This window comes from Sesamum indicum, linkage group LG10, assembly GCF_000512975.1.
Source record: "Sesamum indicum cultivar Zhongzhi No. 13 linkage group LG10, S_indicum_v1.0, whole genome shotgun sequence".
NCBI classification, from domain to species: Eukaryota; Viridiplantae; Streptophyta; class Magnoliopsida; order Lamiales; family Pedaliaceae; genus Sesamum; species Sesamum indicum.
In genome coordinates, this window is record NC_026154.1 from 8,937,776 (window position 1) to 8,994,472 (window position 56,697).

At 38.4% G+C, this 56,697-nt stretch overlaps 1 protein-coding gene across 2 annotated transcripts; it reads left to right on the forward strand.

The window, feature by feature from the left end:
• Positions 10,503-26,732, forward strand: LOC105172259 (zeta-carotene desaturase, chloroplastic/chromoplastic-like). 2 transcript variants are annotated; one of them, XR_002287933.1, is made up of 15 exons: positions 10,503-10,897; positions 11,249-11,373; positions 11,583-11,717; positions 13,820-13,892; positions 14,029-14,102; positions 20,527-20,631; positions 21,255-21,499; positions 21,594-21,681; positions 22,364-22,406; positions 22,491-22,647; positions 22,732-22,860; positions 22,943-23,015; positions 25,570-25,734; positions 26,193-26,405; positions 26,495-26,732. XR_002287933.1 is itself a non-coding variant. In XM_011093633.2 (14 exons), the coding sequence occupies exons 1-14, from the start codon at positions 10,744-10,746 to the stop codon at positions 26,346-26,348; spliced, it is 1,722 nt and encodes a 573-aa protein (XP_011091935.1). In that variant the 5' UTR covers positions 10,503-10,743; the 3' UTR covers positions 26,349-26,717. The 2 variants fall into 2 exon arrangements, 1 of the variants encoding a protein (XP_011091935.1); XM_011093633.2 differs by having other exon boundaries at positions 26,193-26,717.

Here is a 56,697-nt window from a genome sequence, read left to right on the forward strand (position 1 = left end):
CAATTTTTGACAATTTTGGGACAAATAGAAGACCGTGTGAAAAAGACACATTGAAAAATATTTTCAATGAACAAGCATTTCTATTCGAATATTTATAACGGTTTTCCAACGGTCCTTTAATGCCATCAGTAGATTCATCCATGGGACGCAAACTTAATGTTTTAATGTAACAACAAATGCCTACAAATCAATTGGATAGCCCATGTAGTTGGGCTGCCAATGGATGATAATTATAAAATCAACTTTTGAGGGTTAGTTGGAAACGTTGCAAATCAAGTACCTCGAGACTGAGAATCAAAAGTCTTGCAGGGACTTTCACTAAGTATTGAATTCCCTGGATGAGTGTCGTGTTTCGTCGACGACAAACATGGGATGCTTGTATAATTTTAGTGGGTTAGTTGACATCATATGGAAGGTTTGGAGGCTTGAACGATATGACTTGAATTATCAGCTCTGATAGTATGGATTAGTCCTTACACTTGAGGAATCGTGGATATCGCATGCATATGATAATTGTATATTGGATCTGGCGAGAGATAATTGTATCTTTGATGTGGTCATTGATGCGTACAGTTTTAGCACGAGTCTAGCGAACTCAGGTTTGGGCGTTAGGCATGGATTGCTTAAAGCAGAATTTGAAAGAAAGAGACCTGCAAAATAAAATGTTAGCACTCCGACTCTCAATTTAGTACTGGATTTGAAGAATAATAATTCGAAATAATAAAGTGTGTTAAGAGAATAAAGCATAATGATGGAAAAAGAGGAGTAAAGTTGCGTTTGACAATGCAATATAGGTGCAACAGAATAATAGCTAGATCTCTGTCGGTTGAAGGTATCCCCTGCCTGGCGATGAGTCCTCTATTTATAGAGGAGTGCCCTCCTTCATTAAAGAATTGATAGGACCCCCTTCTCCTGTGATGCGTGGATAAAATCGGTTGAGATAAGACCTGATCAAGTCCTATTTTTTAGGGATCATGTTGTTGGAATCACGGTTCAGGTTATGGAGAGAGTCCGCAGTGGAGGGAGACTACCAGTCCGCAGGGAGTCTGCTGGGTGCGAGAGTACAGGTTCCTGAGAAAAGCCTTCCAGACACGCGTATTCCAGGTCGATCAAAAAGGGGGCATACGTGGGAGCTTTGAATGCACAACACATGGATCAGAAGGTGATGTGTGAGCGAGAGTAGGGCTGCCTGTTCAGCATTTGAGCAGCAATCATTGGGCTCCCCTAGGCGGGTTTCCTCCTTCCCAAGCATTGGGGTCAAGAGGTAGAGTGTTGGGCCCTTTTAATTTGTTCTTGGGCCGTAATTTATTGGGGCACACCCATCATTCAGTCCCCCCTACTATAAGGAGGAGGGACGCCTCCAACTCCTTCTTAGAGTAGGAGTCCCTGTTTCCTTTGATCTAGGGGGGGTCCTTTCGTCAACTGGAGAGGGGTTCCTTGAAGAAACCTCCTTCATTGCTTGTTTTTTCCTGCCCACAAGCGTCCTTTTGATTGCCCATACTCGAGCATTGTGCTTCTGCCTCTGTCAGGGAACGATGGCTAGGCCTAGACCTAGCCTTCTCGAGTGTTGGGGGGTGATAACTGCCTCTACCACGCGCAAGGGCAGTTACAAGCCCCTCTTGTCATGGGCGGTTATAGGAGCGTGCCTTCAACTTCCTCCCCACGTCTTTAAACAGGTAACTCCTCCTTATTTCTTCTTCTTTCCTTTTTCTTGAAGCATCACAAGTTTTTTTCCATTAGAGAGCTGTGTAAGTATCTTGTTCCTCTTCCTCTAAAGTTTTTCTTAAGTACTTTTTTTTGTAGAATATGTCTTCTTCTGATGAGTCGATCCATTTTATGGGTGAGACCTTCGTGGACAATGATCCCTCGAAGGGTATTTCGAGAGGGATAAGGGGTCTTCCGACTTGTTTCCCTCGAGGCCGAAGGAAGAGTCCCCGCCAAGAGGCAACAGCGGCCTGTCGTTTGATCGATGAGGAGGACGTCGATCATGGGAGGGGGGTAAGGATGGAGAGTACTCTTCCCCTGGAGAAGAGGAGAGGGAGGTTTCTCCTTCGCCTCTAGAGTGGGGCTCTTCAGTCCTCAAAGTCATGGGGATAGAGAAGTTGATATGAGAGTATCATCTCTCTCCGGCTTTTGTCATCTACGCCCCCTCCCCCATGAGCCGTCCTCACCTTCATCCCCCTAACTGCTTGACCTTCTTTTCTGCTCAGTTGAAATCAGGTCTGCATTTCCCCATTCCCTCCTTTTACTCCGATGTGGCTCGTCATTTCGGTGTCCCTCTAAATAGTTAGTCCCAACTCTTTTAGACTTTTAGCTAGCTTCTTCATGGTTTTTCGCTTTCATCAGTTCCCCATTTCGGCTAGTATTTTTGCACAGTATTATCCCTTAAAGAGGGCAGAGATAAGTTTTTTTGTGTTCATGCCTCATCCTGGAGTTTCCTTCTTGCCTTCCCCCCATCTCCCGAAATACTGGAAGAAGAGTTTTCTTTTTCGTTTTGCCTTCTCGCCCTTGGTTCTTCCCTGACCACTAGATTCAAGAGGCTCTCCCTGCTCTTTAGGTTGGGGAGAGGTCCATTTCCCTAACCTCCTTGCTGGATATATTGAACAACAACCCTTATAATTGTTGGTCCCTCATTGATGAAAGGCTGCTGGGCCACTTCGGTTTAAATCCCTGGCTGGAACCTTTGGGGGACTCCCTATGTATTTTCATTAGTGTTTTTTGTATTCTCTTTATTCATGCTAGTTCTGGGTTATAACACCAGTTATTTTTTCTTGATTTAGAGAACATCATGTTCAGTAAGTTAATGCGGATCACGCTTTGAGGGTTCGAACTGGAGGGACCGCTCCTGCTCAATCTCCCAGAGGGACTCCTTGCTCCAGTGAATCTAGGGGAGGCGCACTGCCTCTCCCACCCTCGGTGTTACTCTAATGGGCTCCTCTAAGAGGGGGAAGCTAACTTCAGTTGGGGCATCCCCAGCCAGCTCTGCAAGACCACCTTTAGGGCTTCCTCCACCACCATCTCTCAAAGATGAGAAGGGGGTATCTCTTAGGTACTCCCGATCCTACTCTGCCTGCCTACATATCCGTCAATCCCTAGATCAGGAGAGGGGAAACAATGTTCCCTTGGTGGCTGAGCTCATGAAAGGGGTGTTGCCCTCAGGGAATAAGCATTTCCTATCTTCCCTGATGAGGAGGAACTGGAAGGGATAGCCTCCTCTTACATGCTGAAGGTACGATTCCCTTTGATTTTCCTTCTTCTTTCAAAAGATGGGTTCCTAATCTCTTTCTTCTTTTTGTTTGTCCATTTCTATTTGAAAGGAACTTTTGTTCCTTCCTCCCAGCACTCAACATGATGCCCAAAGGAGGAAGCTGGAGGAGAAGTTGGAGCGCTTGGGAGCTGAGAACCTCAAGCTCAAGGAGGATAAGAAAGAGGCAATGGGTCGTTCACAGTAGTTGGAGAAAGAAATGAAGAAGATGCAAAAAGAAGCTCAGGGCCATGAGGAGACCCTTAAGCAAGCTATGGAGAAGGCAGCCCTTAAGTTCCCCGACACAGAAGACGGGCAGTGCTACTTGGAAGGGTATTGGGCAAGTTGTCTGGAGCAGCTCAAGAAGTTTTAGGCCTATCAAAGGGAGTTGATTGAGATAGTAGGTAGATGGCTTCATAGCATGCAAGGAACAATTGAAAGTTATGGGTATCCTCCATCAGGAGAGGGCCTTCTTGGATATTACCACAGCCACGGACAATGCTCCGGATCCCTTTTCAGACGCTCTTGCTTCCGTGGGTAAAGGTCTCCCTCCTGAATCAGGTTTGTTTCTTAGATCGGTCTTCCCTTAATTTGATGTTGATCTTTTATCTTGGCTATTTATGATGAGTTGTTCTCTTTCCGCAGAGGAAGACTTAGATAATATACTGGGAGAGGTCGAAGCCGAAGTGAAGGGTCCTTCCCCCCTCGAGGCAGCAATTTACTCTATAGCACGGGACCTCTCAAGAGATGGAGCCCTGAAAGAAAAGGACTCCCATAAGGATGTTGATGCCTGCCCCCGAGGGAAAAGATGAAGGTCCCGCCTATGGGGAAAAAATTGATAATATAATGTGATTGTTGAACAAATCAATTTTTTTCCTTGCCTGCTTTCCCCCATTAAAAATGGGGATAAAACAATTTTATTTTCCTGCTTTGATGGGATGATTCGCCCCTGGCCATGGTTTTAGGCCAGGGGCCTTGAAATGCGATTAGATAATCTTTCCTCCTATACTTGCTACTTTCCTTGTGGAATGAGGTTTCTCCTTTGATATGTGAATATCCGCAGGTGTTGTTGTGAGCAGGGGTCCTCTTCCAAGTTTTTGGAGGCAGGTCTCCAAACCTCCTTGGAGAGAAAGCTCTTCATATTTTTTCTTTCACGAAAGGTGCTTCCATAATGCCACTTGGTTGGGGGTTATCCTCCATTTTTCTTGAAGGAGACCTTCTAAGATTTCCAGACAGGCGAGTTCCTTTCACCTCCCTTAGGGGGTGTTTCCTTAAGCTTCCTAGGTAAACAGGCTCCCTCCATTTTCTCGTGGGATGCCGCCTTAACTTTTCTCATATGTGAGTATTTGAAAAGTATATCATAAAACATATATTTACACAAGAAATACTGAAACATAAAGCAAACGAGGGCTTAAGATGGGAGTCCAGAGGTCCTTTGGAAAGTGGAGGTGACATAAGCTTTGGCAGGGCTTACTCTTATATAGTTTTTATGCCTCGCTTTAATATATATAATACGTTATACCTTTCTGGGAAGGATGTCTACAGGTGTAGATTTGGTAAAGGAAGCCCTGCAAGAGGACTCGTTGGAAGGTGTCCTTCAGGAGGACAACTTTAGAAGTGGTCTTTTTGGAGGACCTAGTGGAGGGTGCCTTTTTCGGGAGGATGGATTGTAGGATGCCCTGCGGGAGGACATTTTTAGAAGGAGTCCCTCAGGAGGACTTATCCATAGGATGCCTTGTGGAGGGCATTTTTAGAGGGGATCCTTCAGGAGGATTCATTGGAGGGTGTCCATCGAGAGAACACATTATAGGATGACCTGCAGGAGGACATTTTTAGAGGAGTCCTTCAGGAGGACTTATTTTAAGGATGTCTTGTGTACGGTAGGGGCACCCTTCTTTATGCATAGTACCTCATGAGGTTATGAATATTCTAAGGTTCGTGCTAGCGGACGTCCTTCAGGGTCTTCTAGCTCATAGGTTCCTCATCCTCTCATTGTTATGACCTTGAAGGTTCTTTCTCAAGTGGGATCTAGTTTCCCTATCGGTTTCAATGTATCCATCCTTCGTACAACAAGGTCACCTACTTGAAGACTTCGTGTCTTCACGCTTCTGTTGTGGGCATTGATCATGGTGCTTTTATATCTTTGGATACGAATAAAGGCCCCTCTTCCCTTAGTTCTTCGATCAGATCCAAGTTTTCTTTCAACAATTCCTGGTTATTTCTCCTAGAGAAATGTAGTATTCTACGGGAGGGCACCCCCAACTCTGCTGAGATGCTCGCCTCGGTCCCGTCCACCATAGTGAAAGGACTTTCTCCTGCAGACCCTCGACTGGTTGTGCGATAAGCCCATAAAATATTAGTTAACTTTTTCTGTCCAAAACCAACTATAATATTCTTAAGTCAAATATGATATTTAATTAATTATTAATTTAAATAGTCAAACTCATAAAATTTTCCGATTCAACACTATATCAGACAATATAAATTATATTTAGTAAAAACACTACTCAAATAATATTAATATCTAATTAATCAATACTTAAATTAAGAAATTTCTTTCCTATTGCGATTCTCGGACGGAGGTAAATGGCCGAAATGTGAGTTCAAATGCAACCATCAATAGGTTTGTTATATAAATCTATATTATATTATTAGTATTGAGCACCACTTTAGTGTCTCTCCTTTTTTAATTTATTATTATTATTTTTTAATTATCTCAGCAGGTGTTTTTTCTTTTTCGTCAACCTTCATTTTTTTCCTCTCTCGCAATTTCCATATTTTTTTTAAATAACTACCCACAACTTCTATATTTTTAATATTTTTTTATTTATTTAAATAAAATATATAATTTAAAAATATAATAATTACATTATAATATTTTAAAATAATTACACATAAATTTTGATGTGCCACACACACTAATTTTCATGAACAGAAAAGGGGATGATTTAGTCCAAACTTGTTGGCCAATTTGGGGGAGCAACATCTTATCCTATTCTTTGGTTTTTTCAAATTTTAATTAAATTTACTATTTAGTTCCTGACTTTATAAAATTATATAATTTAATCCTAAATATTTTATAAATTTTTAATTTAATTCCTTTGTATTTTAATATATTCAAATTTCAACTTATAATTAAATTAAATTTTTTTAATATTTATCTATTTAACCCATAATTATGTACAAAAAGGTTATGGATGTTACACTAAGGGTCTCTCCTTTTTCATCTAATTTCTTTTTATATTTATCAGTAATTTAAAATACTCTTTTTTTTTTTCGCCTTGTTGTCTCCATTGTTATGAATAATTTAGCAATAGTTTCATAGCCTTGCATTAGGCTAAGTATAAGAGTATGATAAAACAAAAGTTCAGAAATTTAAATAAGGAAACTAACAGAATTAAAGTGCTCAGCAGTATATAAACAACTTTTTATTACTAAGAAGGACGGGTTGTACAAATGCTTCTCCTTAAACTTATGAAGGCTTTCGAAGATCTGATTCAAACTAAACAAGAAGAACTATTTATAGAGGAAAAGGGAAAACTAAACGTACGGTCTAAAAAGAGATATGTCGCATTTGCATGGTATCCTCTTTTATTGAGGACATGTGTTGGCTGTAATTTGCCAAGTGTCACATGATTTTCGTCACGTGTCCATTAGTCAAAGTTCAAATTTGACTCCTGTTTATTGAATTCTTTGTCTGCCAATATTATTGCTTACATCATTCTTTTCATGATTTATTCGGATTCCGATCTTTTGTGATTATCTCGTCCTTGCTCTTTCAGAAGATTTTGAAGCTTCCATTTTTTATTTTCCCCTGAAGGCACTTCTCATTCCTTTGAATAATTGATCGAGAAGGTCTGCTTTAGTGAATTCTTCGTAAGGGTCTTGGGATTCGATCCTCTACTAAATAAGAAAATTTATTTTCTTTTTCTTCGAAAGATTTATATATAAACAATAGCTCGTGAATTATTGCTGCCACCCTCTTCTCCATCCTCTTCTGTGCCTCCAACGACCTTAGGTCGTACCCAAAAGGTATCTTCATAGTGCAACCAGTAAGGCAGCCTCTGCCATTTCCACATTGCAATTTTGCAATACTTCCCTTGTCTTAAAACAGGCGGAAAATTTATGATAAATAAAAATCAAATATACTTATTTTTTTAGGTAAATGTAAATTTCATTAAGTAAACTGTACAGTTGTACAGTACAATAATATTCAAAGTGTGGGTTCTCCCTCGACAGACCAAGAGATACACCATATTCTATAAATCGCACAAGAATTAACAGAGGGAGGTAATGTAACACTAAGTATCCTCTGCCGAACATCTTCTAAAATAAGGTAAGCTAGCGAGTCAGCCGTCCGATCCGTCTGCTCAATCGCCGTTGATTGCGCTCCTGCCATATATGATAGACACAGGAAGCCAGCAATGCCCGATATGCCACGTTTATGATATGTTTCCCTCTTCATTTTGCTGCTGCTCAAATAATATCTTTTAGGTAAAATACTTATCCACCGTATATAGCAATTTAGTAATACTTCCCTTCTGTACGTGCTCTTTTTCCCTCACTCTTTCAATTTCACAAACACCTAAGCTGCTATCCTTCTCCGCTGTCTCAATGTACTTATTCCTAGTTAATCAGCATCAAACAATCGGAAAAACTGCGGGTGCTTTATTCGGCAATCTAAATTCTAACCTTTTTCAACACAATGTACATATTTCGTGTCTCAGACTTAAATCGAGAAATAGATGATGAAAGGAGGGAATCCGTATGAAACGCAAGAGCCTAAATATTCATTAATGTTCATCTAATTTCTAGTGTCATAGATCATTGTTAGTCGGCTACTCATGGTGACTGAAAATTTTGATTATTGATTAATTAAAAATAATTAATTAAATTTAATTTAATTAATTGTTATGTTAGACACAAACTCGAGTTTAGTTGAGGGTGAACCTGAGAGTAAGATACAAACCACTAAAAAATTGGTGGAATTAATTCTATAATAAACGAATTAATTTAATTGGATTAAATTAATTCAAGGAGAATACAAATGATTGGATCATTATAGAAAAATCCATTTGATGGATAGCTCAAGAATTAATTAATTGAATTATTTGATTCCGGGCTTAGCACCTTTAAATTAATTGGATTTGATTCAAGTTTAGGATTTGAACAATTCAAAAGCACTAAACAATATCATTTGTTTGGAATTGTTTTATTCTTGTTCTTTTCGCAATAGATTGGAATTTCGATTTAATTTTTTATGGTGTGGACAACTTAGATGAATTCTATACTGAATTAAAGTGAACAAAATAAAAAAATATAAAGGGAACAACACTCGTTGCTAGTCGATTTAAGAAACGAAAAGTCAGAGTTTCATTTAAATTTCTGTAATTTTCGCCTCTAGCCACCTGTCAGCATGTTTGATTTATTGTTATGCTTGTTGACAAATATCGAAAGCCTGAAAAATTCAAAGGGAACACCCATTTGAAACCGATTTTAAGTTCAATAAATTTCACGCTTCCATTCAGTTTTCGGGTCATTTTTTCAAAAAATCGATTTATTCAAATTTATATTTTACATAAAAAAGAAATAAAATTATATCCCCTTTTAGTAACCCTTTGGATCTTAATTTAAAGAGATTAATGGTCCATATATTCTCCTTATTGAAATTTATGGCCAAATTTTTGAATGACTAAGATATACTGTTTCCATTTACTACACAAATTAACAATTAATTTTCAGAAGTCATAAGTGGATTTCTTAATTTAATTATAGGGTTCATATTCAATATATAATATAATAATTTAATAAATATTCCCCCCAATCCCCACCACCCTAATTAGCCATTAAAAGAAATAAAATAATGAGCAAAACAATTATAACTTATAATAGTAAAAATATTTTTAAAAAATGTTGTGTGTTGTTTTATACTTTTATGTATCAGTAATAATAAAAATAAACTGAATTTTTGGACCAATGAAAAAGATTTGGACCATTTATTTGAAAATAAAGTGTTTTGGTTATCTCACTTGGATAGCTGCTGTGTTCTTTGTACGAATGGTGCAGTGGAAAATCACAGCCACCTAATCTTTCACTGCCCCTATTCAAGAAGTTGTTTGCGGGTGATACGACTCACACTTCGCTTCCTTTGGCCGAACTGCCCATGGCCTACTGATGTGTTGTGGGCTGCTAGCAAATGGAGGAGTAAGCACGTGATATCTGCGTCCTATCGTGCCTTACTTGATTCCTTGATTTATCACATCTGGCGTGAACGTAATCTTCAACGTTTTGATGGGAGCCATCGTGATTCACGGACTTTAGGTACACTAATTTTTAAAGATGTGTGACAGAGGATTCGTAGTGTTCAATTTCCTTATGTTGTTAGAACATCCGCACTTTATCGTTTATGGCAAATTTTCTTGAGGAATCCACCTAATTGATGCTTGTTGTATTGTACTTATGTATACTTTTACTTACATTTATTGAAAAAAAATAAGTAAGAATATTTTAAACATTTCATCTTAAAACTCTGAATTAGTTCATGCAAGTATGTTGTGAACATCTTTTCTTCAAAAATGTTTTCACAGACAGTATTGACTTTTTTCTTTTACTTTGGGCGGAGAATGTTTTTTGACTATTACCTATTTGGGATCATTACAATCCTGTTCTTTTAAATTTGTTGTAATTACACTTAATAATTTTTGTGGTTTGAAAAATAATATCCAACAACTCTTGAGTTTTGCTTTCATCTAACGAATAAATTTCTTCATTAATTAGAATTAATCGAACTTGTGAATATTAACAAAATAATAATAATAAATAAAACTATATGCATCCCAATTGACTTATTACTGATTGTAGGTTAGATAATTTTTTTTACCTAAATTACCCTTATATATTTTCGCGAGTTAATGTATTTGAGAAAGTATATATTAACTGTTATAAGGGTAGTTTAATTGGAAAAAATTATTTTGACGTGCAATAAGTCAGTAATAAGTCAATTGATGGTAAATATCAATTTTCATTCAATTTTTTAATTAATAAAAAAACTTATTTATTACACAAAAATAAACTTCGAAATATAAGAGGTAATTCTTTAAATTATAAAAAATTTAAATACATAATTACATCAGGTCTTGCAAGAGGGCAGTGTAATTATCCGTGACTATTTTATAGTTGGTTATATTGTAATAAAACCCCTCTAACAGGGGTACAGGCTACAGAACGCCAGAGAGCACCCCCCCCCCCCCCCCCCTTCTCTCTCCCCCAACCAACCAAACCTTAGCACCACTGTTATGCTCACGTTAACTATCTTCTGCTGCTCAAAATTCGGTTTGACGTCCTGACAAAATTCACTTTCAGCATCTACATCTCTCTGGATGCCCAACGCAGTTGCCTAATCCATCCTCCCGCTTCCGCTCATTCTCGACGTTACAACTCTTGATTCATTTGCTTCCCATTTCAACGCTCACAAGCCCATTAGCAGAAAGAAGAAGTGCATGGCTGCTGCTGCGGCTGCTTCTCTTTGCCTGCGGGCCAATGGAAACCGGGTTCGTTTCCGAATTGAGCCTTCTGCTACCCATTCAAAGAGGCATCGCATGCTCGTGGTTCGTTCTGATTTGGACTCAAATGTCTCTGACATGAGTGTTAATGGTAAGAGTTCTTGAATAAACTTCCCAATTATGTGTACAATGACTGGGAAGAGGCGGGGACTTGTTGGTTTACTTTTGTTTGTTTGATCGACTCTCTTTCGTTTTCCCTCCTTTTAGTCACCTTGGTGCTTTGGCTTTTGTTGTAAATTTTGGCGATTGAATCAATTCTCAAGGTGCTACTTGTTATTTTCCAGTTTTTGTTGATGACTTTACATCATGATTTCGTTTTTCATCTCTAAACTGAAAACCAACCCCTCATCTTTTTTGCTACTATTGTTTTTCTCTGTTATTATTATTATTATTTCTGAAAAGAATTTGTTTCTCGCAATAAATTTGGAGCTTCACCTTGCAGCTGCAAAAGGTTTATTTCCACCAGAACCTGAACGTTATCGGGGCCCCAAGCTCAAAGTGGCCATTATTGGAGCTGGGCTTGCTGGCATGTCAACTGCAGTTGAGCTTTTGGATCAAGGCCATGAGGTTTAGATTCAAATGCCACCTACCTCCTACCCCTACTCCACCCCAATAAAAGCAAGTAAAGAAAACCGTAATCAGTTTGACACCCCTGGCTCCTCATTTGTGAAATAGATTTAGATAAAGTCCTTTATATTCCTTAGTAGGATGCTAATTTTGGTTTTTTCTTGTTTGTTCTGTTCGAATTATGACATGGATCACTTGGATATTTGCAGGTAGATATATATGAATCAAGGTCTTTCATTGGGGGAAAAGTGGGTTCTTTTGTAGACAAACAGGGTAATCACATAGAGATGGGACTGCATGTTTTCTTTGGTTGCTATAACAATCTTTTTCGCTTGATGAAAAAGGTAAAGTTATTTTGATATTAATTTTCTGGATGTCTATGTCAAAATGTTATTTCATATTTCCTCATAGCTTACAAGTCTTTATGATTCACCTTTCATTTTCTCCATGTGCTTTTTCTTCCTTCAATTAAAACAAAAAGCTTATTGAGTTTTATATAGTTGTAGAAACGAGTCTATAAATAGGCCATCACGTTTATACGGAATAAGAAGACATGAAATAGAAACTTTTCTCTTATTCTCTCAATTATAGTTTCTACTGTTTCAATTCATCACCATCATTTTTATTCCATAAAATACATTATCAGCACCAGAGTTTATACTCTTAAGGTTAATAAAGCCATCTAATCATCAAAAAGTTTCTGTAGTGCGATTTAACATCTCAGGTAAATTTTGAAGTCGTTGATTGTAGAAATATTCTAATGTATGAAAATATATAGTGAAATCGTTCTTTGGTTATGAGTTTCATTTTTTCCATCATTTCCTTTCCTACAGTTACTTTTGTATTCGGTATTTGATCTCAGCATTAGGATCATGATTATATGAGTGTGTTAATTTGATTTATTGGGCATAATGTCCAAGGTGCTTGGTTGAAGATTAATTTTATGAAAAGAGAGAAAATGGTATATAATAAAGGTCAACTAACTTTATTATATATTTTAAGCAAACATTGTTATTGTGTCGCCAATTACACACTTTGGTTATACTTACTCACGTCATATGACACAATGAAAAAAATTATGGTTCAACCAAAATATATCAAGGTTAGATTTGTCTAATAAAGACAGGGTTTGTTACATGGTTCCCCTTGCCACTACTGGAAATTACAAATTCCCCCTTGAACGGGGGCCATCCAAAGGGTTTATTATGGATACATAAAAAATTGTGGAGTTTATCTGCCAAAGTCACTTCATATTTCCTCATAAGTTATATATCTTTTGTGATTGATCCTAATGTTGATGCAATAAAAATCCATTTCTTCCATGTGATCATCTTCCTACAACTAAACCAGATGCAAGTTTTGAGTTACATGTAGCTGTAGACATGAACCAACAAATAGGCCATTTTATTTTTATTGGAATAAGAAGAAATGAAATGGAAAAGACTTTCGCCCATTATCTCAATTCTAGTTTCTCCATTTCAATTGTTTGCCATCTTATTATACTTATTTTATAGTAAAAGTTAACTTATTCCTCCTCACTGTAACAAAGATGAGTGCTCAATTTGTAGGACAAATATGCTATACTGTGCGCTAATGTCCTTCCAATAAACTAGCTAGTCATATGTTAATTCATCATGCTCACACATGTGGAATAAGTGATTTAAAAGCTGTAACCTGCCTTCTTGTATCCATTTGAGTTTTATTCCCTCTTCACCATGCTAGAAGGAAGATCACGTGAAGGAGACATTGCTTTTGGTTGGGTTATGCACAAGATTCAAGAAATGGAACAGTGTTTTTGTAATGTGTTAAGAAAGCAATAGACAAAAACACAAATGTGTATGCCAGTAGCATATTGCTGCTAAATCTACTATAGACCCTCTTCTTCAAAAGGGAAATCATTGTATGCGGCTATTTTTTGCTTTAGTAAGACATTGTATGCTCTCTACCATACCACGTCCATGCTTGATCTTCAAGGTGTTGCATGGATATGCCGCCAACATTTCCTTCAAATATTTGATGGTGACACATAATATTCATTAAAATAGGATACATCTTCTATTCCCTTAAGAATTGTCACTGAACTCCATGCTGGCAGAGGTTGTTCATTTAATTCCTCATGAAACTTAAAATGATGTGTTTTTCATTGCTAAATGTTGTAGGAGTCATAAGTACAATGTTGTTTTATTTTTGTTTCGTACGAAGATCTTTAAAATATTTACTCTGGACGGTTTGGTATGGATGCGCCTAATGGACCGTGGTTTAGTGGTTGCTCCGAACAAAATGCTGCTGTGTGTAATTTCTGCTGGTGATGCCCAGATTAAATAAGTTCTGCTGGCATCAATAATCAGCATAGCCGAGTTTTATTTCAGTGATTGCTTATGCGGATTGATGAGTTAATATTTTACTGGAAATGGTCCTTATTAATTTTCCTGTCTGTTTGGTGCAGGTCGGCGCTGATAAAAATCTGCTTGTGAAGGACCATACTCACACTTTTGTCAATAAAGGGGGTGAAATTGGCGGTATGATTAATACCTAATACAACAGTTACCTATGTATTTTTGTGAAGTAAATGATCCATTGGCATGTAGCTTTGAACGAACATGTAATCATGTCAAACCATTTGCATGCCTAATCGAAGTACATATCTACTTGTAGAACTTGACTTTCGTTTTCCGGTTGGAGCACCTTTACATGGAATTCAAGCATTTTTGACAACAAATCAGCTTGAGGTACTCAATATTCTATGCATGTTTGTACACTATTACGATTTGGTATTCCCACTGTTTTCCTGGTAAACATTTTCATTTAAGAAATTCTACTTCTAATTTGTCTTATCTGGTGCGACGTAGATAGAGTATTTGGGTTCTTTTCCCTTTTGTGTAGGGTCTTATTCTTGTGATAGAGAACTTCCCTTCCCTTTGGTTTCTGTGAGCCTTCTAAAGTTAAATCTTTTGGTATGTTTTAAGTAAAAAACTTTCAAGAACTTTTTCATGTATTCATGTCTGTGAGTGTTTTTCCTTCTTCTCAAAATTTTCTTAGATGTTTTTCATGATGCCAATATACCATATAAGTTTAGGCCCCCAAATTGTAAGTTGATGAGGCGTAGAGGCAATTTAATTTGTGATGGGGAGAGTACAAGTTGCTTCCAGTTATACATCTCCAACCATCAGTGATATTGGAAACACAATTGAAGTGTGTTCCACCTACCCTAATGCTTAATTCACCTCAGCTGCTTTGGACATTAAATTTGATGGATGCCTTTTTCTGGAATCATGTTCGTCATAGTTGCTCTTAGCCTGTAGACATGAATATTATTACCTACTACATAATTACCCCTTCTGCCTCCTACTAGTTTCAAAAACCAGTGATTTCCTTGTTTATTACGACTAAGTAATAAGTTTTACTTGGCAATTTCTGCCAAATATTGTTCCATTGCAAGCGAACATCCCATTCAATTTATTAGGAAAAACAACATGTAGTTAGATCCATTTCTCGAATATTCAATTCCCAATCCAAGTTTTAAATAACATCACAATCACCTAACAAAAGCCAATCGAATCTAATTTAGAAATGCAAATATACTAATTTGATAAGCTATTGTTCTTTGATCAATTCAAGTTGAGACATTTAATTTTACATTTCTCTCTTCATCACATGTTGAGTCTTCTAGTTTCCCCGAAGGTTGAGGGGGATGTTTATTTTTTGGTACACATATTAGCTCCATAGCTTGACAATACATAAAACCAAGTGCATTTAACATAATTTTCAATCAAATAAGTTCACTCGTAGCATTTAACATAATTTTCAAATCAAATAAGTTCACTCGTAGTCATAGTGCTAGCCATTGCTCTATACTTAGACTTGGCACTTCATCCTATTACTTCTTGCTTTGTCTTGTGTTTTCATGACGTTGTAAAAGACCCCTCCATGTTAAAAAAGATATAACTTAAAGACCCTTATGTTAACCCTAAACTGTGCATAGCTACCGCACCTTTAAAAAAATCACCTATGCACTTCCTTTATTATTTAACATGACCTTTATACCCTTATTTGTTTGCATTATCAACAGCTTTTAAATCTTCAAACTCATTAGAATTCTAGGAGTTCTATGTGCTAATAGACTATTTAACCCTTGGTTTATAATAAATAGTTTTTTAATTATTACAAAATAGTATATTATTTCTTATAAGCGTATTAGCGGTATTAAGCATATTACATGTGTTAGAATTGGTCCAAACCCATTTTTTCCCTTTTCTTTCATTTTTCCCTTCTCCTTTTTGTTTCTTCTTCCTTACAAAAAAGTGGGCTTTTTCTATTTCTTATAAAAAACAATTCTAATATTTAAGACGCTCGAATGTTTTTGTGGTATACATAAATGTGTAACACATGGACATATAATATATGTATGGGGCGATGGATTATGCTGGAGAGGGGGTAAGGAATTATTTGGTGAGTCTTGTTCAATTCTTGATTATTCTACCTATGATCTTAATACTAATTCTTGATATTCTTATTCTTTTTGGGAAAGGAGTTAGACTTGTACTGGCAAATACTCTATGCATCTCTTTGTTTCATATGATTCTTTTATCTCCTTCCTCTGAGCCCTTACGTCATTGTTGTCTTCAGTTTTATCCCATTGCTCTGGGTTTAAGCTCAGTGTTCCTAAGTGGAAAGAAGCCATGGTTGATGAATGAGAGCCTTGATGGAAAAATGAGATGCTGGAACTTGTTACTCTTCTGTTAGGAATGAAACAACTGGGGTAGTAGGATGCAAATACATTTTGCAATTAAACATAAGGCTGATGGAGGATGCGATAAGTTTGAGGCCCATTTGGGGTTAAAATGATTCATCTAGATCTGTGGTGTTGATTACCAAGGGACATTTGCTTTAGCTGCAAAATGAACACTATTAAAATTATTTCTTTTGTGTAGGTAAATCTTGGTTGTGATTTGCGGCAATTTAACATAAAAAATGCTCTGGATTATGGGTTTACATGGAATTCCTCCAAGATCTAAATAGTGATTAACTGAAGGTAAACTTTTTTGTGTGAAGAAGACATTACACGGCATGAAGCCATCAAGTAGAGTATGGTTTTTGATAGGTTTAGTAGCCATGATCACCCCCCACCCCCAATTTTGCGAAATTGTGTACAGACTCCTGTTAGAGTTGTTAAAACAGAAAAACTACCAGAAAAGACTTTTTTGTCCCGCCTGAAAATGGACAAAGAATATAAGAAGTAGCAAAAGAAACATATAAATTTAAAATTTGCCCCCCTTCTTCTTTTGTTCATCTTTCTTCTCTCTTTTATATATTTCTTCTCCCCTTTATGTATATATCTCTCTCTTTTATATTACATGTTCTCTCACATTTGTCTTGGATCTTCGATCTGATGTCTCTCATTTTTCTTCTCATATACATATATAAACATACACATCCATAGAAGTAGACACACACATACCTCACAACACAGAGATATATGTATATACACTCATTTACGCACACACACACACACATGTACGATCTCACCCATTTATGTGAGGGCACCACTTTCTCTCTCCTCTGTCTCACACACACACGCACATATATATATATATATATATAGATTTGTATACATATACACCCACACATACCTATTTACATACTCCCAAACACATATGTGCACGGACACACCTGTTTACAGACACACATAATCATTGCATACGCATATCCCTTAATTTACACACACTCACACACATGTAATAAGTAGGAAAAATTTCCCACACCTTTTAGTTTATTTTGTTGATTAATCATATGTATCAAAAGCAAATTATTTATTATGGTACATTAGCTTAATGATGACAGTTGCAGCTTAAATTATATTATAAAAAGTGAAAAAGAAAGAGAAATTAGTAAAAATGAAAAAAAAACAAAAAGTAAAATTTCGTTAGGTAAAATAACAAGCACAATGATAGTATGTCCGCTTATATGTGCAAGGTAGAAGTGCATTTTGTTCAATCAGAATTGGTCAAAATGGTAGTCCAAAATCCAAAGCGGAATGTTAGATATTCACTGTTTTTGATACTTCCGTTGGGGGGGGGGGTGGTTGTTACTGCATACATCACTGATAGGGTGTTTGCATGTAGTTTTCCAACGACGAGGCCAGTTATAATATGATAAAGCCACAGGGATTCAGTAGGTAATTACCTTTGTCATGCATGCTGATGATATGTGATTACAAGGGATCATGCACAAGAAATGGTAGATTGAAGAAATATCTAGCTTAGGTATATCAAGGATTTGGGTAAATTGCAATATTTCTTTGGATTGAAGTTGCTTTAATGAGTAAATTTTTATTTGTCAACACTATATTTTAGACCTTGAAGAAACTGAAATGTTAGGTTGCAACATATATTGGTTTCTCTATAAAGACATCTCATGAAACACCAAAGACATTCTTCACATCCATTTGATACATAAGTCAATCCTGATGAGCAATTGAGGGCAATTATTCCTGGGAAGAGTTAGGAAGAGTGACTGTGAAAAAGGTCATTCAGCCCCTAAGTTTAGGTTAACCTTTTCTGACCAATGTGGCTTATCAATCCATTGGTGGTGCCATCAGCGTGATATTTAATGGTGAACACCGAGCACTGAGTAAGATCTATACTAGAAGGAGTTGATATGAGCTTCCAAGCTCCCTCTACGAGGGTCAGAATCTGCTTTGATTCACCTCCGGGAAGGGATTTTTCTTCGTAAAATCCTGCTTGATTGAGCTAAATCGAGAGAGCTGCCGAAGGCACGAACGACAGACTCCAGTTGTTAGAGCAGTGACTGACTTCCTAGTTGGAAGGCAGGAACGGTTAAGCATAGGGGGTGGCTCCTTTCCTGACTCCTAGCCAGTTTCCCGTTAGCCCAAAAGCGTTAGGGGAACTGGCATAGCTGAAAGGAAGGAGGGTCAGGGGCACAAATCTCATCTATGGCCAGCTTCCACTTAGAATACTATAGAGTCTCATTGTAAGACTTGGAAATAGTTTGGGAAAACAGAATAATAACTGTTTTTCCTGGCTCCAACTAGAAAGGAAGCATACAATGTTTTCCCAACTCACATGACTCACACTCAAATAATAGAAGTTGCTTCAACTTGGAGAAGGATGCTCAAGGTGACTGTGTTTACTGAAATGAGGAGACAAATTGGAAAGACACTGGGATCTACAGGTGTAGTAATTGTGTCATAATAATCAAGGCCATAGTTTTTAAAGGCGCATGGCGCAAAAGTGTCGGAGCGATGATGCATGGCGCAGAGCTCGCCTTTTTAAAGAATGGCACATATTTGCATTAATAAATTATATGTTCATATATTAATATCTTTTAACATCAGTATTACTTAAACAATTAAATATAAACACTAGAAATAATATTAGTCATTGTACCATAAAAAAATATGTAGAACAACTAGTTAGGGATAGTTATGGATTTTATGTTCCTTTTTTGTTTTTCTTTTCTATTTTTCAGCTGCATTTTCTATTACTTTCTTTAAAAGAAGTAAGTTTTTTTATTTTTCTTTTACAATTTTCTATTACTTTTTTTAAAAAAATAAATTTTTTTGTTTTGTTCCAATTTTTCTACTACTTTCTTTAAAGAAAAATAAGTAAAATGATTGGGCTTGAGCAAGGCTGGAAAAATATATATTCCTATTCATTTTGTTTTCTAATTTTTCTTTCTCTTTTCCCCCTTTTCACCTTTCAAACAGAAATGTCGATGATCACGTTCATAATCATCACCATTTTAGATTTAGTAAGCTGACTATTTGACAATATAAAGTAAAGAGAACTCATTAAAGAGTAAGAGATCTAGTGGAATAAACAGCACCGTAACCAAACGCCGAAAAGTAATGAGTTGTTATCAATGCAGATAGGTCACAAGGAATTAGAGAAAAAGAAAAGAAACTAAGATTTAGTACAGCGATATAAGTGGTGGCGCCAGAATCTGATATCCAAAACTTAGAGAAGAAGTAGCAAAGAGACCTGGAGATGGAGAAACACTTGGGATAGCTGAGTTGGCAGTAGAATTGTGCAGAAGCTTTTGATGGCTGAATTAGAAATCAGGTTGCATTTAGAAGCCAAAAAAGCATGTCGGGGCAAGATCTAATGCTGAAGCTGAATTTAGAGCAATGAGGGGGATGGCGGAGATCCCAAAGATTTGTATGCAACTTTCCTTGATTCTTTCTCAATTATGGACTGTGTTAATATTCTCATACTTATAGCTGATTCTTTGTTGTTCCCATATTACTGGGGTAGGTTTTTATAATTTTTAGGAGAGATTCTAATTGACTATGACTGATTTACGTCTTTGAAAAGCTCCCTTTGTACTATCTTATAACAAGAACACAGAGTTCAGTCTACTAGAAGCATTATACGTGTACTCAATAATGTTTCTGAAAACTAAAACAGAGTTAACCTTAATTCTAACCATACTAATTGAATACAATGGATAATTAGTCGTAAAATAATAAACTTTTACAAAGATAACACATTGTTATTTCAAGACATCAGTTGTTAATTCATCACAATGAATATTCAGATAATAAAGTTACATGAAACTGGGGCTTAGTGTATCTTATCCTAGTCCATACGAGATAATGGAAGAGGGCTGGACTTTTAAGCAGGGACACTATGTGAAGCGCCTGATGTTTGAAGTGCTTTTTCATGACCTTGGAAAATAAACATATTGTAAACACTTGCTTGAGGCAATAGTTCGACGGCCCAACTGTTGTATTCATGAACAAAACTTTGACGAAAATATTTCCTATATTAAATGAGTGTGATTGTACTTTCGCCCTTCTCTAATTACCTCCGGTAAAGTAGTTTTATTTGATTCCCATTGGACATGATGGCTTCCTGGTTGTTACTTCTTCTACTGCCTGATTTCATTGCCTCTTTGCTTGTTATTGTTTATCTTCCATTTTCCCTTTTAAGTTTACATTGTGATACGATATCTTGTGCTCAAATTGAATGTGCAGGACCTTTTATTACTATTTCATAATTAAATAATGGTAGTTTGTTCTCTTTATCACGTAAAATACAAGAGCAAGTTATTGTTGTCATACAAGTTGAAGAAGTCTGTCTACATCTTTAATAAATGAGATTTTCTAAATGTGTTCCTCCCTCTGATTTGCAGCCTTTTGATAAAGCAAGAAATGCTGTGGCTCTCGCCCTTAGTCCAGTTGTAAGAGCTCTTGTGGATCCAGATGGAGCAATGAGAGACATCCGAGATTTGGATAATGTTTGTCTTCTCTCTCATAGGCTATGTTCTTTTCTTTTCATTAAGTGCTTGAGCCAAATTGCACAAGACAGGATTAAAGTGCATTAGTGTGCAGTAAAGTCCTATCGACAGAGAGATCTTGGATATGCTTTATGTGCATCAAAATATGGAAATGAGAAACAGTGAATGCTGCATGCCATAATTCTCTACTGGTCACTACATCTGTCTAAAACCTCAATCCTTATATTTTCTCTTGTTTGGTTTATCTTTCTTCCTGCCCCTCCTCCTCCACCACCTTCTGTTATTACCTTCCATTTGAACCTATTGTTTCTACAGTAGACTGATTACAAGAGCCTTTCTCTTCAACCAGGTCTACTGGTCTTCTTGAAGCTTTCTACTACCTCAGCAACTGACTGATTGTCTGAGATGTTGATTCCAAGACATAGGGTTATTAGATTAATATTTGAAAGTGGTTGGAGGTCCTTGACCTTTCCACTTCTTCATTCTTGGATCATGCATAGGCATTGGAACAACTCATTGTTGACAAATTACGTGACATTTTGAAATTGAATAAGCTGGTGCTATAAATTTTCATGCTAAAATTTCTATATGTTACTAATCACTTAGCTGAGTATTTAAAACAGATAAGCTTCTCTGAATGGTTCATGTCCAAGGGGGGAACTCGCAAGAGCATCCGGAGAATGTGGGATCCTGTTGCTTATGCCCTGGGATTCATTGACTGTGATAATATTAGTGCACGCTGTATGCTCACTATATTCGCACTTTTTGCCACTAAAACTGAGGCTTCCCTACTTCGCATGCTTAAAGGTTCTCCAGATGTTTACTTGAGTGGTCCCATCAGAAAGTATATCATGGACAAGGGAGGCAGGTGAACTAAATATGTATTGATATGAAATCATTGTTTCCTTCTGGTTTGGTCTGTCAGTTATATAAATCCTACTCACATGTGTCTACTAGCGCAGGTTCCATTTAAGGTGGGGATGCAGAGAAATTCATTATGATAGATCTGCTGATGGGGATATATATGTAACAGGGCTTGCCATGTCCAAGGTACCTGATCTTGTTCAGATCATTCTTTTTTTCCTTGTCCAAAATGATCTTTAGTGATTTTGGTGGCAAACTTCAGCTCATTGGATTCCAGAACTTTAGATGTGTTTGTAAATTCATGTGGACGCAGTAAATGGTTCTAAAGGCACAAACTTGTCACCCTAATTGCTATTGAATTTACCTGTCCTTGATATGTGTCGTTCATTGTATATTTAGCATGACTACTCAGCAACTATAGGTGACATTTGTCTTTAAGTATGTTAATTGAATTATAGATAATTACATATCATCAAAATTGTCTCCATCAGTAGCACTTCCTTTGTAAAGATTAAACAGCAAAAGAACGAATCTGTCTCTGATTCTTAATTATGTTTGGGAAGTGAAAATGCGAATAGATATATTATTACATCATGTATACATTTTTGGATTTCCAGGTTATATATATATATATTAGTATTTATATGGTGAAACTATGAAATATCTTGATATTCTTCTTTCAGTACTGTAATGAAACTGATTAGAATGGAAACACTTCTTTTAGTTCATTTGCAAGACTAGAAGCATGTCGTAGTTTTATGGTTATGCCCTAAGGTTGATCTCTATAAATCATAATGAAATATTGGTGTGAGTATTACATAGTGCTTGGCCAACCATGAGGACTGATGAATATTACTTCTTTATTCAGGCTACTGAAAAGAAAACCATAAAAGCTGATGCCTATGTAGCAGGTTTGTAGTTCAACCTTGCCTATGTATCTTGTACTCTCCAGTGTGTCAGACCCAAGTTTCTAGAAAATTGTAATATGATTGCAGCATGTGATGTCCCTGGAATTAAAAGATTACTTCCTCAAGATTGGAGGGAGTCGCAATTCTTTGACAATATCTACAAGCTGGTTGGAGTACCTGTTGTCACAGTTCAGCTGCGATATAATGGCTGGGTTACAGAGTTAAGGGAGTTGGAACGTGCACGGTGAGCACCAAGATTTACAGTTGTAGTTTCTCTGCATTTGTAGCTTATAGACATACTTTTTCCTTCAAACTCTGATATGGTCAGGCAATCAAGGCAAGCCATGGGTCTGGATAATCTACTTTATACCCCAGATGCAGATTTCTCTTGCTTTGCAGACCTTGCTCTCACATCCCCAGAGGATTATTACCTGCAGGGCCAAGGCTCATTGCTTCAGTAAGCAAATGCTTCTATGTTTGTCTATGTTCCTGTGATGATGGTTTTCTGCTCGGTCTTATTATGTGGTGGTTATTTACAGATGTGTGCTTACACCTGGGGACCCTTACATGCCTCTACCAAATGATGAAATTATAAGGAGAGTCTCAGAGCAGGTGGGTGTTGTGCAATCCCTAAGGTCTTTTTACAAACTTTGCCTGCCTCATAGTCGAATCTCAACAGCTGTGAGGAATAATTCTATTGAAAAATAAAATATTGATTTAGTTTGAAAAAGGTTTTTTTTCTTTGTTTCCCTTTTCCCCCTATTTTTTTTTTGGGGCGGGGGGGGAGGGTGGGGGGCGCGGCGTGGTCCTTTCTTCACTGCTCTGTACCATGTGCGATGAGAGAAAACTCTATATTGATATTATTGATACTATTTCAATTATCTCTAAAGTATTTTGTAATATATTTCTCGTAATAGTCCTATTACTTAAATTTTGATTTTATTAGAAGTTTATTTGTTATATTGCTTTGTAATATATTTTTTGTAATAGTCTTTTTACTTAAATTTTGATTGTTTTTTTATTTTACTTTCTAACTTCTAACTTCTAACTTCATACAGAAATTTAAATTTTATAACTGATTGTATGATGTTTATTTTGCATCCCTAGCTATATATGGGATGATCAATGAATTTTATAATTATTCTATTTCACTTTCCAGCTTTCAATTTTTCATTCTTTTTAGTCTTCTCCCATCCTATTATTATGGGGTATTTTTCCACTCTAGTAAATAAATAAAATCCAGATATAAATATGTAGTGATAATTAATAAGAGTAAATATTGTAATGTAAAAACAATAATTAATAAGAGTAAATTTTGTAATGTGAGAAATAATTAATATAGATTTAGTAAGCATATGGTTTTACATAATCACCCTAGGAATATGATAAGATTAATTTAGGAAAATCGAAAAAGAAAGAAACCTTTAGGAGAATTCGTACTTTTATAGATATATAGATATAGATATATTAATTGCATATAGCTCTTACAGTTTATTTTCTTTTCCAAGAAAGCTAATGAGCTTGTTATGTGGTTAACTCAATGAGCTTGTTATGCATAATATGTGCAAGTGAAAATTTAGAAGGTGAAAAGAAATGGACCAAATTGATGTTTACATCTAAATATAGTGCTACCGACAGGAATTTGGATTTAAAATATAACTCGATATACTATTAGAAGTAACTTTAATAATCTAAGACACTTTATTGTATTCTTAGGAAAAACATTAGACCATTGGTTAATTGAACAGTAGACAAGGTGTAATGGGAATATGACAAAACATAGGGAAGGTGCCTATAATTTGAAGAAATATCAAGGTAGATTTTTGTCATTTATAGTAAGAAAAATCATTTTGTTAGAAATTGTTAAATAAGAAGAAAAGAAGGGCTTGAATATTATTGAAAAACTAGTCCCAAATATAGTGTTAGGACTAGCATAGAAATACAAATATGTTAAGGATATGATTGTTCTATCTACTAAAATGTCAACCACAAATGAGGAAAAATATGTAGATCTCCTAACAATCTTCTAACACTTCCCCTGAAGGTGGAGCATATATGTCAACCATGCTCAGCTTGCTAAAACTGAAACTGGATAGTTGAACACCTCTACTATTTGATGAAGAATTAAATGGAGTACGAATTCTTTCACTCATTACTCTTCGTGGATGAAATGACAATCAACTTCAATATATTTTGTCCTTCATGAAATACTGGATTGCTCGCAATATGAATAGCTATATAATTGTCACAGCACATAGATAACGGTTCATTGTACAAGAACCCCAATTCTCCCCATACATTTTTCAACCACATCATCTCACTAGCATAGCCTGTATTCAGCTTTTGCACTGGACCGAGCAACAACGGTTTGCGATTTGCTACGCCAAGTAACTAGGTTTCCCCAAACATAGGTGCAATATCCAGATGTGGATCTTAAAGAGCCAACATAATTAGCATCTAAATAGCTCTCGTCTTTATATGACCATGCTTCTTGAAAAGTAGACTACGGGAGCAGCTTTGACATATTTTAGTGGGGAGACATATTAGTTTCCGGTTTATCCAAAAATTAATTAACTAACTATGCCCATAGCAAACAAGATGTCAGGTCTTGTTGCATTCAAATATATTAACTTCCCAACCAGCTGCTATACTTGGCCTTGTCTTCAAATACGTAGTATTGTTGTCCCAAAGTTCAAAGTTGAACTCCGTATGAGTATCAACAGGTTTAGTGTCAAGTACACCACTTTCTTGGAGTAAATCAAGAGCACACTTTCTTTGGGATAGACAGACACCATTTTTGCTATGTTGGTTATGTTGTGAGGCTCAGGAGCAAAGGCGACTGCCAGGATACAGGAATTGAGGGGTGGGGAGTAGGTTTGAAAGTATTTTGCACGAGATATTTATGACGAATGTGGAAAAAGTGGTATAATGAGAATGAATTTCATATGCTGATAGGTTCGGGAACTAACTTTCTGAAGGTTAATAGCTTGGTAATCTGCTCATTTCGTCTACTTTTTGTTCTATCATTTGGTGGACTTCATTTTTCATCACTTATTTATGCTAGAATAAAATTATCTGTAAGTTAACTTTCATTGACACTATGGTTAAGTCCTATAACTCGACACCTGAAAAAAGTTATATTTGGTATGGATCTCTTTGGTATCAGGTTTTAGTTCTATTTCCATCATCTCAAGGTCTAGAAGTCACATGGTCATCCGTCGTCAAAATTGGACAGTCTTTATATCGTGAGGGACCTGGTAAAGATCCATTCAGACCCGACCAGAAGACACCAGTGAAGAACTTCTTCCTTGCTGGCTCATACACAAAACAGGTTGCCCTGCCTTTCCTTATACAGTTGATTCTATTTAATAGGATACCCGAAATAAAAATATCCAGATTCGGTTTGGTCCAAGTAAAAGTTTTTTACTATGGTGATAGTACAAATCGAATTGACCTTTTAGAAATGTGTAAAGGATTTTAATTAGAACGTTGTTTACTGTATTAGAGTGTTATATATATAATAAAATTAAAATACGAAAAGTTGGAACCCATCATTCTTCTCTCTGATAATAGTCGTTGCAGATCATTAGTTTTATCCTCGTTCTTTGATGGTAACAAACAGCCTTTACATCATTGAACCTTTTTCCTAACAGCTCGCTTAACATTATTTGATGGAACATGAAATCTGCTGATAGCCCATGATGGCAGCCTTGAAAATGAACTATATGCACTTACAATCTTATTTTGTCATTGGTTTTCTTTTTGTTACTGGATGTTCTATTTTTACAGGACTACATAGACAGCATGGAAGGAGCAACTCTGTCTGGTCGACAAGCGTCTGCTTACATATGTGATGCAGGAGAAGAGTTGGTGGCGTTACAAAAGGCTCTCGCTGCGGTTGAACTGAAAGACGCAACTACATCTGACGAGTTGAGCCTTGTCTGATTTAAACAATTCTCAAGAAATTCAGCTCCCAATTACCTGTAAAGTCAGCTGAATACAGTAAGTACCATGCAGTTGCGAACAGAGCATCAAAAGAATTATTCTAATATCATATGAGTTAAGAGAGCTAAGATGTAAAAAATGCACAGGAGATAATGCTGACATTTTGGACCCCCAAGCATCTCTACAAGATCTATGATGTGAATTATTTGTGTATTTATCCGAGCACAGGGCTTGCTTAGAGATGCATAATAGGTTGATCAAGCTGTAATTTCGTATCTGATAGGTGCTCTATGCATTTGATTTGTTGAAAACTGTTTACACCCTCTGCAAATTGGTCCAAGATTCACTTGATTCATTCTTTGCTGGTAATTTGTTGATCTTCCATTTTCTTGATTTCCATTGAAGCTTTAACTTGTATGTTTGTGTTTTCATTTTCAGTTTTGAACAAGTTTTTGTGAAAATCAGAGGAATCAAAACTGGCAATAGATGAGGACATTTCTCTGTGCATTCTGGAGAACATTTTTTGTGAAAAATATCTAGTAGAAATTAATTGAATCTCACGAGCTTAAGAGAACTCATAGAGCTCTTTAAATAATAGTACAGATACAAGACTGAAGAAGAAAACCAACTCCCTAAACTAATTTGCTAGCTAACAATACACGTCAGCCTCTAGCTGGAAAAACAAAAAATCTAACTACTAACAAAAAACATGAAAGCAGAAGATGCGACAATAACAGAGCTCCTCTGCTGCAACTAGTGGTGAAGTAACCCATCTTTCAACATCCCCCCTCAAGCTGGAGTTGGGGGAAGGCAACCAAGCCCAGCTTGGACAAAGCAAAAACAAAGGCTGGAATAGGAAGTAGCTTTATGAACAAATCCGCAAGCTGTAGCTTGCCACAAATGTGTGAAGGAAGAATAAAGCCCTCTTTATACTTTTCGTGGACTAAGGGGCAATCGATTTCTGAATTCAATAAGAATGAAATCTACTGCAACTCACATACAGTAGCCCCCAGGCTTCTGTATTTTGCCTCAGCATGGACCGTGCGATAGTGGGTTGCTTCTTAGTTTTTCAGGAAATTAAGGCATTACTCCCAAGAAAATGCAATATCCAGTCAGTGATCTCCATGAATCCATGCAGCTCGCATAGTCAGCATCATAGTATGTTGTGAGCTCGAATGAATTAGATGATGGAAAAAGAAGACCTTTCTCTTAAGTAACGCATCAGATGAAGTGCAACATCCATATGAACTTGACAAGGGCAAAGAACAAACTGAGTAGTTGTGATGTCAGGACGAGTGAAACTCATTATAACAGCCTGCCCACTAGGCGCCGATATGGTTCACGATCAGCTAACACAAAAGTGGCGGTGGAACTAAGCTTGAGCCTCAAAGAAAGAGGAGTAATAGGCATAGAGAGGACAAGAGGCCTGTGTCTTGTACAATGCCATGTATAAATAACTGAGGTGCCAGCTTCAGACCTTGCTATCTCCAAGTCAAGAAAATACTTGGCATGCTCAAGGTATTAATGGTGAATTCTGAATCCAGATACTTCTTGATAGCAACAATCTGAGATTCAGATGCACAATGAGTTGCAAATCGTCCACATATACTAACAAAGCAAGTAAACTATCTGAAGTGTGCTTGATGAACAAACGATAATCATGTAGGGACTGACATAATCCATAAAAAAACAACTTAGAAATCGATTCTTGATTCTACTGTCTGGAGGCCTGTTTGAGGCTATACAGTAACCTTCTCAGTTTATACACCTTACCAGGCTGAATAAAGGAACCATCTGTAGGGGTCATATATATATCTTCGTCTAGATACCCATGCAGAAAAGCATTATTGATATCCACCTGGTGAATTGGCCACTTATATGCAGAAGCTACAACAAAAAATGTTGTGACAGTCACAACCTTTGCCATTGGGGAACATCTGTAAAGGTAATCAACCCTTTAATTTGGTTGAATCCTTTGGCAACCAACCTAGCCTTGTATCTATCCACACTCCCATCAGCCCTTAGTTTCACTTTGTACACGCATTTACTGCCTATAACTTTCTTACCCTTGGGCAAGTCCATAACCTCCCATATTTCATTCTTTGCTCTTCTAGCTCCTGCTACATTGCTTGCTCCCATTCCATACACCCTTTTACCTGCAAGTAACTCCAAGGTTCTTGGATAGTAGATAAAGCAGCAATAAAACCTATATGTGGGGATGTAAGACTGGAAGGCTCAATGACATGTTCAAAGGAGGAATTACAATGGAAATCATTCAGCCAATTAGGTGGTTTGGTGTGTCTTTGAGATATCCTGGGACATGTAGGATTAGAATCATGAGCAGTAGCTGAAGAAGATGGAGGAATAGGTTCAATTGTTTCTGGAGAAGGAGTAGAAATCTCGAGGGAGGGGGGGAATTCAGGAGCATCAACAGGAAGGATAGGAAGAGGAAGAGGACATGACTCTAAAGTAGATGACAAAGACTGATATGGGAATGTATCTTCATGAAACACGACATCCCTAGAGATGATGACTCTTTTGTTGTAAATATCATAGAGCTTAAAGGCCTTTTCACCCTGAACATAACCAATGAAGATGCATTTGAAAGCTCTTTGATCGAATTTTGATTTATGTGGGCTGCAAAAAACAAGCATCCAAAGGTTTTGATATTGGCATAAGATTGATGTGTGTTATATAATAGCTCAAAAGGGGATTTCCAGCCCAAAGTTGCTGAGGGTAGTTTATTGATAATATGTGCGGATGTAAGAATAGATTCACCCCAAAAATGTCTAGGTAAATAGGATTCAAACATCAAGGCTCTAGCTACTTGGAGTAGATCTCTATGTTTTTTTTCAATAACACCATTTTGTTGGGGTGTATAAATGAAACTTTTCTGATGTATAATGTCATGTTTTTTGTAATAGTTGTTAGCAAGGTTGGCTTAGGAATTCGGACCCACTGTCAGTACGAATAGCTTTGACCATGAAACTGAGTAAGAATTTTGGCAAGGAAATTGGACAGAATTTGTACTGTTTGAGACTTATGACGCATGAGAAATGTCCATGCAACTCTTGAAAAATCATCAACAATTGTCAAGGCATAATGACATCCGGATAATGAGGATTGTTTATAGGGACCCCATATGTCTATATGAATCAAATCAAAAGATTTATGTGTGGAAGAATCACTAAGAGGAAATGAAGCTCTAGATTGCTTTGCTAGAGGACAGATTGAACAAGTGTGGATTTTGCTTATGTTGTCGGATCTCAATGCTAGTATATAGCTAAGGACAAGAGGAGTAGTGTGGCCCAATCTCTTGTTCCACAAGGAGTATAATTTTGAATCAGAAATAGAACAAGATGTCTCAACATTATTGCTTTGCAACTGATGACAGTGATCAGAAAAAAATGAGTCACTATCAAAAGGTAAGACTTTCTTACCTGCTTGCCTACTGCCAAGGTTCTTTTAGCTTCAGCTCCTGCATTATGCATGAAGCGGTAAGAAACAAGAAACTCACGTGCAAGGACTTGCACAATTGGTCAACTAAAAGGAGGTTATGTTTAAAGGAATGAATGAATAAAACAGTCAGTGTTATATTGGGAGAGAGTTTAACGTCACCACATTGTGTGGCCTGTGTTACTCTGTTATCAGGACGAGAAATGATTAGAGGATGATTTAAAGGAGTAAGAGAATGAAAGAACCTTTCATCACCATACATGTGGCTTGTAGCTCCAGTGTCTACAATCCAAAAACTGGAGTTATTTTTGCTTGGAACAGAACCTTGTAGCACCATACGTGCCATCTCATCAATCTGCACAAAATGTACTTGCACTGGATCTTGTGGCGCCTTGTTCTGCACCATCCTCAATGCCTCCATTAGATCATTAATTAGATCATTACCTGCCACATGTGGTTTGTCCAAAGGTTTGAACTGTTCTGTATCAACAACATGATGTGCTCTTCCAACATTTCCATTCTTCTTCTTCTTGGAGGTCTTTATACCATTCTGGAAAACCATGTAATCTGAAGCAGTTCTCTTTATTGTGTCCCGATCTTGATCCGCCTCGATCACGTTTGACCTTGATCAATGATCTCGACCTCCCACGTCACCGATTTGGATCTGTTATCCGGAAACAAAACACAAAGCTAGTCGGGATCGTCCTGACGACGATACTCCGATGCTTAAGTCAGATGCTGAGATCGAAGGTAAAATTTGGCGATCTAAAATATAAGTGTAGAGAAATAGTGTGCCTTCTTTCAGTGGAGACTTGGAGTATTTATAGACAATGGAGGATGGGACCCACTTGCGGGACAGGTGTCAGCTCTATGCTCACCCATGCAGTGACTAAGCTGCTTCTTCGATGGACACCTGTCCGATGAGTATTGCGGGTCGGATCCGGGTCCCCTAGGCCCGATTTGAGACGTCATCAAGCCACAATGTGTCACATGCGATCCTGTGACCTCACTCTGCGACCTTGTTTATGTTCTTTATCCACTTCGACCTGCGATCTTCTATGCGACCAACCAGCAACACCTTATTTTAATCTCTTTTTCCTTGTGACATCCTCATCATAATCCCCCCACTTCTTCCAAATGTAATTTATTACATTGGGAGAAGTATATCTCTTCCAATTTGGGTCGAAAGAAATTCTTGCAAGGTCGCGTGTTTAATGCTATTTTATAACCGAGGGTTGAAGCCTTGCACATGTACCGTCATCCATGATCAGAAATCGAAGAGTCCTGCCACACTAACCCTAATCGTCGCATTAATGAAGCGCCACGTGTCAACAATCCATCGGTCGGCTCAATCATCGAAGCGCCACGTGCCATACATCCGCTCATCCTGGAAGGGCGCGTCTTCCCATACAGTGGTCTATATATACCCCTCCTTTTCAAAATCCGCCTGCTCCATCACTTCGCCCTCGAGGTCGTTGCCAGATTCCCAACGACCTGCCTCCTCGATCTTAACAAGGTACCATGTCTTCCATTAATCCGAGCTTTTCCTTTTCTATTTCTGCGACTTCCCCTTTGCATGAGGAACCACCAGAGGGACCCTCCGTGATTAGGTCTAGGTCCAGGTCTAGATCGAATCCTTCCAATAACTCATCTGACGATGAGACCCCTAGGCACGTTAGATTCCAACAAGCTTTAGATAACAACCTTTGGATTGGTATTGTGAGTAAAGTGAAACAATCTATTTCCCAAATAAAAGAGAAGTACTTTGTCCCACATGATTCGAAGTTTTGATCCCTCGCTCTTTTGATCGCATGCATACACCTCCTAAAGGTTTCTGTACTTTATCGATCGGCCATTTCGAGGCCGGTCTGCGATTGCCTTTAGCTCCCCCTGTAGCTCGCATACTCAAGGGGTTAAGATTAAATCCCATGCAATTATCCCCTAATTCCATTAGCCACATTGTACTTTTTGTCATAATAATGCGAGCTTTCGATCTCGACCCCAGCTTTGATAACTTTTGGTCGCTCTATTCTTTTACCACTTCCACTAGGTCGGCCAATAGGGATTTTTTCTATCTCACCTTTCGTAGACAATTTGAATATTTAGAGCCTCTTAAGTCCAACACCGGTCCTTGGAAGGATCGCTTCATCTTTGTGCGACCTGCACCTGGTCAAAAATGGCCTTTTACTCTCAAGTGGTCTGCAGAAAAACTCGAACCAGTTACCGAAGGAGAGGGTCTAGATGGGGATTTGATTAATAGTCTCGCTTCTAACCCATTTTTTTCCAAAAAAGTTGCTGACTGAAGAGGTTTTCTGTCTTGCGCGCCTATCTCGTGCTTCTGTACCCATCACCGGGTCGTTAGGTGATTCACTACCCTCTCTACTAGCTTTCTTCTTTCTCCTTTTTTGCTAACTTTTTGAGGTCGTGATTTTGCAGAGACCAAAGTTATGTTAGGTTGCTTGACTCAACGTGCTCAAGCTCGCGAAGAGCGAGCTGCTCAGGAACGAGCTCAGCAGCCCCCTACACATGATCGTGTTCCGCGTCGTCCTACTCCTCAACGACCTGATCCAGATACTTCGGCATCCCCGACAGCCGAGATGCAAAGGCCGGACACCCCAATTGACGTTGGCAGCAAGGAGATTCATCCTCAGGACCTCCCTCCTCAGCCAGTTCGAGATGCTTCCCCCAGCACTGAGATGGTTAGCTCGCAGATCGGAGGTGAAGCTATTGGTTCTAGCCGCCAACGGAAGCGCAAGCACAATTCCCCCCCCCTAGGTCTAGGCATGGGAGGTCGCATTTTAATAGGCGATCTGAGGAAGAAAACGCTACTGCCTGAGCTACTAAGGACGAAAATCTCGGTCGCTTGAAGGAGGTCGAGGAATGGGAAGTGTCTGCCCAGGCTGCTCATCGCACGGAGTCTCAAAGGTCGGCTGAACTGACTGGGACCCGACTTGCACCCAACTGGAGGGTCTCCAACCTCAACACTATCCTGAACAGCGAGGCGGGACAGGAATCTTATGAGATTTATAGGCACACCAACCTACCCCACGACCAGGCTGCACTCCTCTCCTACCCCTACCCTTGATTGGAGCAGTTTGGTGCCCACGCCTTGGCATAGTTAATCGCTTTGATCTCCGTATTTATCTCAACCTTTTCTCTTCTGATCCGATGTACCATCTCTGCAGGCCAGATCTTTCATGCGATCGCTTTCAATCAAGTGTACCGTCCTTCGCAAGCGTCGCCAAGAGGCCCAAGAAAAGTATCGCGAGCTTCGGAATGATATCCGAGCGAAAGAGAGGGAGTGGGGAGAGGAGCGTCAGCGCCTCGACGAGGTGAAAGTAGGTCTCGAGGTTGAGGTCGCTCGACTAAGGGAGATCGTGGAGTCACACGGTATTGAGGTCGCTAGGGCGCGTGAAGAGGGTCAGAGGTCGAGCTTTTCCGCTGGCCAGGAGGCTAGTCTTGTGCAAGGTCGCACAGAAGGTCGGGAGGAGTTTTTAAACTCTCCTGAGTTCGCCGCTCGAATTCGCAGTGCTCGGTTGGAAGGAGCTCGAGATTTTTTGAAGACTCCAGTCTTTGATACAGCGGTCGAGATCAAGGCGAGCGTCTACATGATGCAGGGTTTCAAAAAGTGCAAAGGCTCAAGCCAATAAGCTAGAGGCGTTCGCTGAAGGGTTCGATCAAGACAAGCTCAACCCCTTTGTGGATGAGAACTTTCAACCATACCCCGTAGAGCCAACCCCTCCGATTGAAGGAACTGAATTCGCGAGCTTAATGGAAGATGTGGAGGCCATGGATGAATGAGCTCGACCATCTGACCTTGTGACCTGCATTGCAAATATTTTGAGAATTTTTTGTATAGACCGAGGGTTAGAGAAACAATCATATTTTGACTGTTCATGCTTTTTGATCATATATTTTGTAATGACTTTTTTGAACTTTTGCCATGTTTACCGACTTTATCGATTCAATGCATGATAGTTTCCCAATTTTCAACGAACGTGTAAATTGTGCTCTTGAATGTTTGGATTAGATGCCGGTGCAGCGTTTTTCCTCAAATCATAAAGATCTTATGAACGGATGATCAAGTGATCTCTGATTTCTGTGACCTCTCCCAAGTACTTTCGCTCTTTTTAGATCAAGCGATCATTTACAGGTCCTACGATCTTTTCCAGATCGAATGATCTTTTTCAGATTCTACGATCTTTTTCAGATCGAATGATCTTTTGTAGATTCTACGATCTTTTTTAGATCCTGTGATCTTTTTTCCAGATTCTAGAATTAAACAGATAGATCAAACGCTCAACAAGATAGGTTGCAGGAAAGGAAGATGATAATATATATATGCAAATGATCTTTTTCAGATACAATGTACATGGCTGTTCACCGGCCTCGAGCTAGACCTTTCTCAGGTACAAAAGAGATCACTATTTACATGTGGATACATGACCTTTTATAGGTTCACAATTACGCATAAAATTTCTTCATGTTTTGGATGTTCCATGGTCTGGGTAGATCTCGACCCTCCATATCCTGCAGGCGGTAGGTGCCTCTTCGTTTGATCTCTGTGACTTTGTAGGGTCCTTCCCTCTGGGTCAAGCTTTCCCACGTGTTTCGATATCTCCACTTTCTTCAGAACGAGGTCTCCAACTTGGAATTGTCTGGGTTTCAATTTTTTGTTGTAACTTTTCATCATCAAACCCTTATGGTGCAGCATTCTCGCGTATGCGACCTCTCTTTTCTCCTCAATCAACTCCAAGTCCAACAAGCGCTCCTCGTGATTGGTTGCAGGGTCATACATAGTCACTCGATGTGATTCCTCGCCTATCTCTGCAGGAATAAGAGCTTCAGTACCAAATACAAGCCAAAAAGGAGTTTCACCTGTTGAGGATCTAGGAGTAGTTCGGTATGCTCACAAAACCCCAGGTAATTCATCCAACCATGATCCTTTGGAACTTAATCTTGTTTTCAAATGCTGAAGGATGGTCCTGTTAACGACCTCGACCTGTCCATTCGACTGCGGGTGTCCTACTGCGGTAACGTTTTGCTGAATTTTTAGTTCTTTACACCAATTTGTGATTTTCTTCCCTTGGAATTGAGTGCCATTATCTGATATTAAGATTCTAGGGACCCCAAATCGGCATATGATGTTCTTCCATATGAATTCAATCATGTTCCCCTCTGTCACTTTAGCTACAGCCTCCGCTTCTACCTATTTGGAGAAATACTCCACAGCTACCACAATAAATTTTTTCTGAGATCGTGCGGTGGGGAAAGGCCCTAAGATGTCTATCCCCCATTGATCGAAGGGACAGGCGATCTTAACTGGTTCCATTTGGGTCGTGGGTGCATGAATTTGCGCTGCGAATTTTTGGCAAGCTTCGCATTTTTTGACTAACTCTTTCGTATCTTTCACCAGGGTTGGCCAGAAAAACCCTTGCCTAATAACTTTTTGTGCTAACGACCTTCCCCCAAAGTGATTACCACAACTCCCTTCATGAATCTCTCTCATCACGTATTTAGCTTTCTCCGTATCAAGACATTTCAACAATGGTCCTTCTATGGTCCTTTTGTCTAACTGTTCATCAACCAATGTAAAACGAGCTGCTCTTGCTTTCAATCTTCGTGCAACAATGGGGTCAGCAGGTAAAATTCCTTCTTTCAGGTATCGAACGATCTCATCCTTCCATGACGGCTTTTCGTTTACCACATTAACGTCAACACTTTCAGCGATCGCGGATGTTTCTTTGATCATCATAGTTATCTTGCGATCTCTGATCCCCGAGAGAGTAGCCCTAAACTTCGATAGTGAATCGGCTCTGTCATTTTCATGTCGCGGAATTTGATGCACTTGGCATTTATTAAACTTAGATATTATGGATTTCGCTTTGGTATGATATAGTATCATGCTTTCCTCCTTGGTCTCATAAATACCCTCTATCTGCAAAGCAACAAGCTGCGAATCTGTGAACACTTCTAAATCTTTTGCACCCGCTTCTAGTGATAACTCCAACCCCATAATAAGAGCTTCATATTCGGCTTCGTTGTTAGTGACTGGGAAAGATAGTCGAGCGGCGACCTCGATCTCTATGTTTCTTGGATCTTGTATCAATATCCCAATTCTCCATTTCCTGCATTAGAGGATCCGTCCACATACAACATCCATTTTTCTAGCTCGGGCTCAGTCTCAGGCTCGCCGACGAGCTCGACCATGAAATCTGCTAATACTTGTCCTTTCAATGACGTCCGAGCTTGGTATTCAATATCAAATTCCCCAGTTCTACTACCCACTTCACAAGCCTACCCGAGGCCTCTGGTCGCGCCAACACATTAGCGTTTAAGAGAACTATGCGATGACCTTGGAAGTAAGGTCGCAGTTAGCGGGCCGTCACAATAAGTGCAAGTGCTAGCTTCTCAATCTGTGCATACCTTTTCTCCGCCCCTTGCAACACCTTGCTCACATAGTATATCGGACTCTGCACCCCACCTTCTTCTCTAACCAAGGCTAAACTAACTGCATTCTCAGAAACGACCAGGTACACATATAACACCTCATTTCCCTTTGGATTTGCAAGCAGCGGTGGTGAGCGCAAGTACGTTTTTAAGTCTTGAAATGCTTGCTCACACTCGTCAGTCCACTCAAAATTCTTGATTTTTCTCAACACTTTAAGCAAAGGTAGATTTTGATATGATGATTTAGAGATAAAACGACTGAGGGATGCGAGCTTACCGGTAAGTTTGTGGACTTCTTTGACGATGGCTGGCGACTTTAGCTTTAGTATTGCCTCTATCTTCTCGGGGTTCATCTCAATTCCACGTTCACTGACTAGGTACCCCAGAAATTTTCCCCCTGTCACTCCGAAAGTACATTTCATCGGATTTAGTTTCATTCTGTACTTCCTGAGCATCGCAAAAGTTTGTTCAAGGTAAACTATATGATCATGCGACCTCGAGCTCTTTACCAGTATATCATCAACATAAACCTCCATGGTTCTCCCTATCTGATCTTCAAACATCCTATTCACTAACCGTTGGTATGTGGCCCCTGCATTCTTCAGCCCAAAGGGCATCACCTTGTAGCAATATATTCCTCTTTCAGTCACAAAGGAAGTCTTGCTCTGATCCTCTTCTGCCATGAAAATCTGATGGTAGCCCTGGTAAGCATCCATCATGGAGAATAGTTCATATCCTGCCGTCGAATCCACCAATGCATCAATTCGAGGAAGCGGGTATGGGTCTTTCGGGCATGCCTTGTTCAAATCCGTGAAGTCGATACAAACTCTCCACTTCCCTCCGGGTTTCTGAACTACAACAATATTGGATAACCACTCGGTATATTGAACTTCAGAAATATACCCTGCATTTAACAGCCTTTCCACTTCTTCCTTAATAACTTGGTTTTTCTCTATGCTAAAATTTCTCTTTTTCTGTTGTACAGGTCGCATGGTAGGGTCCACATTTAGCCGATGCATGATCACTTCAGGTGCCACACCCACAAAGTCAGACGAACTCCACGCAAAGACATCAGCATTTTTCCTTAGCAGTGATACCATCATTGTTTCCAACTGCTCGCCTAAATGCAATCCTATTCTGGTAGTTTTAGAAGGATCTCCTTGGATCACCTCTACAATTTTATGGGCCTCAGCTGGCTGAATTCTCTGAGTTTTCTCTTCTGGTACCTGGTCTCCTCCCCCAATGACATCTAGTTTCCTTCTTTTATCTGTGCTTTCACCCTTTTTCAGGGATAGATTGTAACATTTACACGCTTCCTCCTAGTCGCAGATCACCTCACCTACTCCGGCTTTGGTTGGAAATTTCACTTTCAAATGGTACGTAGACACTATTTCTCGGAAAGCATTCAGCCCAGGTCTCCCCAGGATGACATTATATGCAAACGGCGTGTCTACTACTAAAAATTTGATCATCAGCGTTTTTCTCCGAGGTTCCTCCCCCATGGATACAGGCAGATCAAGGGTTCCCAACGGCACGATCTCAGTTCCTCCAAATCCAACCAGTGGGGTCCTCACAAGTTCTAACTGTGCATTCTCTAGCCCCATCTTGATCACAACATCCCTGAGGATGATATCTGCCGAGCTTCCATTATCAATCAAAACTTTCCGGACGGTGAAATTGGCTATATCCAGTCTGATTACCATGGGGTCATTCTGCGACCCCGCTTTTCCTACGACATCTTTAGTTCTGAAAGTTATTTCTTCCTCTGGCTCGATGCTCGCGACCAACTGATCTCTCTGGTCACTTCTATTTTGTCTCTTCCTAGATCTTCTAGAATCACCTCCTTCAGGTCCTCCCGCGATGGTATAAATTATGCCTTTCACAGGCGCACTATCTCTTGGGTTGACCTCTTTCTGAACTCCCTTTCCACGATCTTGAGCCTTCTCATGACTCCTGAATCGGCTTCGGATCTTTCCCATGCAGTGACTAAGCTGTGGCTCCATGCTCACCCATGGGTGACTAAGCTGCTTCTTCGATGGACACCTGTCCGATGATTATTGCGGGTCGGATCCGGGTCCCCTAGGCCCGATTTGAGACGTCATCAAGCCACAATGTGTCACATGCGATCCTGTGACCTCACTCTGCGACCTTGTTTATGTTCTTTATCCACTTCGACCTGCGATCTTCTATCCGACCAACTAGCAACACCTTATTTTAATCTCCTTTTCCTTGTGACATCCTCATCAGATCTGTTGCACTGATCACAGTACAAATTTTTCTTGTCCACAGGTTCCTTTCTTTTCATAAAGTTCTTAAGACCTATGTTCCCCTCGAGGTTCAAAAGTTCTAACCTACATTGCAGAGTTCTCCCAACCTCTGCAAATTCTAGATTCACTTGTCATTGTCAATCGACTCTTGAGACCATAGAGTTGACCTTTTAACCTTAGGAAGAGGTTCAAGTACCAAAATTCGGTTCCTTATGTTGTCAAAGGAATCATTCAACCCCATAAGGAACTGAATCAATTGACTTGCATCATCCTGATCAACTTTAGTCTTATTGCAGCCACATTCACAGTTTCCACAACTACACATTGTAGGCAGCATCAAATAAAGTAACTCATCCCACAACTGCTTCAATTTGGTGTAATATGTGGTCACAGTCAAACTACCTTGTGACATAGAAGTAATCTCTTTTTGTATTTTATATAGAAGTGTACTATCACACTCTCCATATCATGCTTCCAACTCTAACCACAATGCACTGCGCAGAACTGGCATATAAATGCATTTACAATATCTTTGGATACAGTACTCAATATCCAAGTCCTTACAGTCGAATAAGTGATTCTCCATTGTCATAGCTCCATGAATGAAGCTAAGCTTGTTTCTTCTTTAAGTGCGATGCACACAAATCTGCTCCATGACAACCAGTGATTATTGTTCAAAGGAGCAGAAATCATAACTATTCTAGGTTGGGTTTCAGAGGTAGTATTCGAAGTGCTTGTCGTTCCAAATAAAATATCAAAGACACTATGATTTAGAACAATGATATGCAGAGACCATAAAAATGATGGCTCTCATACCATGTGAAAATCAGAGGAATCAAACCAACGATAGATGAGGATATTTCTCTTTGCATTCTGGAGAACATTTTGTGAAAAATATCTAGTAGAAATCAATTGAATCTCATGAGCTCAAGAGAACTCGTAGAGCTCCTTAAATTGTAATACAAATACAAGGCTGAAGAAGAAAACCAATTAACTCCCTAACTAATTTGTTAACTAACAATGAACGCCAGCCTCCAATTGGAAAAGGAAAAATTTAACCACTAACAAAATTGATCCGACTCCATCACGTTTGGTCACGATCTACGATCACGACCCCCTCACGTCACTGATCCAAACATGTTATCTAGAAATAAAAAAAAATTAGTCGGGTTCGTCCCGACGATGACACTCTGAAGCTTAAGTCAAACGAGGATCGAAAGAAAATGTTGCGATCTAAATGTGCAAGTGAAATGTGTGTGTAATGTGCACCTCCTCTCTCTGCAAATCGGAGTATTTATAAGCAGTGGGGTTGTTGGCCCACTCTTGAACATGTGTCACCTTCATGGCCATGCATGCAATGACTAAGCAGCTTCAAAGATGAATATCTGTCGGGGCCAATTAGCGGATCGGACCTGGATCCGCCCGGCCCGATAGAGACTTCATCAAGTCACAATGGGCCACATGCGATCCAACGATCTTGACGTGCGATCTCCTAAATGTCTTTTATATTGGACTATAATATCAAATAAATATATTTTCAATAAAAATAAGTATAATGTTTTCACTTTAGTGAAAATGAAAACATAAACAAACAGAATTGTATTACACTTAATGTATTATGTTACACTTTCTAAAAAATCTTTTCCTATGTGTATGTATTTTCAACTGCTAAATTCATATAAAATAATATTAAATATGACATTCAATTAAGGGATATTTTCTTTTTGTTCTCTATATAAAGTCATTAATGAATAAATAAAATAACTAGCATTATATGTAAGTTTTTATAGTTATTGAAATGATATATTAACTTTTATTCTTTTATTTTTAATTTCTTAATAGGGATATGACTTTTCAATAAAATATCAAATAGATAAAACAACTCTCAACAGTCTGCCTTCCCCATTTAGCCTAACATGTCTAGCTAACTCATGGGCATGCGAGTTAAACTGATGTCTGACATATTGTACTGACTCGTGAGACAGGAAACAGAAGTATATTCCATTTGTTCATAATAATAGTGTAGTTTTCTTCTATCCTAAATGTGCCATGACTCGTAAGATCACAAAAGGGTAGAAGTAGCATCCACACTACATTATCGTGGATGGAAGGCTTAGAATTATCAAACCATTTGATTTAATTCCATTTTGGGCCTAATATTTACTTGGACCATCGAAGTGAAAGTTCAAGTTAGTTGTGGCCGAGACCTCATCATTATAACATTTTGCTTGACAAAGTTTTAATGATTCAGTATAAACGCATTCCAAACACATCATACGTCAAAAATAAAAACCCCAATCAAAAGTTGGGGGAAGTACAAAAGGAGGGAGAAACCAAGCCTTATTACCAATGCTAAAAAAATTGAAAGAAGGAATTAAAACAAAGAGGCAAGCAGGCCTCACCCAACATAAAAATGAACCATACGTTCGGTCAATGGGCTTTGTGATCATCCCCATTGTTTATCCAATAAACAATAATTAACACATTTATATATAAAAATGTTAAACAAATAAATACGATCCATGTATTTAACAATTGATATCCAATATCAAATACCGAATTAAAATATACTTAAATTAAAATATAACATACTAATAATGCAATTAAAAGATGGATATCATCCATACATCCAATGTACAATTTTTTTTTTGTTTGTTTGGAAACCATTTCCAAATTAGTTTAAAGTACAATTTAATTTTAGAAAAATCCGATTTAACTAAAATTAAAATTAGCCAAAATTAATAGTTTTAGAAAAATTGCATAAATCAGGAAAATCCAATTTTCTGGAAAAAAAACTGCATAAAACGGCCTAACCGTTCGATACAGCAGACGGTCGTCCGTTGCAGGCCGCACGCGCGCGTTGGGCATGCGCCTGCGTGTTGTCGCCCTGCTGGCACACATGCTACAGGGGGTGCGCGCCCCGCAGGGCAACAATGGTTGTAGTGCTCTGCTTTTCAATTTATTTTTTGAATTTCTGTAATTAAAAATTGAAATAAAATCATGCATTTATAGAAAATCCAATTTTCAAAACAAAAGTGCATAGATATCCATAATTTAAAAGCAAAATTAATATATATTTTCTAATATATATAATCATGCTTCAAAGCCATAAAACATGCTTTCCAGAAGCAAATTAAATACGTTGTTCATGCTCAACACATAATAACATGTTAATCCTAAAGCCACAACACCGAAACGGGCTCTAATACCACTAAAAGAATAGGTATGGCCCAGGAATACGACGGAAGCGTGAAATAAAAAATTTAAAATCGGTTCAAAGGGGTGTTCCCTTTGAATTTTCGGGCGTTCGGTGTTTGTTAAAAGCATAATAATAACCATATAAATAGCTAGACATGTGGCTAGAGGATGAAACAAAAGGTATAGAAACATAATATGAAACTTTACCTTTTGTTTCTTTAGAAAAACTGCAACATGCATTGTTCCCTTTATGTTCTCCCGTTCCGTTCACTTGAGAATTCAAACTAGAATTCCTCTAAGTTGTCCACACCAAAAAATGGAAAAGGTATAGTTCTTTTTCTATTGCTAGATAGAACAAAGAACAAGAAGAAAAACAACTCCAAACACAACACTATTGTTTAGTGCTTTTGGATTATTTTTGTGTATTCTAATTTGAATCCAATTCAATATAGAACAAAAAGGAGAATATTTGTGTTGGTTATGTTGGATATATGTGTAGTTTTGTATATCACATACAATTGAATTCAAAATTCAATAACTACTAAGTTTGCCTCCAGAACAAGCAATACAACCACATGCATAACCTCCAACCACGATGAAATAGCTCCTCCATCATGTTCATCATGGAGAGGAGTTTCAACTCCTTCTTAACTTGCTCTAACACCCTCAAATGGGCTTGGATTTCAAATATGCACTGGGCTTGATTTAATCAAATTAAATCAAGCCCAACCAAAGTCCATTGGACAATAATTAATTAAATTAATTTTAGCCTAATTAAGTTCAAGGATTCATTTAATCCAATTAAATAAATCTGAGACAAATACTAATTAATTGATTCAATTAATTAATTAAGTCAAATCTAATAAATTAATCCAATTAATTTAAAGGTGTTAAACCCAAAAATTAATTAATCCAGTTAATTAATTCTTGAGCCATCCATCAAATGGATTGCTAAATAAATGATCCATCATTTATATATATTCTCCTTGAATTAATTTAATTGGATTAAATTAATTCATTTCTTCTTGAATTAGTTCCACCAATTCCATAGTGATTTGTGTGTGACTCTTTAGGTTCATCCTGAGCTAGTTTTGGGCTTGTGTCTAACACAATGATTAATTAAATTAGATTTAATTAATTTATTTCCAATTAACAATTAATCAGAAATTCCGATCACTATAGGTGGCCGTCTAGCAATGGTCCATGACACTATAGACTATGTGAATGTTGGCGTGAACATTGAGGATCCCGAGTACCATACGGGTACGATCCTTCCATCTTCCGTCTCCCGATCTAAGTCTAGGGTATGGAATTGGGCATCGGTTCTCATTCTGGACTAGATACTATGCTCGATAACTCGAGATGCGTTTGCTCTATTGATTGACGTAGGAAACCATTTCCTACTCAACCAATTCCTGAAGCCATAGACTCTAAGAACACGAACCATCTCAGAGCGCATAGGAGACTCGGCTGTCATATACTGAAAGGTTACGAATTTTATCTTGGAACCTACCGTTCTCACTACATATTCTGATTGTACTGAACAAGACTTGTAATGATCACATCCAAGATACGATCATCTTTCGTCAAATCCAAGATACAACCATCACATGCATGCAACTGCCATGGTACCTCAAGTCCAAGGACTAATCCCATACTATAATTGATGAGTAAAAAAAAAATGAACTCTCAAAATTCTCTCTCTTCTCGCACACATATTAGCACACCACAAAACACACACACACATGTCCTAGCTACTACACCCTTGGCCGGCGATGAGGAGGGGGCTCCAGCCGATGAAGGGGAGGTCGAAGGTGATGATGGACGACGAGAGCTGGATTGTCGTGGTCAGATTTTCAACGACCGGTGAGTTTTCACGCGCAATCCGAAAAGTCGCCATTGGAAGATGAAACGCCACCTAAGAAAAGTGACGATCTGGTGCTTGAAGAAGATGACCCAAAGGTTTTAGAGGTTGGGGATGGCATGTCGATGGAAAGAGGAGCAAACTTGATCGGGAATGATGAGGTTTTGGTGCGCCGCCCTAAACTAGGTTTGGCGGCGCACCTTCAAGGGACAACAATGGCAGACAGAGGTTGGAGGAGGATGGTGCGTTCAACATGGTTGAATTTATTCGTCTAGCCACCACTGTGATTGATGCCAGCGACCACGACGCGACGATGGCTCTGTGCGAGTCGAAAAACAAATGGGAGGCGCGTTTTGGTAAGGAAGTGATGACGCGTTGTTTTCCGGCGAGGACGATGACTGTTGATATTCGGGTGGCTAGGCCCCAAAGATTATAATACATAATTGTAGGATTAATTGACAAATTCTTATAAGATTTAGTGATTAGTAAATAAATTATAGACCATAATTGAAATATAATAAAATTTGAATAAATTAAATTGGAGTTTGTTATAATATTTGGGGGCAACTTATATTAATCAAGAAATTTAGGAAGGACGTAATGAATATTTTGAGAAAAGTCTAATTAATAAATAAAATAATAGTAATATTATATATATATTAGTAAGTAATATATATATATATATATATATATATATATGAATTAGAGAGAGAGAGAGTTTAGAGTGGGCTTGGTGGGCCATCACCCCCACCGCCTCACTCTCTTCTCTCTCTTCTCTCTTGATTTGCACATACACACACACACACAACACATAACACACACACACAAATGCAATTGTGAAATTACAATTCTTTGGAAAGAAAAAGAAACCGAGGTAAGAAAATCCTAATTTTAATTTATATTAATTCATATAATTGTATTTAATTAGTCCGTTTATTAAATATTGTGTATATTGAGTGATGTACTATTTAACCGGAATATTTTACGAGTTTGGCTATTTAAAATAGTGTTGAATTAAATATCAAATCAGATATAAACATGATATCGTTGGTTAATTATATTATTAAATTTATTAGATTTGAATATTACTATAACTAATTTATACAATTCCATAGGAATTATTAACCAAATACATAATTCTATGTATTATTGTTTAATTAAATTATATAATAGCGAGAAATTGATAGAAAATTCATAGAAATATTTCTGAAATTATATTTAAGAAATATTATGTTATTAATGAGGAAAAATGAGGGTTTTAATGATAACTTAATTTAAGGATGTTATTAAAAATGATAGATATAAATATATAAGGGGTTTTGGTTAAATGAATTTCTATAAATTACTTGATAAATTATAAATATCTTTATGAAGCCTAGAGGGTCTAGTTACTACAAAGAACTAGAACGAAGATTTATATTTCGATAGAAAAGAAATATTAAAAAAATTATTAAAAATTGTACAAATAGTATTTAATATTATATTTAAAAAAAATTACAATATTCTCGATATACTAATTGTTTGTGGTATAACTCATTATAGGATATGAGGATAAGGTGACAATTATCGATTGAGTAGATAAAAGCGTGTGAAGTCGAGGTAAGTAAATAATTAGTATTATCTATATATGTCTCCTTTATTTGTGGTATTACTGCTATATAAATTTGTTGTTCATGCTGACGTTGGTTTATCTGAAAATATATGAGTGATGAATGATTTAATTTGATTGACAATATTGTGTACGTAGAATGAGAAAATACTTGAAATATTATGTTTGTTGTTTGATGTGTTGTGGATGCCTGAAAATTGAGAAGATATTGATATATGGTTTTACATGACTAGTTGCTTAGAAGAATGGTGATATGTTGAAATGAGGGAGTGGTGGAAATTGAATATAATTGTGGTGTGAATACCCCTTGATGTGTTGAAAAGCCTGTAAGGCGAAATGAAATAAAAAGAGCTTTGATGCGATATGAGAAAGAAATTATATGAAAAGAGCTATGTTGCAATATGAAAAAGATGTAATATAAAAAGAGCGATGTTGCAATATGAAAAAGATGTGATATGAAAACAGCGATGTTGCGAAATGAAAGAGCTATGATGCGAATTAAAAGAGCTATGATGCGAAATGAGATTGATGAGCTAGCTATTAAGGGGATTCACTTGAAATTGTATAATGGTGAGATCGAGTTGATGGGAAAAACATGATATCACCTTCTAGTAAGCAAACTAGGAAAAAAAGGGAAGTTTAATTGATTGTTTTATTGTGAGATCGCTATGTGGTGTAATAAAGCTGATTATGTTGAGATTAAATTGACTATATTTCATGCATGTTGCCTACTTATCTTGTTTGAAGTTGTGTTTGATATACATATATAGATAGGGGTGGTTATTTACTTACTGAGTGACAGACTCACTCCTCTGCTGATATTTTCTTTCAGGAGTAGACTTTGAGGTGTCTGCCTGTCGAAAACTAAGTATACACGCTATACTTAGGATGGTCGGGCCAGTATGCAGTTTTCTCCTCTTTGTCAGTTAGAGTACAAATCGTATTTTGTTCGTATAGAGAGAACGTAAGCATGGGGATTACTTGTGGAGTTTGATATGTATATATAATGTTGTAGGTTGATTCTACCTGTTATGATGTGTTGGAATTACGTATGCGTATTAATTAGATGATTGTTGCCTATATATATATATAAACACAGGAATTACTTTAAACATGACGTTTAGGGAAGATATAGCCTTAGTAGCGACAGGGGGTGCTACACTAGGGGACTGCGCCAGGCTTGGAGACGCCTCTTGTCGCCGGTGTTCATGGAAAATCGGAAGGGCGACGATGGTTTGAAGGCGCCAGGTTTTTCGCTGCCTCAATCTTCTTTTCCGACGACAATGGTGACCGGACTGCTGCACAGACGATGGGCAGTGGACTGGTGGATGATTTCCAGCGTTCTGGAGAGAGTCCGACTAGTTTTTCATCGAAGAAGTCGGCGCGTGGGATAGATGTGAAGCGCGAAGTGGTGGTGTGTTTGGATGATGTAGGTGGTGATGTGGCAGGGGGTATGGCAGCTGACGCCAGTTGCTGACATAGGTGATGACGTCATCAGACATGGCAAAAAAATCAGTTGCTATGAAAAGGGCTCCCATTCCTATGGGTTTTTTTTTGTCGATAAAATCCCGTTACATGCATGTTCGGAACCGGTTGTTGATGACAAAATCGCTTATGCATTCAAAAACTCCACTTGTAAGACACTCTCGTATATTGCTCCTACTGTGCAAACGGGGAGGTGATTATGCGACCATTGTTGTATGTTATTCGCAAGGGTTCTGAGTGGTGGAAGACCATGGCGGTCGGATACTTTCTTGGCAAAAGGCCATACTTCCACTATTTGAAGGAGTTCGCATTATCGGTTTGGCCGGACTTGAAGGAGGTCACCGCAACGTCAAACGGCTTGTTTTCTTCTAATTTAAATCAATTGTTGCTATGGAAGACATTATTGAGGGAGGCCCATGGTTATTCCAGGGGCAGCCAATCGTCGTGCAAAAATGGGAATCGGGAATTGTACTGAGGAAGCTTAAGCATACGCAAGTCCTAATTTGGATTAAATTACGCCACCTTCCGGTGGAACTATGGATAGAGGAGGGCCTTAGCATGGTGGCTAGTGGAGTGGGTAAACCCCTCTACCCAAATGCTATTATGAGAGCATGCACGAGACTGAATTTCGCTCGTGTATGCGTTATACTTGACATCTCATCTAAATTGTCAAAGCACGTCATTATTATAACGCCAGATGAGGATGGGGGTGAATCGCCATATAAAATTGACGATGAGTATGAATGGCTCCCTCCAAATGTACCAATTGTATGACGTTGGGGCATTCTACTGAAGATTGTGCGTTGAACAAACCCAGCAAACCAGTTAAGGCACCGATTTCCGTCTATGTACCAAAAGTGGGGGCACCACGTGTACCACCGATGCCTGAACGAGGGGCCGAGGAGCCAGTAGACCATAGGGAGGAGGAGGAGGCAGTGGTTCGGAAGACCCCTATAAATGTCGCGGGTCCAAGTCGAGAAGAAAGGGGTAAAGCTCTTATTATCTATAATTCCTTTGATGCTTTACAATTACTTGATGGTACTGATGACACTGCACAGGGTCCTACGTCATGCAGCCCCACGATTGGGGATCCATGTTGAACTTAGCAGTATGGAATGTGCGTGGCCTGAACAAAAGGGACCATCAGCTGGAGGTCAAAGACATAGTTGCTGAGTTCAGGTTACATTTTCTTGGTCTATTAGAAACACGTGTTCGCATGAATAATATTATGTGCATTCAATCTTGATGCCTCATTGGAAATGGTATGTGGATCCCGTATCGATTGATAAACGTATTTGCATCACTTGGGATGATAATTTTGTTGATGTTGATGTGATAGAGGTGGGGACCCAATTTTTACACTGCCGTGTCACTATTAAAGCATTGCATGAATCTATTGCTTTTACTATTGTATATGGTGTTACTGAGGTCCCAGATTGGCAGGAACTCTGGGGTTGTCTGGAATCCTGGCTTTGCAGTATACAAATATTCCCTAGCTGGTTGGTAGGGATTTCAATGCGGTCAGGGATCTTAGTGAGGTATGTGGTACGTCTGGCGATATTAGGTTGGCGATGGATGAGTTTAACACGTGCCTCCAGAATACTGCACTTCTGTCATTACCAATGCAGGGTGAATGGTACACGTGGCATAACAGGAGTGTTAACCCCCGCAACTTGTGGAAACAACTTGATCGGATGCTCACCTATGATACCTGGACTGTGTGGTTCCCAAACGTTTTCTATACTTGCCTAACTCCTCGCACGTCGGATCACTCACCGATGGTGATTTATGGGGACAATTAGCAGTAATTTGGAGGTATGTTCCGGTTTGATAACTTCCTTACTCTCTCACCGGACTTTATTCCTAGCGTGCAGAGTATATGGCAGCATGAGATAGTGGGAGTGCCTATGTTTTCCATCACTCGAAAACTTAAAGCACTGAAGCCTATCTTGCGAGAGTTGAGAAAGAACAAAGGAGACTTGTCACATAATGTTCAACTGGTGAAGGGATTCCTTGAGGCGGCTCAAATCCTGGTGAGCTCGAACAGGCAGGATGAGCTTTTCCTTCTTTTGGACCATTGTTGCCAACTTGTTTATACCAAAGCGGCCAAGATTGAGCAGATTGTGTTACAACAGCGGGCAAAGATCCAATCGATGAAGGGCGGGATCAGTGCTCTAAGGTGTTCTTTCCCAAGATTGCGTAAAGACGGACGACGCATCAGATCTTGCAAATTAATGGCGCACAAGCAGTTACACATACGGAGTCGGATGAAGTCATTAATGAATTCGTCTACTATTACCAATCCTTGTAAGGAGGCGTGCGACATCAGCAGGTGATGGATTTTGGCTATCTTCGGCCTTGGGCATGGCACATTTTGACAGAGGAGGTTTGGCCATCTTATTGCACCTTTCATTGTGGATGATGTTACAAATGCAGTTTTTAATATTGCTGAGGATAAAGCATCGGGACCTGATGGATATTCATCGGGCTTCTAAAAAGTTGCATGGCCGATTATGGGGCAAGAACTTACGAGGGCAGTATTGGACTTCTTTCCTACAGGGTGGCTTTTCAAGCAAATCAATAGTACGCTTGTGGCACTTTCCTAAGGTACACATCCCTATATCAGTTGCTGATTTCCGACCTATCTCTTGTTGCACTGTACTGTATAAAATTATTGCTCAACTTATTGTCCAAATATTGAGTGTGGTATTGGAAAAGATTGTCAGTCCCTGTCAAGCTGCCTTTATCTCGGGGAGGAGTACAGGGTATAATGTTATATTAGCACAGGAACTTCTCACTGGCTATAACCAAGTTTGCCTTCCACCGAGATGTGCTTTGAAAGTTGATATTCAGAAGGCATATGACACTGTGAAATGGGACTTCCTCCTAGTAGTATTACAGTTGTTTGGTTTTGCTGAGGTATTCAGAAGATGGATCGAGGAGTGTGTCACATCACCCTCGTTTTTGGTGGGAATGAATGGGAAGCCGAACGGATTTTTCGCGGGTGCTAGAGGACTCAGACAGGGCGATCCCCTATTGCCATATTTGTTTGTGCTCGTCATGAAGGTGTTGCACATGGGATTCTTGCAGTTAATTGAGCAGGATATGAATTTCACATTTCATTGGAATGTGAGGCATCACGGGTATTTCAGTTGGGTTTGCTGATGACCTGCTACTATTCTGCCGATCCAATATTGACTCTATTCGGGTCTTAAAGGATGGGTTGGATCAGTTTGCTTCGTGGTCGGGACTAAGACTCAACATTGAGAAGAGTCATCTCATTATTTTTCGGTCAGCCCAGGATGTGAAAGAGCAACTGCTAGGGGTGGTGGGATTCTAGGAGGGCCACCTACCGATGAGGTATTTGGGTATGCCCTTGATTTCTTCCAGGTTATCTATCTCTGACTGCCAACTATTATTAACTAAGATTGATGAACGTATTAAGTGTCTATTGGGCTTCTGCTTTGATACTGCCAAAAGGGGTCCTCAGGAAGATTGAGAAGCGATTACGGTCTTTCCTATGGAAAGGTACAGAAAACAGTGGACGTCAATTTCGATGGACTGGCTGTTTAATGGGCGCCTATGGGATAGTTTGGTTTGGACTATACCGGAGCAGAAGGGGCCATGGGGATGGAGGAAACTCTTGTGTTTGCGGGCCTGGCTGCGATCAGTGATGGAGTATCGTATTGGTGATGGGAGTGAATTTTGCTTATGGAAGGACCCCTGGCATTCACTCGGTTCACTTCTAGACAGATTCCCATGAGGGCCTTCCAGCTTGGGACTGCATGAGTCTATCATGCTGAATTCAGTTATCCAGGAGGGTCAATGGCATTGGCCATTGATTACGGACATGGAGTGCTTGGAGATTACACACGCGTTGCCTCGTATCTATGGCGGGGCAGACCATATTGTTTGGTGATTTTCTAGTGGAAGCCCCACCACTCAGGAGCTCTATCGGCTTATACCACCAAGACCAAAAGTAGGCTGGACTTCACTACTTTCGGGTCCTTTGAAGATTCCTCGACATATGTTCATACTTTGGCTTGCGATTTTGGAGAAGTTGGCTACGACGGATAAACCGTGGTTATCCCACCCTGGGTATTGTGTGTTGTCCAATGAAGACATGGTGGAGTCACACAACCACCTGTTCTTCCATTGCAGATTTAGTAGATGATGCCTCAGCACTATACGATACATTCTACGATTTCAGTGGCCCAATAGGGATTGGGCAAGAGATATTGAATGGGGAGTAAGGAAATGGCGAGGGAAATATATCATCAATATTGCCTATCGTGCCTTACTTGGTTCGTGCGTTTATCATACATAGAAGGAGAGGAACCTTAGACAATTTGAGAATTAGGAGAAGCCTCCTAGCGTGGTGGCTAACTTAATTGTGGAAGACATACGCCAGCTTATACTTAGTGTTAAGTTAACTAGCTCTGTTAGTACATGTACACTGTATAGATTGTGGTGTATCCCTTGGCCTGTCGAAGAGACACTTGATGAGGAGCACTGTTGTACCATATTTTTTTTTATTAATAAAAATTACATTTACCCAAAAAAAAAAATAATCCTGTACTATAGGAGCCAGGAAGATCTAGTCATACCGACCAAGCCTCCAAGGCTTCCATATAACGACATCCCGCGAGTTAGTTCAATCGGCTTGACAACCTTGTCAACCACCTACTAACATTGCATAGACGTCCAACGTCTATCACCAATGAAACACGACACTCATTCAATGAATGCAATTTTAGTGCAAGTCTCAAGAGGACTCTCGATGCCCAATCTCGAGGTCATCGACATGGAATGTTTCAAACCTAACCTTCAAAAGTTGGTTTCATGGCCACCATCCAATGCGCAGCCCAACAACATAGGTTGTACAATATGGTTTGTGGGCATTTTTGTGATGTTAAGATTATAAACATAATTAGTGAGCACAACAAAGTTAGATAATGAATACTCACTTTATTCATAAATTATGTTACAATTACACCGAAATTGTCAGATTAGATTACATAAAGGCCAATTCAATTGGCTTTTTGGTTACCTATTCTAACAGAGCGTTCTCAAGAATGAACCCTGTTCCAAACGAATGGTGAAAACAACTAGTAGTTGCTCGGCAAGGTAGATGGTGTACGGCTATCGTTCAGGTAGGAACACAAGTGTCTTCTCTCTAAAGATAGTTCACACCACCTATGATGGAATCTTTTTTAACCCTATGCTAGTAGGTGTTAAAAGATTATGATAGATCAATAATTGATCGATGGAGAAGACAAGAGAACTCGTTTCTCTTTTGAGAGTTGAACGAGAGCAAAGGGAAGCAAGAGAGCAAGTTTTTGTGTGTTATGTTCTCTTGTGAATTTCAACCAAGGCTCTATTTATAGAGTTCCTTGGAAAGGAAAAGTTCAAATTATATTCCTCTTCTTCAAAAGAGGAAGACAAGTTGGATTCTCCTTATTGAAAACGGACAAAACTATATTGTCATATTATGAAGAGAAGTTCAATTTTACTTCTTCTTCTCAAGAAGACTAATCCAATTTTGCTTTTTATTCTTGAAAAGAGACAAAACTATTTTGTTATATTATGAAGAGAAGTTCAATTTTGCTTCTTCTTCTCAAGAAGACATATTTGATTTTGCTTCTCCTTCTTAAAGAGAGATAAAACTATTTTGTCATATTATGAAGAGAAGTTCAATTTTACTTCTTTTTCTCAAGAAGACAAATCTGATTTTGCTTCTTCTTCTTGAAAAGAGACAAAACTATTTTGTCATATAATGAAGGAAAGTCCAATTTTGCTTCTTCTTCTTCTCAAGAAGACAAATACAACTTTGCTTCTTCTTCTCAAAAGGACAAGTTCAACTTGTCTTCTTCACAAGAAGACAAGTTCAACAAGACAAGTTCAACAAGACAAGTTCAACTTTACTTCTTCTTCTCCACAATCAATCATATTAATTATTTCCAAGAATTCATCATGGATTCATGTGTGACCCTTTAGGTTTACTACTTAGCTAGACTTGGGCTTGTATCTTGTACAATTTAATCGGCAACTAATTTTCTCAGATTAATTAAATTGTATTTAATTAATCACCCTCAATTAACTCCTTACTTAGAGGGTACTCATTACCATGGGTGGCAATCTAGCAGTAGTTCATGGCACTAGAGAATATGTGAATCTTCGTGAACCTGTAAGTTGTGCATGCCATATAGCGGTCCCTCCATCAAGCTATTTCCTGATCAAAGTCTAGGGTATGGAATTCCTAACCGGTTCCCGTCTCGAACTTTGATATCTATGTGTCCATTCTATTTTTGTGTCTCCTCAATCACCATAGAAAACCCCTTTTCCTATTTGATCGGCAGTCGTGGCCGCGGACTTGTGAAAAGTACACAACATAAAAAACATAGGAGATCGCCATCATTTCATGATTGGTGATGGATTGTTTCTTGGAACACACCAACCTCCATGCATGTTCTGACTGCATTTATACAGAGCTTTTTGGTAACCACGTATATACATAGCCACATCAGCCATGACCAAGATACAACCGCCTCATACACAAGTTTACTATGGCTCCTCAAGTCAAAGGACTAATTCCTGCACTATCACAGCCAAAGAGTTCTAGTCTTATTGATCATGCCTCACTTAGCTTCCATATGACAATTCCTGCATGTCAGTTCAGTGAACTTGATAAATCCTTATCAAACACCCATTAAAGTGTGCAGACGCCATACGTCATTGTTTATGAAATCGACAACCATAATATGAACGCATCACTTTGTGCAAGTCTCTAAGGAATCATGGTCAATGCCCTATCTTGATCAGATCTTTGACTTGGAATATTTTAGATAAACCATAGAGGTCAATTTCATGGTTATCATCCTATGCGCAACCCAACCCCGTAGTATCATGATCTGATGGCTTCAATCAAATGTGTATAAGTATTATATAAAGCAAGTTGGCCAAAGAACAATTATGATATTAATATTTTATTGAAAAGATCATTTAGAATTAATGACAATAAGCCAAAAATTGGCTTGACGGTTACCAATTCTAACAAAAGGGACTTTGAACAGGGAATCCACTTCTCCATAAAAAACAGGCACAAGAAAACATAAAGCAACCTCTAACTGGGTTTTATAGGAGCACAAAAAGCCAACAGGGGATTATTGGGACGATATTAGACAACAAGAATTATATTCTCCAAAGAAGAGAGAATTCTCAATTTCTGACGGATTTTCATTTTAGTCTATTTTGAAATTTTTGAGCGATAGACCCTATCGAAATCGACTCCCTGATATTAATTGGTCATCTTCTCTTATCCTCTCTTGCTCTTTCCTACTGCTTTCTTCCTCCCCTCCTCCACTCTCTTCCTCACCATGATGGGAGACAGAGTCAAAAGAGGTTGAGTTCCAGCAGGGGTAGCCCTGTCTTTTGATCGTGAAGACACAACCCAACTAAAGATTCCAAGACTTCCTTAACGGTACATTTATTTATATTATTGGAAGAAGAAAAGGTGAAGAAAATAGGAATGGGAAAAAGATTACCTGAAAACTAATATAGGAATGACAAAATGAGGACCAGAGGCAGAACAACTCATGAAGCAAAGTAAGAAACCTACAAAGCCAAAGAAAAGATTAGAAAATTGAAGGAGAATATGAGTCTTTTCTAGAAATTAAAAGCACAACAATCATTGTACCTTTCTCAAATCAGCGCTTGCAAAATTGCACAAGAAATGAAGAGTTAACTATATTTTAAGGGGACCTCCAAGGAGTTATGGCAACTCTAAGACTCTCTCTCTCTCTCTGCCAATTGTGCTCCTGCAACCAATCAGGACGTTGCTTCATTCTCTCTCTCTGTGTGCCAATTGTGCTCTTACAACTAATCAGGATGTTGCTTCATTTTCCTTTTATTGAAATAACATAATAAAAAAAAATTCTGATGGAAATAGCATAAAATGGATAACCCTCCTTCAGCATGACAAGACGCATCCTCAGTCGAGCAAGACCAGCCGTCTCAACTCCTCCAATTTGTTGGAATTGGTGATCAAAAGCCAATTAGATTGGCTGTTTTGAGAAATCATTTAAGCAATCTTTATTTAAGTAATATTATCCCGACGAATATGGTAATTATTTATCTCTGGTACATGTGTCTGTTGTGTTTACCAATTACGTTAAGCATTGCTTTGACGACACAACAGATGCCCATAGACCACTTAATAACCCATGTAGTTGGATTGCGCATTGGATGACAGCTATGAAACTAACTTCTAAGGGTTGGTCTAAAATGTTCCAAATCGGGGACCTTGAGACCAGTCATCGAGAGTCCTACTGAGACTTGCATTAAGTATTGCATTCATTGGATGAGTGTCGTGTTTCATCGACGACGGACATTGGACGTCTATGTAATTTCAGTGGGTTAATTGACAAGATGGTCAACTGACTCGCGGGGACTGTCATATGGAAGCCTTGGAGGCTTGACCAGTATGACTCGAATCCTTAGCTCCGATAGTATGGGAATAGTCCCCAGACTTGAGGAATCACGGCAGTCACGTGCATACGATGACTGTATCTTGGATCTGGGCAAGAGGTGATTGTACCGCAAATATGATCATCATAACCCTTGTCCAGTGTAGTCAGAGTATGTAGCAAGGATGGTGAGTTCCAAGAGGATCCATCCCCTGTTAGTACTTGACAAAGGTATCTCCTATGCACTTGGAGATGCATTCACGCTTTATGAACCTGTGGCCACAATCGTTGATAGAATAGGAAAAGGAGGTTCCTATATCGAGAAACTTGGCCTAACGCGATCTCAAGTATTAAGCATAGATGCCTAGTTTAAGATGAAAATCGACACCTAATTCCATGCCTTAAACTAAGGCCAGGAGGCGTTAGATGGAAAGATTGTACCCGTATGGACTGGAGAGCCTAAATGATCACACGAAAATTTACCTAGTCTCTAGTGCCATGGACCGTTGGTAGATGGCCACCCATGGTGATGGACTTTCTTGATTTTAATTAATAATAGTATTGGACGATAGGCCAAATCTAACTGAAAGGTGAACTTAAAGAGTCACACACAAATCACCGAGAAAGAACAGGAAATTAATTTCATTAGATGTAAGTAATTAGATTACTCATACACGAGGATCTATTGGATGGATGACCCAAGTTTGAATTAATTGGATTAATTTAAATGGACTTGTCTTTATTTAATTAATAAATTGGATTCCATTAATTAATAAGAGACAACTTGGGCTTGAGTATTTAATTGGATTAAATACCTAGTGGGCTTAATTAAATGAATTTTATTAAAAATTGAATTTAATTAAAATTTATTGGCCTTGAATTTATTTTACATAATATCGTCCCAATGATAAAGGCCCATTAGTAAATTTGATGGAGGGAAAATTAACCAAAGAATTGCATTTTTTGTAAAGTGCTAGCTTGACCATAATTAGACTCTTCTCCATTTGAAATGAATTGAAGAGTTGCCTTATAAATAATAGAATGTATCTAGACATATTTTTATTTATCTATTTTAAGGTATAAAAATATATAGTGTATGATTATTAGGGTAACAATTCATTACACAATACAACAACAAAAATATTCTCCTCCATCATAATTCGGTCTCCCCTCTCCCTCCCGAAAAGGATGAGTTTGTTTATCTTGATTCATTCTAGCAAAGGAATCAAGGTCTCATTTTTCGGTGTGTTGTTGATCATCTTTGGAGGATTCTTACGTTGGAATCTTGGGTGAACATTCAATGAAACTAACTGGTTGGAAGCTCCAAATTTAAGAGGTAAATTTCAATTTTTAATTTATGCTTCTATTTTACTTTTTTCAAACCATAGCCTCGTATGATTATATTTTATTATTGTGTAATTTTCATACTACATCAAATGCCCCAAAACTCCAAGGGTACACCCCTGGGATTCGTTGTTTTTTATGCTTTAAATTTAATTGTTATATGCATTTCGTTACCGCTTCCACTAGTGCGTTCCCGGGCCATACCACGCAT

Excerpts from the sequence above, each read along its gene's own strand:
- LOC105172259 (XM_011093633.2), top strand. The coding sequence starts at position 10,744 with ATGGCTGCTGCTGCGGCTGCTTCTCTTTGCCTGCGGGCCAATGGAAAC. Across the intron at positions 11,718-13,819 it reads TTTTTCGCTTGATGAAAAAG|GTCGGCGCTGATAAAAATCT; the intron begins GTAAAGTTATTT and ends TGTTTGGTGCAG. Across the intron at positions 20,632-21,254 it reads ACATCCGAGATTTGGATAAT|ATAAGCTTCTCTGAATGGTT; the intron begins GTTTGTCTTCTC and ends TATTTAAAACAG.